This window comes from Xyrauchen texanus, chromosome 45, assembly GCF_025860055.1.
Source record: "Xyrauchen texanus isolate HMW12.3.18 chromosome 45, RBS_HiC_50CHRs, whole genome shotgun sequence".
NCBI lineage: Eukaryota > Metazoa > Chordata > Actinopteri > Cypriniformes > Catostomidae > Xyrauchen > Xyrauchen texanus.
The window spans coordinates 23,151,323-23,223,411 of NC_068320.1; the positions used below are offsets into that span (position 1 = coordinate 23,151,323).

At 37.5% G+C, this 72,089-nt stretch overlaps 1 protein-coding gene across 1 annotated transcript; it reads right to left on the reverse strand.

Annotated features, from left to right (window-relative positions):
- Window positions 1-15,711: 15,711 nt before the first annotated feature.
- LOC127637631 (leucine-rich repeat neuronal protein 3-like) lies at window positions 15,712-29,131 on the reverse strand. Its single transcript, XM_052118791.1, has 2 exons — window positions 28,834-29,131; window positions 15,712-19,260 (listed from the first exon to the last, which is right to left on the reverse strand). The coding sequence occupies exon 2, from the start codon at window positions 18,940-18,942 to the stop codon at window positions 16,822-16,824; it is 2,121 nt and encodes a 706-aa protein (XP_051974751.1). The 5' UTR covers window positions 18,943-19,260; window positions 28,834-29,131; the 3' UTR covers window positions 15,712-16,821.
- Window positions 29,132-72,089: the final 42,958 nt, after the last annotated feature.

Genomic DNA, 72,089 nt, shown 5'->3' on the forward strand with positions numbered 1-72,089 from the left:
CTGGGAGGCAGCGGGAAAGCGAGGCTCTCACCATCTGTGCGGGTGACCTGCCAAACACAGACTCATCATCATCACTCACAGAGCTACTGAAGGCACCTGACCACTCATTTGTCCATCTGCCAGTGCTGGACTGGCCTGGTTCTGGCGTAGTCTGATTGGCCCGCTGAGATGCCCATTATTGCAGCCAATCGGCAGTGTGACAGTGAAATAGAACATTGACGCTTGACTTGTTTCATAGATATGCCATTGATATGTCAGGTTACATCTTATAGTATATCTGTGTAGATGGATAAACAAACCTTAGTAAGGGTAGACGGCATATTTCATTGGTGTATAATGACACAGAAAGTGAACCCTTTGGAATTAGCTGGTTTTCTGCATCAATTGGTCAAAGTCACATGTATAGACAAACACAATGTGCTAAAGCTAACAACACAAAAACAATTTTAATCTTATGGCTTTATTGAACACATCCCATTAAAAATGAATGTCAAATTACACATGTCGTAGATCCTGACTAGGGTACCTAGATTGGAATTTGGCATTAGTACAGATATGTCCCATAAAATGCTTTCATGGTTGGAGCAAAATATATGGTTATTCAGTTTGCAGTTTCACCAGTATTTAGATAACGAGTTACTTTTGAGCTCGATTAAGTAATAGATCGCTGAATTACTTGCATGGGCCATGCTGGGATGTATAATTATCCAATAGGGTTATTGATTAGATGGCTAATTTACCATGACTTAATACATGAAATATAGCCCAATTCAATTGTGATTACCCTCACTACCTTGTTCAATTCTATTTATGTATGTAGTCACACAGGGCTGTTTTGCTAAAGGCTAGCCTGCGTGAATAATTCCCTTAGGGAAGAAAAATAACGTACTGCTTGTTTAAAATAAGATTTGAATTGATTAACTGCCATTGCTGCAGGAGAAGGTTTATATTCTTTCAAAATCATTGTGTTCTGCACTGGGAGGATTATCACCGGGTCATAGGGTAGCGCTTTAATAGTTTTACGCTCAAGTTAGTTTGGCTTCTGGGAAGCATCATTAAGTAAGCAAGGACACAAGGTGCAGAGTGCTGAAGTGCGTCCACATCCTCATCATCATCTGGATGTTTAATTTGTGTAATTTGTCAATTTCTTGCCTCTCTCCCCTGTTGAAAAGACAAGAATTGCTGTTAAATATTGTGTTTTGGATGCTGGTGTACCCACCAGGGTTCTTAACTAGCTTAACCAGAAAAACCATGTGTGTTGACCAGCATTCAAGATTGGGCTAGCACCAAAACAGCCCTGACCAGCGTAAGCTAGCCTGGAACAGGTTTGGTCAGGAAAACATCTGATATAATATAAGAAAATGTTTGTGACTTTAAAAAAAAAATAATTAGTCTGTTTTTAAAATGGTTTAATTACCTGGTTACTTTGCCAGCCATTTAAATGTTGGCATGACAAAACCTGGTGTTAAAGATTTAAAAGGTTTAAGAAGCCTTTAAATTAGACAGACAGACAGACAGACAGACCAACTAACATATTGTCATATGTAAAGGGATCAATGGAAAGGAGGAGGTGAGAACCGGCTTTTCAATATAAGTAATAGTTTTAATGATAAACTTAAGAAGACATAAACACTCACACACATGACGGACATGTCCGCTAACGATCTCTCTCTCCCGCACGATACTCTGCAGTCGACCTTTAAACCTCAGAGGCTTGGTTAGCCTAATACGGGACCGGGTGTATATGATCACGACCCGGCCCCACCCTCCGCCCTGCCACATCATATTATTGTTCTTTGGTTTATTTTTCTCTATGGGAGTTATAGTACTTTAGTCAAACGACCGAAAACTGAGATTTTTCGAAAATGCTCCCCATTACTCAGAACAGCCTGAAGGTCTGTGCCAAGTTTAGTGGCTTTAGCTTAAAAGGAGAAGTTACAATTTAAAATTTTGGAAAAACACTAAGCCGAGACTATAAAATAACAGTAATCTGGCTTTGTCAAGTCAACATAAATATTCTTATTTTTTCTGCATAATGTTGCAGTTACAACATCTACCAGTAGGGTATTTTGGTCGAAACAGAAAACAAAAGAGAGGGAGAAAAAAATGAGTTGGAGCATATTCCAAAGTGCTGTCAACAAAGAAGCCCCTATTTATGTCTCGCAGTCAATGATGCCCGTGTCTGCTGTGAGATTGCGATGGTGAAGACAGTATTATGCGCTGCATGTTGCAGAAAAACATGAAAGGTATTTTACCCCTTCATCTGAAGTGTGCAAATGAAAACATCTTCAAAAGCTGAAAATTATTAAATCTGATGGACAGTCAAATTCCACACGCATGCTGTCTGATGAAAATGTATTGTTTACCATTTTCACATCTGTTCCTAGATCAATTGTTGCCTTTGCTGTTTGCAGTCACAAGAATAGGAATGGGTTTTGATTTGATGAAATGTCTCGCAGGCCTGTCTAATACTCTACAGCAGAAGACGCTACTGTATATTTCTTGAACTGTAACTCCATGTTGACATGTACAAGTGTGTATTTTAAAGTGAAATCTATGCTATTCACAGCATACACCAGCGGTCGGAAAGCTTTGGCAGGTAATCGTTGGCACGCAAGCGTTAAGAGCATTAATATTAAGTGTATTCTTACCTCTTACAATTATCCTCCGTCATTGTCACACAGTCCGTTTTATTTAGTTATGAGCTGTATTGAAGCCAAACGCTCCAAATGAGCAATGGACCATAGATAAACAATATTTTGAATAATTAAAAATTACATTTCATTTAAAAAATAAATAAATTAAAGACCCCTGGCGTACACAGTTGTGCTACCAAGGTGTTTTGGACATTGTTTCGTTTAAAATTGTACAATGGTAGTACCATGGTATTCTTTAAAGTTCCTTGGGATTCTCTGTAAATACCAATCTGATCGTAACAATAGTACTAGATGGCGGAATATTTAGAGCATGGGTTGGCTCATACAAAACGTATGACTTCAGCTCCCATAGAGAAAAATGAACAAACCAACAATAATATAATTTTTACAATTAAATGCATGATTTTTAACTCTTAAATCTAAGCCATATAATGTGACCACTTACCCAACCCTTAAATCTAAGAGGAAAATAGTTTTTGTTTACCACAGAATAAAGAAAACAGGGTTTTGAACAAGACAAAGGAAGAATATTATAGATCATTGACATCAGTCATTTGTACAGTATTGTATAAATAATAGAAACTTGGTTACCAAATTTGTGTCAAAGTGTTGGATAGGAGGCTAGCTAAAAAATTTTATTGTATCAGGGCTGGACTGGGCATTTTACATGGCAACTTGCCCAAAAGTTGTTGAGCGGGGGGGCCTTGGGTATTGCGCATCTCGGTGGCATTTTGTGGTCCGTTCTGCATAATGCGGCGGCTCATTTTTGCTTATCGAGGCCCATTCGGCACGTTTTGTGGCCGATCCACTGGCCAGTCCGCCCCGGATCGATCCCAAAGTGTGTCAGCCAGATGCCCAGCCCAGCCCTGGATTGTATAGATTAAAAATTGTTTGCTGATTGGTTGGTGTCTATAGGAATAAAAGTCATACGATTTTGCCATCTCATACGAATCATTACAAATTGTCATGAGACTATGTTGGTAAAAACCAGGATACATGAATATGGTTATCCTTTAGTACCATGATATACAAGTACCATCACTGTGCCATACCAGATAGCACAGTACATCACCCATATCTCTGTTTTATATCGTTTTATCTGAACAGGGTTATTATAGTTTTGAAAATGTCATTAGTTTTTAGTTTTATTTCGTTTTGGTTTTCAATTCCAGTTTAGTTTTGGTTTGTTTTAACCATAAGTAGTTTAATTTCGGTTCTCTTTTTAGTTTTAGTTTTCTATCCATTAACACCACAAAATATCTGTAACACTAAAAGAATAAGGCTGTATTACTACAATAGTTCATATAAACTAAGAGTGAATAACACTTACAGCACATAATGTTATTCCCAACATATACTAGATTTCTAACAAATGAATGGCATAAGTAAACATTAGTTAATGCATTATGAACTAAAATGAACAATTGTAGAATTATATATTTCCATTAGCCACGATTAATAAAAGCTATAAAAATGGTAATACTTTACAATAAGGTTGTATTTGTTAACATTTGTTAACATGAACTAACAATACACTACTGCATTTATTAATTAATTAGTTGCTTATTTGACAGTTTTTGAAGTTCATGGAATGAAATACAATATATTCAGAAATTTTGTTTGAGGTCAAATAAATTAGGTACCGATTTATTTCATTCTGTCTTTGCGATATTTCAAAGGGCGCCATTATTTGCCGTCAACACTTTCTCGCATGCTGGTTTATTTTGGTGTCGTCTAGATCCCCTCTTCCAGATTTACGTGCCACTAAACATGTATACAGGCAAACTGTGATTGGATGTCTTTACATGTCAATCAGACGGCCACTTGATTATTCTTTTTGAGGAAGACCGAGAAATCAGGCGTGAGAGATTGTTTAAATAATATCACCTAACAATGATTGAAAATACAAAAACGAATGATCTCCATGATTCTATTTTAGTTTTCATTCGTTTTAGAGTTTCAGTTTAGTTTTCAATTCTCGAAAAATAATGTCACTTAGTTTTCATCTGGGTAATCGTTTTGGTTTCCGTTGTTCATAATAACCTTGCATCTGAAAAGCATCACAATCTATTGAACATCTGCTAAACATCTTAAAAAGATCAGATTTGTAAACATTTTAAATCATAAACGTCTTAAAGACATCTGATAAATGTCTTATTAACATCCGAGACATACTTATTGACATACATCTTATGGACGTAATACAGATGAGCAAACAATGTAAAAAAAACATTTTCCAGATGTAAACACACACATTAAATAGACGTCTGCTGTCAGGGATGTTTTTGTAAGGTGTTTTTGAAACATTTGAGCAATTGCCCCAATCTCCACCCCACCCTCCCTGTAGCACTTGCCATAGATGTGGCTGTCTGGTCTGGCACTTCTCACGCACCTTACAGTCTAGGTTTATTCCAAATCTGACTTTGAACTCTTATTGCCTATTTTTGTATTTTTCAGCCTATGCTATTTAATATGTGTTTGTGAACTTGCTGTTGACACGATGTCTGAGCTAATTTCCCCTCACGTCATCAATATTTCTGCATGGCTCACATAAAGGCCCACATAAAAAAAGTGCCGACTGCTGAGAAAGCAGTGTGTCTAGTGACATCACTACCGAATGCTGGGATTGGATTTGAAGTCCCTCAGTGCTCCATTGGCTTGCGGCTTGCTGCTGCGTCGTGTTTCAAAGCCTGTGCGTCTTTGTGACTTGAACTCCAGTGGCAAGTCATAGATCTAATGCTCGTCATTGCATCAGTAGCATAGAATGTTTCGGAGTAGAAAAAGTAGGCCAAGTACTTTAAAATGTGGGGTTTTGTACGATTTGGAGCTGTGACTTGTATCAGCACTTGGCACAGTTATTGCTGGTAATGGAGAAGCTACTTTGAAACTGTAACTTATCAGGGTACAAAACTGCAGTCATGCTAGTCATTTGAAAGGGTAATTAGCTTTGCTAAGTTACAAACACAAATTTGCTAACTGTGAAACATCTTAAGTGAGGCAATATATTTAAAAATATATAACTGCACTCACCAAGCTTTATGAACACCTGTACACCTACTTATGCAATAATCTAATCAGCCAATTGTGTGGTAGCAGTGAAATTCAAAAAATCATGCAGATACGTGTCATGTTCACATCAACCATCATAATGGGGAAAACCTTTTATCTCAGTGATTTCAACCATGGCATGATTGTTGGTGCCAGATGGACTGGCTTGAGTATTTCTGTAACTGCTGATCTCCTGGGATTTTCACAGAATGGTTCCCAAAAAAAAAAACAAGAAAAAAAGAGGCAGTTCTGCGGATGGAAACGCCTTTTTGATGAGAGAGAACAATGGAGAATAATAAAAAAAATGGCTACAGGAACTCCGATAACCACTCTGTACAATTTTTGTGAAACAGAATAGCATCTCAGAATGCACAACATGTCAAACCTCGAGACGGTTCAGCTACAAAAGACCACGTCGGGCACTTTTTTGAGGACCATAATGTTCCTAATAAAATGCTTGGTGAGTGCGTCATATATAATATATAATTGAATCCATCCAGGATTTATCTGGAACAAAAACAGTTTGTTACTCCACAACACTGGTATTTGTTTTCTGAGAAGTGCAAAATTGTGATTCGTTTCAGATGCCGATAGATGTAATGTGCTTTGTACTCATTTGCGAAAATGAACCCTGTGGTGATAACTTAAGTTTTTGTGACTGTGAGAGTTAGAACAAATAGGATCCAAAAACGGCAGTTTGTGACAATGTCTCCCTAAGGCTTTGACTTCAGAGATGGCCATATTCCTGATTGATTTCCCTCATTAGCTGCACTGAAACACTCTCACGCACTCCGGTTGCCCAGCACGTCTCACTTCTATCCTGTTAACATATGCTAAAGGTTGTGTGGAGACACGTCTTCTATCTCTGTGGCTAACTGTGAGATGGCATATATTAAAATGCTTCCACCAAGGCTAGAAGGCTACAGGTTTGCAGTCAACTCAGGTCTGATATTAATGATGGTGCTGTAAAGCACCCGTACATGTGATCCATGTCTGATGAACTGGGCCTGCTCTGGTTCTCACTTATGGTCTGAAAGGTTCAGAGAGATCTAGACAGCTCTCGTTATCACCAATGTTCTTCCAAAGGAAAAGTGCAAGTAGACAACAGGCTTCTCTTTCAGTGTATTTAAGACTGGCAAATGGCAGAGAATACCCACTTGTGGTATCAATTGCAGTTATGATTGTAAATGAAAATTAAAACAAATATAATTTGTATTTTTATTAAATTTCTTTAAAAAAGAAAATACACTAATTGGGAAACATTGAACTGTAACAAAAAATAATTCCAAAACAAGAACCGAAAAATAAAATAAAAATGACCAAGGTATTTTTAGATTCAGTTTTTGATAAAAAGCATACTATATTATTTGAAACTTTTAAAACCTTCCTTCATTTTTTTGGGGGATTCTGACATATTTGATCAGAATCCCCCCCCCAAAACTCAAATCTCATCAGTTTTAAGAAATCCCATAACACAATGAAACTGTTCGAGGCAGAGCTTTGGTGATTCTCACGAAACCTGTCAATTTAACCCCCAAATCAACGCAAAAAAATATTCGGGACACAAGAGCAAATTTTACCACTCGGTTCCCTACCAAAATGCATCCAGTCATTTAACTTGTACTATTCCCGTTGTTTTAAATGATGATTCTTATTACCATAACAAAATCATTTTATTTACTGTATTACAGTATAAAGATGCTGTTAAATGTTAAAATCAGCAAAAATGAAAGGCAGTATCAAGGGAGTACTACTATAAAGTATAAATAATTAATTTTACATGTATACACACACACTCATGAGCCAAAATATTATGACCACCTAACTAATATTATTTTGGTCCTCTGTGTGCGGTCAAAACCGCACCGACTCGCCGAAGAATGGACTCCGCAAGATCCCTGAAGGTGTCCTGTGGTATCTGGCACAAAGACATTAGCAGCAGATCCTACAAGTCCTGCAAGTTGCGAGGTGGAGCCACCATGAATCAGACTTGTTGGTCTAGCACATCCTATAGATGTTCAATCGGATTGAGATCTGAGGAATTTGGAGGCCAGGGCAACACCTTGAACTCTTAATCATATTCCTCAAACTATTCCCAAACCATGTGTGCAGCGTGGCAGGGAGCATTATCCTGCTGAAAGAGGCCACTGCCATCAGGGAATAGCATTGCCATGAAGGGGTGCAACAATATTTAGGTAGGTGGCACATGTCAAACTGACGTCCACAAGGATGGCTGGACCTAGGGTTTCCCAGCAGAACATTGCCAAGAGGCTTTTCGTCTTCCCAAATTGCATCCTCCGGTAAAAGGGACACACATACACGGCCGTCCATGTGATACAACAGAAAACGAGACTCATCGGACAAGGTGACCTTCTTCCTGTTCTCCAAGATCCAGTTCCGACGGCAGTTGTAGGGGCATTCAGTGGTGGACAGGAGTCATCATGGGTACTCCGACAGGTCTGCGGCTACGCAGCCCCATTAGGAGCAGAGTGTGATGCACTGTTTGTTGTGACTTATTGCTCCCATAACATTATTCAAATTTTCTGTGACTTGTACCAAAGTAGACCTTCTATCAGTTCGGACCATATGGGATATCCTTCGTTGTCCTCACGCATCGATGACCTTGGGCGCCTAACACCCTGTTGCCGGTTTGTGGTTTGTCCCTCCTTGGAACAAAGTGGGTAGGTACTCACCACTGCTGACTTAGAGCACCCCACAAGCCATGCCGTTTTAGAGATGCTCTAACCCAGTCATCTGGCCATACACTGCAAACAATGATTTTTGTCTTGTTTTACAGTAAAAATATCTAAACATTCTTAAAACGTGATTTTATTTAATTTTAAGTCTTGTTTTGAGAGAAATCTAATCAAATTTAGAGAGATTTGTGCTTAAAACAAGAAAACACTTTTTGCCAATGCCTAAAAACACTTTATTTTCTGTATGTAAAATATAATTTCTTATTTGATCTTCTGATTTTGGGGTGAAATAGGACCAGGACGTTATTTTTCTTCACAGGTTTCATGAGAATCGCCTGTTTGCTCTTGATTGTTTATTTCATCTAATAACCCATACTGAAGAAATCATTTAATTGTGAATGAGTGTTTCAAGAGTATTCAGCAACTTTTCACATGATTAAATGTCAACATTGATCACACATTATTTTCTCTGTGTCATTCAGATGAATTTAGAACGACTGAAAAAAATGACTGGAAAACCCTCTCTTTTGCAATAGTAAATGAGCCAGTGGCTTAGATTGCTGTGCCTTGTAACCAGTTAGAGCTCTGCTAACTACTGTACCAGCAAGCCTCATCTGAATTGCAAAATAATCTTAATAGATAATTAATGTTAAATGCAATTATTGTCAATATGAAATTGCAGTACATTTTGCAGTGATCTGCTGTAATTTGAGGGATTCATTTTATCTGGGATGAATGGAAGCATCTTGAAAGGCAGTGAGAGACTGGGAGAGAGAAGAGAAATGGAGAAATCAACAGAAAGGACAATTAACATGAAATAATTTTTTTCTGCAGCACAGGCAATTGTTATTGTGGTTCTCAAGGAAGCGTGTAATGAACTGAGGGAATATGGCATTTCTAATCTTCTTGGTGTGCCACAAGGCGAAGGACTGTATGGAATGCATGCGATCTTAATGCACAAGTTTTAAACATTCAGGGAATGACATGAAAGGCAGCTCTGATGTTGTCACACCTAAAGGGGTCATATCATGAAGAATCAAATTTTGCTTGACCTTTTCACATGAAAGAGCTTGAGGTACTATAATAACTGTCATTTTCATAACTCAAAACGTCAACTCAAGTCATTTTTTGAAAACGAGCTGCAAAACCTTTGACGTTAGACAATGGTGAACACCTAAACATCAATGATGTCTATTGAGTGATCAAAACCTGGCCTGTCCAGTTACTGTAAGGTTATATGGAGAAAAGCCAATTATATTATTCCTAAACACCAGAAGAACTAACAATTTACGTAGGAGTAAAATGTGAGAAATTCTGTCAAACATTGTGCAGTGTGTAGCATCTGCCGCTCTTAATATCCAAGGATCCCAGCGTTAGGAAAGAATGTCTTAAAGGAATTTTCCAATACAAGTTAAACTCAATCGATGGCATCTGTTGCATAATTTTGATTACCACACTAAATATTTTAGACCTGTCTCTTGTTAATTAATAATAAATAAAGCAAAACAAAAATTGCAGTTACAGTAAGGCACTTACAATGGAAGTGAATGGGCCCATAATGGGACCATAAACATTAAAATTCACATTATTGGATAAAACTACATACAGATAAGATTAGTAAGCAATTTTATAACATTAAAATCATGTTAACATGTATACTGTTTATAACTTGTGGCTATACATTTGAAACGATGCATATTTTACCATGAAAACCCATGAAAGTATTTTATTTATTTTTTATTTTTTTTAAAGTGAATTGTCCCAATCTGTTTACATACTCACTGTTTCAAATGTTTAGCTACAAGATGTGAACAATGTGCATGTTAACACTATTTTAGTGTGATAAAATGGCTTACAACCTTTTCTGTGTAAAGGTAAAGTATATCTAATTTTACAACTTTTTGCCGCATTAATCTCTGTAAACAACTTTACAGCTTAAAATTATAAGCTTCATATTTTAAAACCTCCAAAAATTGGCCCTATTCACATATTGTTATGATTGTGGGATGCAGGAGAAGGCAGATGGGAGGTTTGGATCCAAACGCAGGTTTATATTAACAAGCTTAAACAAACAAAAATGAACAAACACAGGAACAAACGAAAAGTCCACGATGGGAAAAAATCAAACTCAAACACAGAATAACGTCAGAAGAACTCAGGTTGACAAACATCCACGAAGGGCACGGTTTCCTCGAACGGACACGAATGAACATCAGGGTGAACATTAACAGCGAACATGAAACTATAACGATTGACAAAGGAAGGGGGAAACAGCGGGGGGGATCATAACACATATATTGTAAGTGCCTCACTGTAACCTTGAGCTTTGCCTCTTTTTTGCAAGTAGACCCCGGTAATCAACATTAAGCCACAAATGCTGTCAATTGAGCTAAACTTCTATTGAACCTGGTATATTAATTTTAATATTGTTTGAAACAAGGCCCCTGGTTGCTTCAGTCTTAGCCAATATCAAAGAAGCTGACCAAATGACTTTAATTCGGGGCCCCATGTGACAAACTAGCAACAAGATCAGCATCAGCTAATAATGGTAAAAGGCTCCATATTGCCAGACTTGTTGCCACTGTTTTACTCTGTTGGCCATTTTCATTGGTGTTGCCTGGCAACACTGCCTTAAAGCTGCCCTGTGTATCGTCAGTTTAACAAAAGGGAATATTGTGGATATTTGCCGTGTACACATTTTCAAATCACAGGGGCCCTATCTAAACTCTCTTAATGCGCAGTTACCATAATGCTGTACTAGACCATTTTGGGATACATTTTGCCATCTCCATTTAGTTGTGTTCGCTCCAAGTGTTTGTATATTATGCCTCTTTATAAACAAACTTGGAAAGAGGACGCTAGTATAACTTTGAAAAGGTGCATGACCCTTATTATGTAGGATCTGTTCTGGTGCACATGTGGGACATTCGAGGAATCTCTTATTGCCAGTCTGTTGTGTGCGCTTACACGGGTGTGAGTCGCTCATTAGTCCATCCATTGATTTGGCTTCTCAGCTGCCTTTTGTGAAATAATTTTTTGTGAAGACATGGGCTGAAAGACAAAGCAATCAATCAATGATCAGGAAAGCAATGATCCGACTGCCAAGTAGCAATTAGACTGCCAAGTGGCTAAAAGACTCCCTAAGGAATCAGATATTGTCCTCGTTTTCACTTTAGTCATCTTCTCTTAGATTGGGGTGAGAGTGTTAATGAGAGTCTAACTTTGTAGATATTTGTTTTTAGCATTCTGTATTAGGGCAGTGTTCTTTAGCATTTTACGTTGCATCCAAAGAACTATGGTGTTTTTGATGACTACTTATCTGCCAGTGAATAGTTTATTAACCTTAATGTCTTGATGTTAAATGTAGAGTATCTTTGTGAAAGCACAGTGTAGTGTGTGTGTGTGAGATTCTCTTTTCTCTCTCTCTCTCTCTCTCTCTCTCTCTCTCTCTCTCTCACACACTTACTGCCAGAGATAGATGAAAAGTGAGGAGAGAGTGATGGTTATGGACATGGATAAACAGATTTTGAAGTAGCAGACTGAACAGAGTGATATAGACAAATGCATCTGGAGGCTGCAGCTCTCTGATGGGGGGCAAATACATATATTCTGACATTTTGTCATCTTTTCAGGAAATGCATTGAGTGTGGTCACAACTCAGATGTGAATACTGCAGGGTTGTCATAAGAGGAAAAACTTGCATGGACAGAAACTGTATTTTGTATAAAATGTATCGCGTTGTGTAATATTTCAGATTCTTCACCTTTGAGGGATTACAGAAAACTAATTTGCACATATAGACGGTTTCTTTTATTTATTTAGTATCTTAATGGAGGTTGAGACCCAGCCATATTTGGCAGTCCAAATTGCATCAAAGTGAGTTATCAGGGCTTAAAGTGAGCTTTAAAGCATAAAAGATCTATAAAGAACACCAGTTCCAACTCAACCTCACAAAGACAGAACTTCTTGTTGTTCCAGCGTGCCCAGCAATACAACCATTCAGGTAGCCTCATCAACGATTATACCATCCCGTATGGCCAGAAATTTGGGGGTAATGTTCAACGATCCGTTGAACTTCACGGACCACATTGCAAACACGGCACAATTATGCAGATGGTAACTGTATAACATTAGGGAGATCAGTGAGTATGCAACACAACTTCTTCTCAAAGCGCTTGTCATATCTAGACAGGACTATTGCAATGCTCTTCTGGCAGGACTTTCTGCCTGTACAGTCAAACCTCTGATGGCACGCCTCAAACTAGCTGCCAATGGTTGCTCACATCAAGTTCAAAGCATTGATACTCTCTTACAAAAAAAACACTGGTTCAATGCCCTGCTATCTACACTTACTACTTACTAAGTCCAAGTGCCCTCCAGAAGCGTGCAATTAGCGTGGAGGTACAAAATCACTTTCTGTTCCACTGTTCCTCACAAGTGTAATGACTTTCCGAACTCCACCAGAGCAGCTTGTTCCCCAAGTACTTTCAAGAAACATCTAGACACATATTTTTCGTGACCATTTGACCCAATCCTACTAATGCACTGATGCACAATGTCGTCTTTTCTATATAAAAAAATTCTTACACTTCTTTCAACACTGTCTCTCACCTTCCTCCCTACTTGTACTTCTCTGAGCAATTAGAAACTTTGTACTGCAGTACTTCTCATGTTATTGCCCTCTTAGGACGAATCACTTTTGCTGTGTTCCTCATTTGTAAGTCGCTTTTGGATAAAAGTGTCTGATATATGAATAAATGTAAATATAAAATTATCCAAACCCTGGGGTGCTTGTGAAAGAATTATACATGATTGTTATTTCAGTTTTTATTGCAACAGGGGCCTGTAGCAGAGTGCAAATATGTAGTTTTTAATAGGGCAATAACTCAGATGTCCAGATGTGTTCAGCTCATAAACAAACAGGACATTTAATTTTTCTTAGTGAGGCTACCTTCATGAAAATACAGTAGCAGTATTATTAGGAATTGTCTTGTGTTATTAACCATCTTTTCAAGCATTTTGGGATTACATTTTGTTGGTAATTACAAACACCTATAGCAAATACCTACACTCCTTTCTTGATAAAAGCTGTTCTTCTAGAAATAGCTTAAAGGCTGATTTATACTTCTACGTTGATCCTACGGTGTAGACTCTGCTTAGTCGCCAACGTGTTGGATTGCATTTATAGTTCAGCATAGGTGTCTGTTTTGTTCTGCAATTACAAAGGCTAAATGCTAATTATAAATTAATAAATAAACAAAAGAAATGTAATTAGTGGATTCAAAAGTATTAATTAAATTATTAAAAATGAGTTCTAAGTAAGTGAACGTGTTGAAATTTGGGTAGGCTACATATTATTTATTATGTGTTGTCTGGAGTGCAGGGAGCAAATAAAATTATGAGAAAAAAACGTACGCTTGCTCTTGCTTAAATAATAATACATAAATTTTTTGGTATACTTTTGACGTTCTGTATTGAAAAATAAATCATCAAATTAAAAACTATACTGTACCATGATTGGCGAACACTAAATGGGTGTTTTTTTCAAGACGTTATAATGCATATAGGCAATATAACCAACTCTTATCAGGTGCTTTTTAATTTGCTGGCACATTAGAAGTGTTCCAATTCCAAAACGTATTATTATTTACTGTACACAATACTGTCAAACATAATGTCAAATCAACGTGCAGGTCGGAAGTTTGCGAGTAGAATACTAGTTTCACCCACATAGTATTGTTTCATCCACATATTTTTCACCCTGAGAAAAAAAGTTTTTAGAGTTTATAAGCTGGAAACAGATATTTTTATGTTGCGTTTCCCTTGTAACTTTGCTGTTTTTATGTTCAGTTTGTTAAGTTACAGATGCTCCCAATTGAGACAATTGCTTTCTCGGTACAGAGTACAAATGCAATGTGATATAACACAAAAGTGATATTGGTAAAATGCAACGCTACCTCAGATATCGCTATTATCATTCTGGGGGGCGGTCTCTGGTTACAAAGCTGCACCAATCACAGCTGCTGTGGTATGCATTGACAGGACACGGCACGCAATTACATTTTTGAAGAGGTGCACATCAGCCTACAGTGTAGTCTACGCCGTAACTGCTGTAGCTACGCATAGCCTACGTCATAGGTTCAACACAAGTCTAAATTGGCCTTAATGTACAAAGAGAAGAGTTGTGAGATCATAATAGATGGCCTTGGAGTTCTTTCAACTGTGTGAAGTGCTCTAAAATATGTTTGAAGATTGATCACAGATCTTATCATTTCATTTCTTTCTGTTCTCTTTAGACATTAATCTGACATCATGCTGACTCCTTTCATGCAAGGTGTATTAGGCCTAATATGTTAGTTTGTAATATGGTCGCCACACAACACAGAATTACACCGCAACAATTTCATCTGACCACAATCTAAACATCAACTTGTATTTTTCAGCTCTTACTATTCATTGCAATATTGATATTATCGGGTGTCCAAAATCTATTGTGGTTGAATGGCATTCTTGCTAGTATACTGTTTCTTTTGATGCAGTGCAGATACAGAGTCACCTTGTCTGTGAGCTTTAGAATAACCTCAAACTGATATGTGACAGAAAAGTGAGGGTAAAAGCAGGTGGATTCCTGCCTGAACAGTGCTGGCTTAGAGTTTGATTTATAATTGAGCTCTCCTTGTGTTTGACTGATAGTCGGCCTCTAAAAGGCCTGTCTGAACTGCTGAAAGCCTCAATGATGTACGAGTCTGTCCTTCTGACAAATCTTCCATGTCACTCAGTGACTGACAAGCATTCATCACGTTTGTAATTTCTTGAGTTGTCTGTGCTGGAACTTAAATGGAGCAAATACAATGCGATTCTGTGCGGCTGCTTTGGTCTTAGACTGGAACCACACAATTCCCTCCTGATACATATAAAGACAACATGAAAAGGCATTTGCAACCCATTTTACTTCCTTAATCTGATATATACATTTTTATCAAGCTCCAATTGAGTGGATCGTGAAGAGGGGGTGTTCCATACCAGAATGGAAACCGGTGGTTGGAGGGGAGGTGCTAAAAAAAAGTGATCTCAGACGATAAATATGAATTGTGATGAATCGTTGCACAATTAGACCAGTAATGTGTATTACAATTTAAATAGGGTCAATACTGAATTCATGTTGTCTTTAAGACACTATTGTATGTACTTCTGTTGATGATAGTCAGTCTTCTTCGATATAAGTTTCTCCATAAATCGAAGCAAGTTTTCTTTTAATTCACCATAACAAACTGGAGCAGTAAGCATCCTGATTTCAAAAGGATGCTGACATTTATTTAATTTTTACATTACCTTAAGCATATTGGTCTCATTGAAAAAATGCGATTAGGGTAGACCAGCTCCATCAATATAAAAATGGCTTTTAATTTTTCACACCCAAAGCATGGACGCAATGCTTTTAAATCATGTTAATGCTTAAAATACTGAGATTGTATTTCCACAAATTTGCATGTGAGGCTGGAATCATGGCTCTACTCTTTAGGGATCTCTCAAAAAACATTAAAAGTAACATCAAAAGGTTTTCTGGTGTAAAATTCAGGAGTAGGCACTTACCCTGTCATGGTCAACATTGCGCAGTTTATGTCTGAGAAATTATTTTAGGGTGTCTGCATTTTAACAATATCCAGTCCTAATAGTAATATAATCATATATATATATATATATATATATATATATATATATGATTCCTTAAGATGTACATTTTTTGTTTTATTCAGCAAATGTGTGGTTTTGTTACTGAAGTTGAATCTTTCATACTTTAAGTTATTCACACTTGTTAACTGCCTGGCTACTGCACAGAAGATACCTGTTACATTTCTGGATAGAATATATAACAATTTAAGCCATGAAAAGACAGATCTTCTCTTAAATATAAAAACAACATATTTCATCAGAAGTTCACATCATAATCACAGCAACCTTCTATTCTATGAGATTTCCTTCTTAACAAACAATCGGTCTCTCTAACTTGCCTATTGTTGTCATACAGCACAGACTGTATTGCTTGGGACCACAAAGACTTTTCCACTACTCTTTACACATTTAACAGTCAGGTATGAGAAACAACACCTTACCGATGTCTTAACAGCATCTGTTCTCAGTAAATGACCTAGAAATATAACACTGCATATTTTAGCAGCAAGTCTCTCCCACTATCTCTGGGTAGTTGCCACCATTTCATTGCCATGTCTGACAGCTCATGTTGTGGGGCTATAGAGCTAGTTAAATGTGCAGACATGCCTTCTATTTGTATGTGATGTCTGTGTCCAAGCAAAAAGATAAACCGCAAGTTGGAACAGTAAGTTCTCCACTCTCGCCTTGTCAGTTTGCTCATCATATTTGTGGTCCTCATCATATTTGTGGTCCTCAGCATGGATAGTTTAAAAGTCGTTGTCCAACACATTTATGAATGTGGCTTTCACCTCAACAGCATCTGGCATCCCTTTCCCAGAAATCCAGAGCCTTGTAAAGGGAGATTTCAGCCTGGTCTCAGGCATCAGAGCCATTTTGGATGGGTATTGCCTCAAATCTTCATAAAAGTAGTGGTTTCTCATGAAGACATAAATCAGAAAGCCAGCTATTGACATCACAATGAAAAGCACTCCAAAAGCAGCAATCAATGCCACATCCCACCTTTCCGAGTCCTTTACGGCTTGTTCTAATCCTTTAGTTATAACATTGACACATTTTGTGTCATGTTTATGGTGGATGCTATGAATGTCCACGCACACTTTGTACTGTGTAGCAGGGCTGAGATGTGTGAGATTGTACACTGTCACGTCAGATGGCACCCTAGCTGTGAATGCCACAGTTGGATGATTTTCACTGGGCATCGTATTCCATCTAATGTTTGGTGATAAGCTACCATGAGATGCTTTCCAGGATATCAATACAGATTTGGTCTGCACAGATTGGATATTGACATTGAGTGAGTCATTGACAGGCAATGGGAAGTAGCCATTCACCTCCACCGAGACAGATTTAAGGTCGGCCCCCACAAGATTGTGTGCCACACAGGTGTACAATCCAGCCTCCTTCTCAGTGATGTCATAAATATCAAGTGTGCCTTCAGGGTGCATGTAGAATTTATCAGCCACAGCATTTGGAAGGATCCTTCTCCCAGTTGGAGTCACCCAGTATATGTCTGGCTCTGGTTCAGCGAAGGCACGGCAGTGCAGAGACACAGATTTTCCACTGTCTATGCTGATTTGTGTGGGAAAGCTCTCTGAAGAGATGAGAGGGAGACAAATCTCCATCATCTCTCTGAAGTGAACCTGTCGCACATGCTGACCTTCATACTCCGGGGGTTCCACGCAGAACAGGGAGTCGGGCTCCATGAAACGGATGTTGGTCTTGTTCATGTTCATCCATCGTACGACGCAGTCACAGCGGATAGGGTTAGAGTGCATGCTAACCTCCCGGAGGTTTGGAAGGGACTCCACCGTGATCCTGTGCAGGGCACTTAAAGCATTACCATTCAACATTAGAGTTTCCATCCTTGGCAACCTATAAAATGCATTTGGATGGATGTAAGAAAGTTTAGGATTGTTGGTGGCTTCGATTTTAGTCAACTCTGGGAGGTTGTTGAGGGCAAAACTATCGATGGACACCAACTCAGGCATGCTATTAATGCCCAGCTCTTTAAGATGGAGCATGTCCACGAAGTCGCCCCTCTGAATTCGCCCGATGGGATTCTTGTTAAGGTCTAAAAACTTTAGGCCCTTAAGATGCCCTAGAGCACCATGGGGTACCTTTGGGAATGCATTGTCATAGAATGAGATACTCTCCAGATTATCAAGGCCTAGAAGTGCATAATCTGGTATCTGTGAAAGGTTCATCCTAGTAAGGACCAGACTCCGCAGGTTTCTCAGAGGCTTGAAGTTCATGTCCTGAATGGAGAGGACAGGATTTTCCCCAATCATTAGGATCTCCAAATTCAGTAAGGGCTCAAACCATTTGCTGCTGATACTCTGAAGCTGATTGGAATTGAGATGCAGTCTCACCAAGCTCTGAAGTCCACGGAAAGCCTCTGGAGAAATGAAGGAGATAAGATTGTGGTTCAGGTAGAGCTCCTGAAGGTTGATCAGTCGAGAGAGGCTGTTGTCTGGTAGGGCACATATCCAGTTTTCCTCCATGTGTAGGGACAAAAGTTGAGAGAGGTGTCCCAAATTGACATCACTTACTGAGGACAGGTTGTTTTGTGAGAGATCAATCTCTGTAATGTTAAGCAGGTAATCCAAAGGGTTCTCAATTTTAGCAATGTTGTTGGTCTGCAGTAAAATGACTTGTGTATCAGCTGGCAATTTTTTGGGTAGGTTATAAAGTCCCAGGTCATTACAGTCAACAGTAGGAGCCTCCATATAGACAGAGCTAGGAGAAAACCATGGTCTAACTTCACATACACAAAGCTTGGGACAGTCGACTCTTTCTTCTGCAGCAAGAACAAAAGTAGTTACTGTAAGGCCCACTAGCAAATAATCCACAAATGATATGTCCTTCATGTTGACAGTTCCCACCAGTAAGTAGTTAGTCCTTGAAGATTGTGTGGCAAAAGCACTTCACTTTAAAAATAATCAACCATTTGTGCCTGTAGCGATCACGTCTGAATCCAACAGTGATTCTTTCCTAGGCCCTGAGTGATGTGCACTCAAAGTCTCCCTTTATTCAGATTAAAGGTGGAGTATGAAATTCTACAGGCTAGACAGACAAAGGTGAGAAGGTCGACTAGGCAGAAGGAAGGCTATTCATTTCCTGTAATATTGCAGATGAGCACACTCTGAGCATCATGTGCTGGCATCATTGGTCTCATCCACTTCAGCCTGTGGAAAATAAATAGAAAGACATTAAAATTTTAGCATGTAATTACCAGGAAAATGCGAGGGCATCACTAAGACAAGACAGAGGCATGCTGACATTTACAAAAGCCACATTAAAGCACTCTGATGTCTGCTGACATTTTATTCAGCAGTACCTTGCACGCTAAGCCTTTGACATATGGATCTGGATGTCCGTCACCTGAGATATTATTTTGGGATCCATAAGCGGTAGTTCCCTAAAATGTATGAATTACAAGGCTTGGCGTGTTTGACTTGTGGTAGGCATTAATATTGCTGCTTATTTCTTAAAAGGGTAGATTCCCCAGGTACATCTTACCATGATGAAATGACAACTGTGTACACAAAACATTCTCACTTCATGTACAAAGTAATTTAAAGTAAAAATATTTTGAATTGTACTATAAACAACTTCCATGTCCATGAATACTGGATATTTTAACTGCAAATTTCTCAACTTTAACTGCAGTCATGTTGGCTCTGTTTCAACAGATTTTTATATTTGTATGCACATATTCTTTTGTCTTTATTGTTTTATATAGAAAAATGCCCTCCAAGAATAATTCTGTGAGGTAGCTCTCCTCATCACCAGGGTTACCAGGGAAAGTGAGTGAGACTGAAATAAGGTGAGCATTCCATCACCCCTCCTTTCAATTTCTTTGCCCAGGGAAGACAATGAGGAAGTCATGATACCTCAAAGTCTGCAGTAAGCTTTAAAGACATAGAGAAACCTGGAATTCATCCCACAAGGCTCTGTTAAGGTAAGGGAGTGTTTTTGGTTGAGTAATGGAGGGGGTGAGATGTGTGTTTTTTTTTTTTCCAAAGCAACAAGACTTTTTATAAGCCAAATGCATGCAGAAGAAACTTCCCTTTCTCTCCTGCCATCTTGACAGAGACCTTCGTGGTAGTTATTATTTGTGGTAGGCGAAACAAGTGTGTACAAGGGCTAGGCAATGAGGCTAAATATACAGTCGATATCAATATTTTTCAGCCTTTTCATGATATCTGACATATATGGAGATATAATTTTTTTTGCTCTGAAATGGCAAGGCTATATCATTTAATGTATATTCTCCAATATAATAATATGTAGTGATAAAAAAAGCAACATTTTGCCTATTTATATTTTTTCCTAAAACATTTTAGTTTAACATTTGTGGAATTTTTTTAATAATAGGTGACAGTTTAAACTGATTTACGAAAATGAACCGAATCCTTTCATCACTACTGAAATTGAAAAAATATACTAATTAAACATCTGTCACTCTTATACTGAGAAGGAAGGATCACAAAACTAGTCTAATGACACAGTCTTTAGAAAACTTAATGGCCAAATAAAAAGCACATTAAAATGATCAATATTGTCAATGTAGTTTAATTTTATATTGCCAGCAAAACCATTGCAAATATATAGAGAATATTTTGCCCGGGTTTGTACTACATAATATGCAGCAAGTTCCACTCTGTCTCTCCCTCAGTATTTTTCTGTCATGATTACAAGAACCTTAAAATGTTTTGGGGTAAAAACAGTTACTGCATCTGATCTGCCAATGACTCTGCATCACTGAAGTGTGTCTGTGCTGTCCTTGGGGGGCTACAAGAATTGCATTGCCTGATCTCAGATGCGATCTAAGTTAATATGCCAAGCAGGTAATGAGAACTTTGACATTTGTGTGTTTACTACACCCCATTGGAGTGTGGCTGTGTTTACGATGGTTGGAAAATGTATTGACAATACATGTGTCAGCCACAAATACAGGAACATGCATCTAGTTTTTTCTGACTGACACGAATGGCCTATTTTCATGGCGTGGTAAATGGAGCACTGCTCCAACCTGCATGTTCTCTCAAGTAGAGCTGATTCACAAGTGCAGTGTGTAGGCATGCTTTTTTGTTGACAGCTAAGAGTTAATGTGCAATATATGAAAATATTTTAAATTCCTTTCCTGCTCTCTCTACATCTTAAAACATATGAGAAAAAATGTGATGGCTTTGCATCTTTGAATTTTCCAAATATTCTGTAAGATATTGTTGTAATCCTGTGGCAAATGGTAGAGCATGGTGATAGCAATGCCAAGGTTATGGGTTTGATTCCAAGGGAAAATATATATATATATATATATATATATATATACACACACACACACACCACCACAGGGTACTTCTGGATTAAATGCAATCAGGTAAGGATTTAAGGATGCTAATTTAGTGAGCTGCTTTGATTTAAAAAAAAAAAAAAAAAAAGAAATAAATGTGTTATCTGATTCCAGCCCACATGCAGTATGTGTTTAGCTTTCTTTGCAGTACAGTTCCATTTGTGTCATTTGTCTTTTGTGCAGCTTTGTTTTGTTTTTTATATTGTGCTTTAAGACTAAATTATGTTGTTTAATGCAGGACCAGAGTTGCAGTGATTTCACATAGAGAATAAATTGGACCATTTACCAATGCACAATAAAGGCATAGTTCAATGGGGCATGAATAATTTGGCACTGCTGTCAGTGATGTTGTTACATCAGGGTTCTGCAGTCTACAAGATAATCTGCAACTGCTACAGTTTGTCCACTTTATTTCAGGGAATGTTGGCCTGGTAAAACATATTTTGAGTCAATTATTTAGATTCACATTCAACTCAAGCTAAAAGGCTACATGCAACCAATGATGCACAACTTTGGAACCGAGAGTCAGACTTTATTTTCATTTTATGTGAAGTGAGAAAAAAAAATCTGAACTTAAGTCTTTGTACGATTTCAATCGACAAAGCATCCCTTGAAATCAATCCTGTTAGGGCCATTGATTCTATAATGTAACTAATGTGTTTTTGCATGTAATGGCTGGCTCATGTGTTCCTATTCTGGAGGCTGTTTCTGTTAGAGAATCCATACAAAAAACTAAAAACAAACACTCAGGGGAGCAGACACACTAATACAACTAAACCTGTATCAACCTCCACTGACTCTGTTACAGCAATAAAGCTATGGTGCACTCATTAAAAACTCCAGTCAAAGACAAATGGAAATTAGGCTTAACCCAGTTAAGAGTAGGTGAGAATGTACAAACATAAGGCACTGTCGCTCATTGAGCTTAAGTGGCAATAACTTGCATAGTGCAGTGTTCTTTCAGAGACAGAAAAATGCAACTAATACTAGAGAAAATTGAATTCCAAGATGGATGTCTCTAATCACATTCTGATGTATTTGCAGGGTCATTCAATGAAATTGGAACAAAGGGGAGAAATAGCCCACTTCGTTATTTGCCAGACCTGATATCACAGAGCTAGCGTCGTCTGGATTGGGCCTGTGAAATATAGGGGCATGTTTGAATAAATGTGTTCTGAGGGCAGAAGGCCTGCTGACCCCAGGAAGTAACTCAGGCTGAACGGTGGCAGCCTGGCTCCTGTGTTTGCTTTGGGCTGAGCCATTTGAGATGGGCTGTAAATCCTGGGCCAGGACTGATTACTTCATGTCCTCTTAAAGCCCAAGCCGGATTCTCTGGTGAATTAAAACAGAGCTGTAGCAATTTAGTACAAAGTGTTTATTGGTTATAATATTTTTATTTATAATTATTTTGTATTTTTACTTGTAACAATCCTGTTAGATGCATTTATCAATACTCAAGAGGTCGCACACCAGAAGAGAAGTGTCAGACAGGAAAATGCGCAGGTCTCGCACAAAGAACATATCGGTGCAGTGCATAGAGGTGGCAGTCCAATAAAGAGAATCTAATCACTGTACAGACAAAAGTTACATACTGGTTTTTGCACTTATTCAAGAATGAACATAATGACATTGAGTTTGCAGGTTGGTGTGTGAAAATAAACACTGCAACTGCGCAAACTAAACAATATGAATGGGCAATGCTTATTATGCAATTTTCTATCCGTAGCCTAGGCTTTATTCAAGCTGTAAAACTACAAAATATGTCTCCTAATAATGAGTCATTGTTGGATGGTGTCAATAAACATTCATACATCAGAGTTTCCTGCTCTGCCACTACTGAATCTCCAGCACCACAGTAAAACAAAAATGATATCCAAGTTGTAAGCTTGCATTGAATTGAATGTGATGAGATAAAAATAACATTTGCCACAAAATAACATAAAATCAACAAGTTTTTCCCCTTCAAGAGCTGAGGTCTTAATTTCTGTCAAAATACGGAATATCCTGGCTAATACAAGAGAGCTGACATCAGTAATTTTGAACTTCGTGAAAAGTCACATCAAACATGATCAGTATTGATCATCGTTTTCATGAACGATCATTGCTGACACGTCCGAATACTTGTACCCATCCTTAGTTTCAGGAGCGACTTACAGCCCACTTTATTATAGGGACAATCCCTATACAATGACATGTGGTTAGTGTACTTACTCAAGACTGGACATGGCATGTTCCTTACGGGGCTCAAAACTGATATGTTCCATTTTCTAGTACTGTTTTAGCCACTACACTACACCACTACTATCTATTTAATGGGTAATTTTCACTAGCCCAGAATACTTCTTTTGTGGTTAGAAAGAATCTTCCAAGAACATAAAAGTCCAGTATAAATGATAAGCCAGCTTACATGGACGATTTAAAAAAAAATCTATATTTCTAATTATAGCTGTAGGCTTTAATCTCTAGTTAAACTTGTGCCATACAGATCAAATGTAACGAGAAAGTATGGCAGAGGTGGAATTGCTTCCTGTACCTGTAAAAAGCTCTTCGTATATAGATGGTTCAGAGGAAATTGTTCAAATGGTTGTGAGGACTCGAGAACCTTTCTCGCTATCATTCACCCAAAAACGTTTACAGAAAAACACCCCTGGTCATACACCCATGCTCTTTCTCCTTTGCTTTGTATTTCACTTCAGCTCTTTCATTTTCATTCTTTCTCATTTGCTCAATGTAAGCTGTTCTGTCAGGCCTGAAGAAGATGCTCAGGGCCTAGCTGCCAGTCTGTTTGCATAAGCCTCTCAGTGGGTGGCGTAGTCCGGTCCTACACCGCTCCTCCCCCTGCCCTTTACTTTATTGATTTGCAATTACACTATTTCCAAGGTAAGGGAAGAGTCCATTAAACAGGCTCTGCTATGCAATATGTGTGCATAATGAAGTTTCCTGTGCAATGCTCACGGAACATTTCCCTTTGCACCTGCTCCTGTTTCCTCGCAAATCAGCAGCGAGTCAACCGTTAATGTGTAATCAATGTTTAAATTAACCAATGGACCCCACAGGTTGCAAAGTTCCGTCCGTCGTCCTCTGCTTCCATGAAATCATTCAACTGTACCGAATTTTTGAAATGCAGTTGGCCTAACTCACTGGTTGATTATAGGGATGGGTGATATCACCAAATTTGAATATATTATGGTATTTTTAATTCTATATTATGTTAACTCTATATTATGTACCACTTAATGTATGTATTTAACACTTCAAGTATGCAACACTATAAATGAAGACCTAAAGCAGTGAAAATAATATTATGAAATGGATAGATATTCACCATTGTAACACATCTGTCAAATTTGTGATTAATGCAACAAGGGTAGCCAACTTTTCACAATGTAAATACAGGACGCTTGAGCATTTTGTTACTTCAATATGGAATGTTTCACCATCTGACAGGGTTGGAAAAATAGGTGTCTCATATGATGCTTAAATACGGGAAAAAAAATCTCATACGGGACATCTTAATTTCCATCAAACCCTTGCGGTAAGTTGCAATGTTGCTTTGCAATTGCAAACAACAAGGCACAATATGAAGTTGAGCTTAACTTCTGCCATTAATAACACATTCTTCTTCATCACTTGTTTGGCACAAACTTTTTTTACAATACTCCATGTTCCTTCATTCACTCAATAACTTCTCCACCAGACTACTCAATCACCAGTGGCTAATCATAGACCTTTTTAGTTGCATACCATGAGATTTGGTTGCACATGCGAGTGACATATTACATCAAAAAGGGTTGCTATATAGAGTGAAAGACTGATCTTGGAATTTAAAAAGCAATGTCAAGATCGCTCAAAATAAGATTGTGATGCATCGGAAAATCTATATATTTACCAAACCCTAATGCACATCTGGGATGGCATGAGGAGTACTAAATTATGAGAGAATTAAAATGTTTGGCTGAACTATGCCTTAAAGTAGTTTTTACGACAGGTACTTTTCCTCTACTTACAATACATATTTGGGGGAAATAACAGTACTTGTACTTGAGAATTCTTTTTCAGCACTCTTTCCACCCCTGCATATACGCATGAATACTGAAAGAACATTGTGACTCATACAACCGATCCACAGTTACATCCATAAAACTAGATTTCTCATTCACACATACATGCACTGTTGCTGTTGCTCTAACGTACAAAGCATGGCCTGAGGGAAGAATTCTATGTACTATGGGCAAGATAATTAAAGCGCATCACTAACAAGCCAAAGTTACTACTACACTACATATGATTATTAAAACCAGCATGATTTAATGATTTAGTGTGTCCTAAGCACCTCTACCTTGATTGTTTTTACATAATAATTTCCCAGTTCTACCAGTATATGCTCTATACAGGACTGGATGCCTCTACTACAGGTATCAGTCTAATAGAAGAACAGATGGGCTGCACAGCAGTGCTCCTCAGATGGTTCTGCTCTGTTTGCTCCTGAAAGCACAGATAGCATATGCTGCTATCATATTCTCTTATTAAAGTCTATATTTTGAAACAGAACAAGTCAAGGCTTTGGAAACAATGAGAGAACATGGAGTAAGGTGACCTTTTCATTAGACTGCGAATAGGGGGACGTCATTAAAGCTGGTTTAGCATGCTTTACCTCTTTTTATTTGTATTTTTTATATATTTTTGTTTAGTTATTTAAATATTAGACATAGTCAGTGTAAGTTGTAATAATAAACTTACAGTAATCGAATTGCTTTTAATACAAGTAATACAAATTTGTTTAATCAGATTACAGGTACTGACTTTCCATTTAAGTTAATTACTTTTAAACACTTTAATTGGGTTACACATATTTCTAAAATAATATTATTTATGTAGAATAAATTTAAAACATTACATTAATATGTACATCTGATTGTATTTTCTGACATCTGAAGTGTGTACACCCCCTATAATGAGTCATTAAACAGAGGAAATATATGCATGATTTTGAATTCGTTAAGCAGAAAAACAAAAGCTTTTCAGTGAAGGGTTTTAGAAAGTAACTTAAAAGTAATTAGTAATATGATAACTTTTCTGATTAAGTAATTAGACAAGTCAGTAATCGCAATGCACTTTAAGAGTAGTATGCTAATTTGTTATTTATAGTAAATAACTTTTTGTAATAACACTGGACATAGTGAGCGCAACTATGGATTTTTTTTTTTTAAGCTACATCCATAAAACTTTTTTTATTAAATATTTGTGCATGTATTTAAAAAAAAATAATGATCTTGCAGTGCATTGTAGTGTTAAAGGAAGAGTTCTACACTTGCATGACTGACTTCTGTGGAAGTCAAAAGAATATAAGCTGGAATGTTAGGGACCAACAGCCTCAGTCACCATTCACTTTCACTGTAAGAAAAAAAGAAACAATGAAAAAGCAAATGGTGACTCAGGCTAACATCCTGACAAATATCACCTTTTGTGTTGGAACAACATGAGGGTGAGTAAATGACAAAATATTCATGTTCGCTTGAACTATCCCTTTAAGTTAATGAAATGCTATCCTTCCTATGTTTTGACACCCACGTTCTGATGTTTTGTTGTGAAGCCCACGCAGTTTTGCATTAACAGAGCAGGCCTGCATAAATTTGCCTTTTAAGCCACACATCCACCATTGATTTGTGCTAAAACTGTTCGGTATGGGGAAACAGCAAAAGGAGGCAATTTTCCAGCACATCGTCATACAAAGACGAATTGAAATCAGTTAAACACTCCAGTGTGCTCACAGAAGCGGCATCTGAGAGCTCCTTAATATCGAGGGTTTTACTTATTGTCTGTTAATTAGCGGAGCTATCAAATGGCCCATGTGATTACATCTGTGATTAATGCTGCCTTCATGTGCTATCGGAATGATCCTGCTTCCCATTTCTGAAGTGGTAATTACGAGTATGTCGCGTTCAAGTGCTTTGTTGTCAGAAAGAACAGGAAACATGGACGAGGCCAGGTTCATACATGTATACTTTTAGAGGAGCTTTTATTTTGACAGCATAATACTACTCTGTTAGCCTGGTGACGATAATGGTAATTTGGTCATCAAATGGTTGCTAATATAAATAAATGATTATGATGGACACTGCAAGTGTTAACAATTAGCTGTATTTAGAAAAATGAACAATCTGTCCTTCATTACAGAAACCGTATTCTCCTCCGCCACGCTGAACGTTTATGACTCCTCCCATCTCGGAAACTCAGGTATGAAAATTGTCTCGGAGTTTTCCAGTGGTAATTACGATTTGATGGGTCGCTCATGTGCAACTTCCGAGTGGGAAACTCGTATTTATGATAATTCCAATAGCACATGAAAGCAGCATAATAATTGCCCACTCAGGATTGAGTTTGGAGAGTCTGTCATGATAGGGACTCCAAGGACACCTACTGATGGGAGTGGTGTTTCTGCCATCAATGGAGAAGCAGTACTTGGTCCTTGGTTATATTTTTGCTTTGCAATGAGTCAGTGAACTTTGTGGTTATAATTACTATCTTCTTACCGATAGCGTTTTGAAAGCCAAACATCCATATGGAATGAAAAGTGCATGCACACTGATTTCCATGAATACAAATAGCTTTATATTTATTACAATATTTTGATTTAATACATTCAATTACATGTGCTACAGCAATGATGCATGCATTCCGAACCTCTGGTTTGGAGTTGCAGAAAGTAAGATGGTGCTGCTGTGGTTTCTCGGCTCCTCCTGTCTACATAGAGATGTGGGAGGACAAACTCACTGGTTGTGTGATTAACAACCGGGGTAAAAATGTCACCCTCTGCATAGATGTTGTGATGTGTATTGTATTAATTAGGCTGAAGCAATGGTTGCAGATCAGACGAATGGAGCAGAATCACAATGCCTCCATTCAAGGCGACAAATATATATATATATTTATTTATTTATCAATACAGTGGATGCTCGAGGTGACTACATTTTAAATGCTGGTTCTATAGTGGTGCTGTAGGACATCTTAGACGGAAACAGGGTGATTAAAAAGGGTTAACAGCCAGATGCAAGACTGCCTGAGGTTATCCGTCCAGGACGTGTCCAAAAAAGATATTACGCATGCCAAGCTGAAGCACAGATTTCCTGTTGCTTATGTTCACATGTGTTCATCCTCCGACCGCAGCATCAGCAACAGGAAATGTCTGCTCTGACTCTGTATGCTTATTTCAACTAGCTATATTCAATATTGCTTGTCATCCATTTTTCCTGCAATTCTGATCCTTCACGATCGATTTGCAGAGGGGGTAAAAAACAAAACACTCTGACGCACTCCTCAACTTAAATATACAGTGACCCGTTTGAAATAAACATTTATGACTAAAATAGGTAAGAAAGATGTGAAAAACGCTTCAACTTACCGTTTTAACATAAGTCATTCCGCTGGATATCGCGACATGTATTCCGTTCATCTATAGCGCAGTGCTCCAGAGAGCGGAGAGCGCGCGACATGCAAATGGGAATATGCGCGCGTTTGCTCCTATCACGCAGAATGAGAAATAACATCGGACCCCGCGCGTAACGTCAAGATTTTGCCATTGGTTTTTTTATTTTTTCGAATGAGGCCAAATTCACCAGGTGAGAGCTTTTTTTTTAAAAGTCCCCCGCGCTGACAACCTCCTCTTTCCTCCGCGTTCAGAGGCGCATCTGCAGCTGGTCGGTCGGGTGTCACATTGACATGCCGCTGTCTGCCCAAAGCTCATTAATATCGGAACAACCCCCGAGTCTCCAGAGATCAGCCAATAGCGATGGAGCGGAGAGACATTCTTGCACCTTATTGGCTAAACAGCAGCGTCTGTCAGAAAAGAACAATTAGAAAAACAGACCAGGAAAGGGAATGTAATTTATATGAAGATATATCCTTCTATCATGTAAAATATTTAGGGAGAAAATTGTGCTGGTTGTCACACATTTTTCTCCAATGCATTTTCCTCAGGATAGGTCTATAAATACATTTTATAAATGTAACATTTAAAACACATGTGACAACTTGCCCAGACCTGACATTTTAAATGTGATTTTCATGGGAACACAGTTCAACCTTTTGGTTAAAATTCACCTTAAATATGTTGTCAACCCTTGGCCAGGTGTATGCTGGCATGGTTTTTATTTTGTTAATTTGTTCATTAAAAAAAATACATATTTAGATTTTTTGGTGTATAGAATTTACACAAATTATTCTAATAGACAACTTTCACTGAGCCTCATGACGTAGGTCTACTTCCGCTTTGAAATAGTGCAGCCCGCTAGTTTACGGTTAAATGCGTTAACATGTACTGTAGTTGCATAGTTGCAGAAACACCACTCAAAATGAGTGTTCGAAAGAGGATTTTGAAGTACTCATATTTTCAGAGATGGGAGAAGAAATATTCGGAACATTACTGTATGCTTCAAAATTCAGTGAAAGAACAGTTTTCAGAGACTTAACTCTGCCTGAGCCGATCTGAGGAAACATTGGCTGGTGTATGCTTCAATCCAAGCGCATTTCACCATTTCTTCTCACACAGAGGTCTGTAGCAGACATTTAACCACAGATCATCTTAAACCTCGAATGACAGAAGGTTGAAGGGGACATATGACTTCAACTTACTGTTGAAGTAAAGGGTGTCAGCGCCAGTGCTCTTTGAACAACTACACACTTCAAACACTGCATGCATCACCCACTTATTATATATGTCTTAATCTTTGTGTCACTGTTTCACTGATAAGTGTATCGATACATATTGAAATGCAAATGCTTAAATAAGTGCTGCTAAAGATTGAGTTATAATGTTTGAAATCCATTAAATATATGAAGTAATGTTAAATATTTTTTAGCACAGTTATTTATTTGTTTAATTTGATGATAATAAAACTGCTTCATTCTGTTCAGAGTCATTTTTAAAGCCTGGTCAGAGTAAGAGCTAATGTATTTAAATATATACAGTATCTCACAAAAGTGAGTACACCCCTCACATTTTTGTAAATATTTGATTATATCTTTTCATGTGACAACACTGAAGAAATGACACTTTGCTGCAATGTAAAGTAGTGAGTGTACAGCTTGTATAACAGTGTAAATTTGCTGTCCCCCAAAATAACTCAAAACACAGCTATTAATGTATAAACCGCTGGCAACAAAAGTGAGTACACTCTTAAGTGAATATGTCCAAATTGGGCCCAAAATATTTTGTGTGGCCACCATTATTTTCCAGCACTGCTTTAACCTTCATGGGCATGGAGTTCACCAGAGCTTCATAGGGTGCCACTGGAGTCCTCTTCCACTCCTCCATGACGACATCACAGAGCTGGTGGATGTTAGAGACCTTGTGCTCCTCCACCTTCCATTTGAGGATGCCCCACAGATGCTCAATAGGGTTTAGGTCTGGAGACATACTTGGCCAGTCCATCACCTTCACTCTCAGCTTCTTTAGCAAAGCAGTGGTCATCTTGGAGGTGTGTTTGGGGTCGTTATCATGGAATACTGCGGCCCTACTGCGGCCCCCTGCGGCCCAGTCGCTGAATGGAGGGGATCATGCTCTGCTTCAGTATGTCACAGTACATGTTGGCATTCATGGTTGCCTCAATGAACTGTAGCTCCCCAGTGCCGGCAGCACTCATGTAGCCCCAGACCATGACACTCCCACCACCATGCTTGACTGTAGGCAAGATACACTTGTCTTTGTAGTCCTCGCCTGGTTGCCACCACATAGGCTTGACACCATCTGAACCAAATAAGTTCATCTTGGTCTCATCAGACCACAGGACATGGTTCCAGTAATCCATGTCCTTAGTCTGCTTGTCTTCAGCAAACTGTTTGCGGGCTTTCATGTGCATCATCTTTAGAAGAGGCTTCCTTCTGGGACGACAGCCATGCAGACAAATTTGATGCTGTGTGCGGCGTATGGTCTGAGTACTGACAGGCTGACCCCCCCACCTCTCCAACCTCTGCAGCAATGCTGGCAGCACTCATACGTCTATTTCCCAAAGACAACCTCTGGATATGACGCGGAGCACGTGCACTCAACTTCTTTGGTCGACCATGGCGAGGCCTGTTCTGAGTGGAACCGGTCCTGTTAAACCACTGTATGGTCTTGCCCACCATGCTGCAGCTCAGTGTCAGGGTCTTGGCAATCTTCTTATAGCCTAGGCCATCTTTATGTAAAGCAACAATTTTACATTAATGGCTTTTTAATGGAGTTATTTTGAGGGGACAGCAAATTTACACTGTTATATAAACTGTACACTTACTACACATTGTAGCAAAGTGTCATATTTTCAGTGTTGTCACATGAAAATGTATAATCAAATATTTACAAAAATGTTAGGGGTGTACTCACGTGTGTGTGTGTGTGTGTGTGTGTGTGTGTGTGTGTGTGTGTGTGTGTGTGTGTGTGTGTGTGTGTGTGTGTGTAGATTTATATAAGTAAATGGGGCGGAGGGGCTCGCTACTGGCTGCTAGAATGCGGAGGGGCATTCCATCTGGCAGGGGTTGGAGGACTCGTTGCTGTCCGTCCAAGGAGGAGTGGCTGTCATACGCCAGAGGGTGGAGGAGTGGTCGAGGACCAGGAGATGACGTGTCTGGGAACCAGCGAGCAAATGTTTTTCTCTCACTGTCGCTCCACCTCGGTGTTTACCACCAACTTTTTTCCCTTGTCCCCCTACCCAGCTCTAGAGAGGTGTAGCCAGAAGGGCAAGCCCCCCCCCCCCTCCAGAAACGACTATGCACTCCCAGCCCACAGTCAGGCTAATCAGCCGAGAAGAGGGATAAATGTATTCTGATGTGGCAGTTCAGGAGAGAGAGAGCCACACACAGCTGCCATGTGTGTATTTGTGTTTGTCTTTTTGTTTCAATTAAATATTACTTTGACTGTTTAGCCGGTTCCTGCCTCCTCCTTGCTCATTGTTAAACCTGTTACACCAACATATAAAACTAGGGGGGCAATAAGGTACAGCAAGGCCCCAGGGCTCACCGTTCTGCAGACTGTTCTATGAAAATGTGGTTGACTTTCGCTGTTGTGCACGGCCTTAGTGTTTACGAGGTACTATAGTTTAACCATGGTATTTGTAGTAAAACTAGAGTAACCACACAATGGAAAAAAGGCATGGTTATTACAATAATACAATAGTAAAACTATGGATAAGCTACTACATTAAAACCAGCAAATAGTGTGACAACATTACATTGAACAAACCTATACTTAATATACATAAATAGACTAGAAAATACCCTATTTTATATATTGATAAACAGCAGCAATTATCACAGCAGAATGGAGAAGAAGCCTCAGACCACTGCATAAACTGCTTTTGTGTGGAAACAGTTCATCATGAAATGAATTTACTGACTGGGTGCATTAAAGTATGTTTGCCATGGTATATTTATTGTAGAGGACTTTATTTGCAGTTTTCTATGGGGGTGAATATATTTTATATCATCATAAATATTGCCCAATGTTATTGGATAATCAGATAATCTGAAAGTTGGCTGAAAAAGACAATAGACTTTTGCAGACCGTATCTGTCAATTTACATTCATGTGTTGATGGACTGCTCTTATCCTATCCAATATGGCAGACGCGCCGACATATTGCAGTCCATAGAAACAGCTGCTTATAAAGTAACTACGTATTGATATCTGTGGTGCTGACTTTTGGTGTAAACAAAAGTTATCATAGTTACGTTTTGTAAGGGTTATTATTATTTTTGTATCATCAGTTCAGATGAGGTTCAGTGCCTTAACTTAAGGACAAGAACTACTTAACCCCAGTAACACAACCTTGTGTGTATTAGGGGGTAAATAATGATTTAGCAAAAGCCACATGTCCCCTACATCCAATCCTATTAGATCCGCAGGGACTGTTTTTGAAGTTCATTCTCTTGGCTTTGAGAGCTGGCACTGTTTTCAGGGATGAATTCTCTGTGAAGGTGCTTTCCTCAAAACGGCCTATCTTGGTTTACTACCCATGCACAGGTCCTTCACAGATTCACCCATGGGATTGAATACACCTTGAGAAAACAAGGATATAACTCATAATAAAACTCCCAACCGGGTTGGGCAATGGTCCACTTTTCACATCTGGCATTAGGAGACTGCAATACCAAGAAAAATGTGCATGAACTATAAAAGCATAAATCTGGGTTTTAGTTGATGTCAGCAGGTACTGGGTTTATCATCAATCCATGCCCCTGTTTATGACAACTTTGAAGAATATTTTGAGGTTGTTAGATGATTTCAGGATGGCATTTCACAGCATCTGTTTCGTGACAGACAAGGCCTTAGAGGACAATGCGATTTATTGACTGTAGTTCCACATTTATAAGTTTTTTTTACAAGAAGATGCTGCTTTGGTCTATGACAGGACATTCAGAATCTGTAAAGGCCGCTGAAGAGTTTTACACTACATACTAATTGGTATTGCAGGCACCACAATGACATCATAAAGGGCCGACTACAGTGCGGTACTGTCAGTACAGTGACAGTAGTTACAGTCACAAATTTTGAGCAGTTAAACTTTTAAATGGATAGTTTCATCACATATTTCAATATGTGGTCAATCCGTAAACATTACAATACTCACCGTTTCAAAGGTATAGCCATAAGATGCAAACAATATGCATGTTAACATGATTTTAGTGTAATAAAATCAATTTTTAACCTTTTTTGTGTACATTTTTATCCAACTTCATTGCCGTGATGACATAACCCTAAAATAACCATAAAACACTGATTTAAAGCTAACTTTACAGCTCAAATCATTCACAAGTTTTACCAGATTAACTAATGTGCTATTATAGAGTTATAAGATTCCAATTTCTGCCTTCAAACCCTCCTAAATTTTGCTCTATTCACTTTTCACGGTTTAGAAAAGGATGGAAGTGTCTAAATAATTTTTTGTGATAATAAACAAAATGCCGCAAATGCTGTCGATTGATCTTAACTTGTAATGAACCCTTAATATTCCTTTAATATGCCTAATTGGTGCATTGCTTGGCAACCATAAACAGCCTACAGGCTAATATATAGTTAGGTTAATTATTACTTGGCTTAATAATTCTTTATTCCAGTTGTTAATATGAATAAATGTAACTCTTTATTGAATATTAGTGCATTTTGTCATACTGCTGTTGCAGCCATTGTATAAACCACTTCACATCATGTCCAAACACTTTGCCTGTGATAAAATCACTGTAACATACAGCCTCTCTTGGCTTTTTGCATGATTCCACAAATATCTGTAAGACACATTTCCATGATTCAAAGCAATGTTATTTGATGAATCATAACTATTACATGGGACATAAACAACCCTATCTCTCAATATCCACCGCATCAGCACATTGCTTTTCAGTTAGATGTTACAGCCAATATATGGATATTGAGCAGTAAAGCCCCATAACAGAATGTGACACTGGTATGCCAGCGGAAGCACATGAGTTGCCTGGATATATACCTCTCAAAGTCTAGCAGTTTTTGCAGTGGGGACTGTCTTTGCCTGCAGTGCAGCTAACAGGCTGCCCAGGTGGGGGTTTGTTTAGTTAAGACTGATGCAAATACATCCATGCCACCAGCTAGCCAATCACACACACACACAAACAGCACTCTCACCTCATTATGTGTCTATAGTGATGCTCAAGTTTTCTTTGCCAAGAAAATATTATAACAATATAGCTCATTGTTACCTCCAGTGTGCACAACAGATCTATCTAGCTATCTATCTACCTACCAACCTAGTGTTTGGTAAGTTACTCTAGAAAAGTAATGAATTACTAACTGCAAATTACATCTTCAACAGTGTAATTGGATTACTGTACTAATCCAAAAAGTAATTGTATTACTTATTAGGAATTATTTTCTAAAACCCTTATCAACCTTGGCCAGATGAAAAAGACAATGATAGACATGAAACTGTTCTTTTAATTCTTTTAAATAAATAATACAAAATAAAATAATTTGTTAATATTTTCCTTTCTTCCATCCATCCTTTCTTCCATATTTCCATCCTTCCTTTCATCCTTCATTCCATCCATCCTTCATTCCTTAATTCCTTCATTCCTTCTATTCTTCATTCCTTCCTTCCATCCATTTATCACCATCCATCCTTCCTTCCATCCTTCATTCCTTACATCCATTCATCACCATCCATCCTTCATTCCTTCCTTAATTCTTTCCATCTTTCATACCTTTGTGTTTTCCATCCATCAATCCATCCATCCTTCCTTCCTTCCTTCCATCCTTCTATCCTTACTTCCATCCTTTCTTCCATACTTCCTTCCAGCCTTCATTCCATCCATCCTTCATTCTTACATCCTTACATCCATCCTTTCATCCTTAATTTCTTCCATCTTTCAAACCTTCATTCCATCCATCCATCCTTTCATCCTTACTTCCATCCTCTATCCTTCGATAATTCCTTTCATCCTTCCATTCTTTCTTTCTTACATCCTTGATTCCTTTCATCCTTGATTCCTTCATTCCATCCTTCCATCCTTTAATCTATCCCAACATCCTTCCTTCCTTGTATCTTCCCTCAAAAGCTAGTCATTTGCTCAGGTGCATTGCAAAATGTATTGCACCTATTAAATACTGCATTATTTGTAAGTAAAAGAGTTTGAAAGGGGAGATTTATTAGCTGGTAATTATAATGCAATGAAAAAACAAACACTGCAGCGAAAGCTTGTGTCAGCACACTGGCTAGCCCTGCAGTTTATGTCTCTCCGATCGGATGTTCAACGCTCTTTAAATGTCCTTGTTAAAAGTGCAAGCGTTGTGAGAGACATCCTCGCATACATTCATACATACATCCAGCTTTCCAGTGCTTAAAGCAAATATTAGTATGCTTCTCAGCACGTGTGTAACTCCTTCTCCTTAAGCTTTGCTCTGAGCGCAACAAAAGTTGACTGGATGAAAGGATAGATTTATTTTTTGTTCTGTGTGAAAGAGAGGAGCTAGACTGTAGTTTTTAGCCAGAAGATGTTCAAGGGGCCTCTCAGAGGAGTTCTTTTGTCATCTCAGTTACTCCTGGTTGTCTTGACTGAGTTCCCAGTAAAAGAGCAGGGGCTATCCTCTTTCTTCTTAGCCCATCATGGGGCTATGCTCCAGGAAAAAGGGGTGGCCCACACTGGAGCATTCATGGCAGTGAAATATGACTTAAATGTTGAAAAGAAAGTGATATACCTAAGAGAATGAAAGAAAGGAAAGAGAGAAGCCACTGCAGTGAAAGATGTGACATTCTGGTTTAGTGGAAATGGAAGTTTGGGGACTGATCCAGCGTATTAAAGCTCTACTTTGATCTGTCTTGGTCTCAGATCTCTCACAAACTCCAACAGCTCAGTAATAGATTCGTGGCAGGCTTTAGGCATCCATTGTTTAAAACCTTTTGTATGTGTGTGGGATGGCAAGAAGCAGAGAGATTTTGAAATGGAATTATGGGATATCCAATACCAAAAGGAATCTGGGATCATTATTTACCCAAATGTAAAACGCTGAATAATTGATTAGTGCTAACTATGAGTGGGTGGTTTGATCACGGTATGAGTAATGTTTTATCCCATTAACAGAATATGTCCCAATGCGGTTATTTTTGCTTTTGGAAATTCAACTCAAAAATGTTTTAAATATGAAATAACAACAAAATAACCTGATATATTTAGTCAATACAATGAATTACATCTTTTACCATTGAAAGATACAATATCTTATTTGATTCTTCATGTTTGTATTTGAAAATGGATGGATATAAATGTATTACCCAAAAGTGAACATTATTTTAAACGAATAAAAGACAAGTCTGGCATCAGTGCAAAAACAGCAGCTTCACATTATGAGTTAAAAATAAAAGACTCAAAACAGAAATATACTATAACTGTGATTGGATGAGCTGTATTCACATCAGTTCAATGCTATATTTATGTTATCCTAGTGCTATCATTAAAGGACTAGTTCATGCGTTTCTCACCATTATGCTGTTTCATACTCGTATGAATTTCATTCCTTTGCTGAACATGATTTATGATGTTTTTTTCCCCAAATGCTTTCAAGCTCCAAAAAGGAAATAAAGGCAGCATACATGTAATCCATACAATTTTAGAGGTTTCATTCATGTTTTCTGAAGTCATACGATCACTTTGAACCGACCACAATTGAAGTCCTTTTTCACTCATAATCTTGACATCTGCACTTTCAAGAGAGAAGCTCGTTCACACTTCTTTGCATTTGACACATGCATAGAGCACTGTTCAGCTGTCTTTATGTCCTATTTTAGAGCTTCAAAGTTTTGGATCCCATGGACTTCATCATCAAAAGCACATCATTATAAATTCTCCAAAATATCTTCATTTGTGTTCAGCAGAAGAAAGTCATAAGAGTTTGAGACCGCATGAGTGAATGATGAAATAATTACCATTTTTGGGTCAACTATCTCTTTAACTTAAAATTTGACTTGATATAGATGGCCCTAGATTTATACACTGAAGTATGTTGTTAATAAGCCCACTTTAGCTTTCTGAAGCCATGAGTGGTGCATTCAGTGCAGAGCTTTTATGAAACCCATTTGTGGGGGCATGTATTGTGTATGACACTCAGGACAGATGTTGAAAGCCTGTTGAGCTCTCTTCATTCCCTTTGATGAAGTGTAAACAGCAACTGTCTTTTTTTATTTTTCTCGATGGGTGAAAATGACTCTGAAGGCCGTTTCAGAAGTGCACAGACCTGGCAACAACCTTCAGATTTGTTTATTACACTTCACTTTTGATTGTAATGGAAAAATCCCACTCAAACTGTCCATTTATGACAAAAACCGTTCAAACTTCCAAAAAAATCAAATAAGAAAAACAATAAAACTGTAGGACATGAGTGGGTTGGAACATCCCAAAGTTTTGCATGGAAGTAATTGTGAATTTGTGAAAATCTTTAGACGTTGGAACTATAAGAATTTGGTAGCATTGTGCAGGCATCTGAAATCTCCCTTGTTACTCTTTTGTCTCATTATATTCTTTTGTGCCACCACAATGAATGACTGGTGCTGATTATGCAAATGAGGCATAGGAAAGAAGCATGGGTAATTATCACAGTTGTGGATGGGCTTTGGAGAAAAACCCGCTCACTCTGCCATAGAGACACTACAAGAAAAACTGCTCACAGTTTTGTTGCACTAAAAGCTTTAGAGTGCTGGAAGCAGTATGGGGTCCCTATTATGTACATATTTCAGCCCATATCCTCTGCAGTCAAACTAATAAATAAAAAGCCATTCACTCATTTAAAATGATGTGTTGCTATCTGTTTTCCCTGCCTGCTTAATTGATTTTTCTCTGAAAACTATTCATTTGGGTTTAGTTTCTTGCATTATTTAAAATCCTGATATTAAGGTTTGAAATAAAGCAATAAGTAGGGCCATCCCAAGCATGGGTGAGGGGGGTGGGGGTCCTCCTCAATAGCTAACCCCAAGCGCTGGGCCCTAAGGACGTCTCTGGAAATAAGCTTGAAGAGACAGTTGTTTTAATTGTTTTTACCATAGGTAAGGGGTGTTCATGGGCACAAAGCAAATAGACACCCCCCTAACCTTTTATGAAATGGCAGGAACAACAATATAATTAAATATCCCAATGTTCAATAAATGTTAACTGTATAAACAATTATAATAAAGACAATAAACATGTCTCCTGCAATGTAATAAATTACATGAGCCTAACTGTAGGCTGTTTATAGTTGCCAAGCAACATAGCAAATTGGTGCATTAATATATCTCCAACTGATTTGCGGTCACAGGTGTGTAATTAGTGGTTACAATAGCTTCAAACATGGTTCCTCCAATCAGAATTTAGGTATGAACTGTTTGTTTTATAACATTCTAAAGGGGCATTCATGCAGGGTGCATTAGAAATCAACATGGCACAGCGGAATGGAATAGAATGCAGGTGCTTTAAAAAAAAAAGCAGCTGTCACGGTGCAAGATGCTGAAAATAAAAGATGTGATGCAAAAGTTGAAGACATCTGTCAACCCTGCTGAAAAGACCAGCATGAATTTCCATGCCTGTTGTTTATGCCATTTGGCGCTGTTTTGATACTGGTGTAGCTGGCGGACCAGCATAGACATGTTGTTCTCCACTAAAATATGCTGGTCAACCAGGAAATGGTCTTTTCAGGGTAGTGAAGGTTTACATAGACCTCTAATTCAAAAATCCCATAGAAGCAGATATACGCAAGAACTGCTCCGTACTCTGTAATATTTCGCCATAGTAGTGTACTGACCACTATTGACGTAATGTCCTTAAATGCACACAATTCATAGTCAAAGCCTCATGAGAGAGCCATTGTGATTCCTAAATAGTAGCGTGTGATTCCTAACTAGTAACTGACCACTAGTGACGTAATGTCCTTAAATGCACACAACTCATAGTCAAAGTCTCATGGGAGGGCCATTGTGATTCCTAACTAGTAGCGGTTCGAGCTTGTGTGTCGCCCTCAAACATGCCCCCAAAGTTGTTGACCCATGGGTGGTGATTCTAAATGAGAACACCCCCAAAGTTGTTGACCAGGGGGTGGTTCCGCCGCCTTGTGCCACCCCCCCGCAAGATGCCTAAATCCGCCACTGGTCCTAACAAATTTTCCACCAAGATTTAGTGTCTCTGCTAAAGCTTGGATATCTAGTCTGGGCGTTGAGAGAAAGACTGTCAACATAGATAATTATCTACTGTGTCACTAAAGGATGTCAGGCTGCTACACTCCCACTGCGATGCCAGTGTTTAGAGTTAGTACAAACCAACCAGAAACTGTGGAAACAGCGAGCCAAATAGCTCAGACTGGGTTAACTCGGGCCAGCGCAGGGCTCTTTATTTGGAGATGTAGAGAGTCGGTTTACAAGAGTCAGTTTGTCTCCAGGTCTTACTGTGTGCAAACTGCTGTAATGCAGGTCAATAGGAGGAGCAGCTATGCTGGTGCTAAATTGGAACCTCTTGAAATTGGCTTGTGCCCTCTGTGTTTAGCCCTGACTCTTCTCCGCTGATGTGCTAACACTTCACTGTGCACACCTTACTGATCATTGGCTGTTGAGCTAACAGTTTTGGGGAAGCTCCAGTACATTGAAACTATAACTTAGCTTTTCAAGCTACAAAATAATCATAATTTTAAGTACTTCAAGAAAAATTTAGCTAGCAACACTACAAGCTAATATCAAAAAGAAGCTAACCACATTGAAGCTACTTAATCAGAATTAATATATGTTGTTATTTTTTAAAGTTAGAGAAGCTGAAGTCTATAGTAATGGAAATATTTTGTGCTGAACATGTTTTATAATCTAAAAAAAAAAAAACAATAAAAAAAGTGCCAAGACAACCCAGAAATACAATGTTATCAACGCCATGATGATCTAACAAAACATTAGGTTCCTGCAGTTTTTTCACTGTAAAATCGCTGCCGGTATACAGAGTAAAATTAAGGCTCCGCCTTTCAAGACAACACAAAATCTGACTGCACTGCTTGGCTATTATGAATAAAACAATGCCGCATTTTGTTTACAGGACTCTAATATATGAGATCATATACAGTTTTAATACATGAATGCTGCTCAGATTGCAGAGTTTGTTGAAGAACGATGACGAAGGGTAATTCTTTCAGGCGAGATCTCATGTAAACAATGGAGAATATATCAATATTTCTCAGATTTATCACTTTTATGGACAAAGTGCTATTGAATGTTTTTCAATGAATGCTTGACATAGACAATTGACCAAAGTGTGTTGAACTGGATTCATCTGGCGATCGTGTTTTCATAATAAAGGTATGAAGTCCCGTTTTGATATTGCATGTTTTCATTTGTACTCCTGGCACAAATAACTAAATTGCTGTTTCTGGAATATTGCTATTGTGAAACAGAGATCAGATATCAATGTTGAACCCTTAGACCTTTTGAACATATGTATAATTTGTTAACATTACATTTATAAACGGTAAATTATATATTAAACGTAAGCAGAGTGACGTCACCACCGCGTGCAGGGAATTGCGTATCAACAATATGTTTTGAAAAATCGAATTATGCAATGTTATTAATTTATAATTTTAGCAGATCTGTGTTTTCTGACATAAAAACAATTAGGGTTTTTTTAAAGAATGATCAGTTTCAAATAGGGTTACAAAATAAAAGTTTACATACAAAGTACAAATTTAAACTTAATTAACTTAATTTTCTCACAATAAAAAGAAGACCTAAAATGCCACGCATGACTTCTGTGCAGGAACTTGAATAGGTGAATTGTTTTTAGGACGGCTGTGGCTCAGTTGGTAGAGCGGGTCGGTCACTAATTGCAGGGTTGGCGGTTCGAAGTGTCCTTGTGCAAGACACCGAACCCCGAGTTTCTCCCAATGGCTTCTAGCGCCTTGCATGGCAGCTCTGCCATCTTTGGTGTATGAATGTGGATGGGTGAATGAGTCACAGTGTAAAGTGCTTTGAATACCGTTAAGGTTAAAAAGGCACTATATAAGTGCAGACCATTTACCATTTTACCATTTTAATCAGAAAAAATAAATTAACTAGTATGAATTACATTTTACAATGCGTAAGAAGGGACAGTTTAGGAGAGCGTGCTCTATATTGCCTTTTTCATTATTAGTAGGACCTTTGATTTTCATGATACAGAAAACACAGAAGAAATCATGAAATCCAGTCATTAAAATGGAATTAAAATATAAAACGTTGAATGTCACAGAATTTGACATATTTGGGATAAACAGAATATATAAATGCACTGTTAATAAAATGTACTTTTGATAAAAAATTATGCAATGTAATGTTGAAAATTAATTGTTATATTTTCATTTAAGTTTAATGAATTAATTTGATCAGACACCATTCAATGATAAAATGTAATTAAAAAAATACAAATAAAACCGATTTCACAGGGCCCTGTATAAGCTTGCTTTATTATTAGCTAACTGCCAAGTACTGTAACACTACTAAAATGTACAGTAATTGTGTTAGTAGTGTCCCTACTTTCACACTGCGAGCTCATCTCATTGTCCAAAAGTGCTGCTGGAAATGAAACACTTTTTTGCCAAGTAATAGTTCGGTTTAAAAATATCCCCATTGTTCGTGAAAACAATAGCCACAGATTTGCGCTGTGTGACAAGAGACGACTGTGCAGCCCTTCTGACAAACACACATGCGAGTCTCTGTGGAGAACATGGCCACATAAATCATGTCCTGAAAGGCAGCTCCCTCAGGAAAATAAAAGTGCATTTGTCGGGGCAGTCAGCAGAGTTCATAACTCATGGGCATGCAGCCAGAGTTTTGCTCTGAAGCTCCTGCGTCTGATCGCATATCAGATGGAATTATGACATTGCGCATTCCTCAGCCCTGCATTTTTAATTGAATTACATGCCCCTCTTAATGCAATAATCTCCCAAAGATCCACAGCATAATGTTCAAATCAATGACAATAAAATTAGGCCATTTCTTTGCCGAGTCTTGCGGGAGCAACTCAAGATTTCAGGCATTTGTGAGGGATGGAGAATATGACAGGGACAGTGACCCAGTTTACACCTAGTACTAACATCCATCTTGGGTGATCTGATCTGAAGTGGACAGTAGTTGTCAATAGTTGTAAACAGGGTCCAAAATGGTTTGTGATCACTCAAACTGCATTAAGAGGTGGTTAAAAATGCCTGGGACCACATCATATTTGTTGTGTAAATGCTAATCCATCCTCGAGGCTAATTTCTACTTACTGGGCGAACAGGCTTCTTTTAGTTTGCCAATAATTATTATAAAATGCCATGATGTTTGTTTGCTGATATTTCTGTTTGCGCACATCCCTGAAATTCTTGATATACTTGACTAGTTGAAGGACGTGATGTTCTTTAGTAATTCCTTTTCCTCAACAAACTCATTTTAAAATGACAATGTGCGGGTGCTTTGGAACATGCATAGGGGAGTTAGTTCAAGAGGAAAGGTTTGGCTTCTTCCATTTCATGGATAAGGTTAAAAATAACTGAGGTTATTTAGGCAAAAATAACTGAAAATTCTGCTTGGAAAAATTGCTTGCTTTGATTCAATTTGGAAGTACGTTTGAAAGAAATTATCCATAGATTTTTTTTACCTTTTTTTTTACTATTTGCTCATTTTCAGTACAGTAATTCTGATGTAGTCATGCAATCAGAGGCCCTCCCCTCAAATTTCTATCTTAAGTTGTCAAAGGTGAAGCGTGTTACTAGTTGGTGTAACTGGCGATTTGTCTCGCCTGACCACTTGCGATTGAATCACCTGTGATCGATTTTAACACCAGGTATAAACAGAGCCAGTAAAACTTGCATTATGCTGTGTGGAAAAGACTGTTTAACGGTGATTCTCCATCTTCTGTCCATGTGACACTGTGGTGGTTGGTTTTTAGAAAGTAGTCTGCTCCGTAGGGAACCTTTTACATGCTGACAGGCAAATGAAAGGTTGGCCGATGCTCTTTGCCCATTATCGTCATCCCTGAAAGCAGATTGTGTTGCCGTGTAATTATACTGCACTGATTCTCAAACAGCATGTTTAGCTATCATTAATCCATCAGCTTGGAGATGGAGCACAGCTGGACAGGCACATTTACAGAAGCCATAGTGTTGAGAAGCATGCAAAAAAAGGCTTCCTTTTAGCTAAAATTATCATTTTGTTTTGTATTGTTGTTTTCTTTGTGTGTGACATTTTAACCAGTATATGCATTGTTGTGCACACACATTATTTCTCTCTTTTCTTTATGCAAAGAGGACGAAGTATGAAAATGCATCTTGGTGGAGTGGAAATTAGATCAAATTTACATTGAAAACAGAACGTGTTAAAAAGGACGTTTCAGAAGGTGATAAAGCTGCAATAAGTTTACAACATATAAACATACATATGATGCATATATTAATTTGGATTATACAAGTTTCCACTTTAGTGCCAGTTTAGTCAGACAGAAATGTTTTTTACATTTACAAACCCATGTTTTTACACATAATGCAAACATGATTGCCATCATGTTTGCAGTATGTTGTCTAGCCAATAATTTATAAATAATCTACAGAAAAGGATGGAATATATTTTCAATCGTAAATGTAGCACTGTAGTGAGATGACTCACTGTCTGTTGCCTCCGTGGGCAGCTACATTATCCAAGGGAATGGAAACTTGTATGGCACAAGCTTCATTGGCAAAACTCATGCACCACAGAAATAGCGCTTCACTCAGAAACCCACCTGTGATGAGGAGAAGGGCATGGCTGGGCTTTGAGGGTGCACGGCCGGTCTTGAGTCAACTAATCAGTGGGAGAGAGATATAAAGTTTACATTGTTGACTGTTTTGCTGATTCGTGCCTCCTCCTTGCCCATCCTTTACTCATTACATTTGTGCCAAAACGAAGTAGGAGGGATGCGCTGTCATGGAGTCCTCGCCCCTGCCATCCGCCAGGGGAGGAGCCACGGCCGTCTGCCGGGGGACGGAGGAGTCGATGCCAGTCTGCCAGGAGTCGGAGGAACCGCTGCCATCCGGGGGTCGGAGGACTCCGTGCTGTCTGCCCGGGGAGGAGTGGCTGAGGATCAGGTGACTGCGTGTCCGGGGACCGGCAAGCAAGTTTTTCTCTCTCTCTCTCTCTCTCTCTCTGTCTCTCTGTGTCTCTCCCACTCGCCCTTTCGATCTCCCCTCATCTCAGGGTTAAGGCAGGGTGGACCATCGGCTGGTGGACCATTGTAGGGCAGTCCGTACACGCCACGGCTTGAATCAGGCAGGGGAGAAGTGTGACGAAGAGGAGGGTGTGGCTGGACTGTGAGTGCTGAGTCAACTACTCAGCGAGCGAGAGATGAAGACGAGCCGAGAGCACCAGTTCGAGAGAGAGAGAGAGAGAGAGAGAGAGAGAGAGAGAGAGAGAGAGACACAAGGCCGGTGTGTGGGTGTGTGTGTGTGTGTGTGTGTGTGTGTGTGTGTGTGTGTGTGTGTGTGTGTGTGTGTGTGTGTGTGTGTGTTTATTTTTTTTATGTTGTTTTAAGTTTCATTACATTTTACGTTGACTGTTCTGCCAGTTCCCGACTCCTCCTTGCCATCCTTTACACGTTACACCACCTAAATCTCACAACTGATTCTGTCGTTAATTTGACGTCAACTAGCTAAGCCAAGAAATATCTCCTACAAAAATACATAGCACACACGAATATTGGGTGAAGTGACACATCTGCTCTCTATGCAGGCAAATCACTAGTTTTGAGACAAAGCAGCAGATGTAGTCAACATGAAATATTTATTTATGTCTCAAATAATTTTAAATCTGTGATATGATGTATGTCAGAGTTAAACAGGCTAATCAACTGAAAAAAAAAATATTAGTTAATTAGACAATTTACTAAAAAGCTCATGAAGGGCCTTGACAAGCAGAGTTTATATTCTGTGTTGACATAAGACATTTAGGCAGGAGATTTCAAAAGGCATATCCTTTAAAAAACAATAGTTAGGGTTAGGGTTAGTTTATGTCACAGACGGTATGTTGTTTACCACAAAATTAGTTTAGACATGTCCCTGCATTTCTTCAAAAACTTAAAAAAATCTGGGTTACAGTGAAGCACTTACATTGGAATTGAATGGGGGCCAATCTGTAAATGTTAAAAAAATCACTGTTTCAAAAGGCATAAACAATGTGTGTTAACAAGGGTTTTTGTGTGATAAATTCACTTACTTTTCTGTGTAAGGTTACATCCAATTTTACAACTTCATTGCCATGATGAGGTAATGCTGGTGACAAATAACTAGAAGTTCATTCACCTAGAGCAGTAGTCCACAACAAAAACAACAATTAACCAACTTTACAGCTCAAACAATACACAATAATTCATGTGCATTTATAAAATTATAAGCTTCACATTTCTGCCTTTTAAACTCTCTAAAATTTGGCTCCATTCACTTCCATTGTATGTGCCTCAATGTAACCTAGTTTATTTGCAGCTTTTTTTAAGAAAGGCTAATTAATTTCTGTGGTAATCAACTTTATGCCATAAATGTTGTCGATTGTGCTTAACTTGCATTTGAACCTGGAATATTCCTTTAAGAATGTATGGTGGTATATAATAGGGTCAATTTCATGTTGACTCTAAGCATCCTGTTTGAGTTTGGCTATTGAGAGAACACAAAAGACCCTTTTTCCAGTGGGTTTTTATCAGCCTCTTGCAGTGTGATTGTGCTATATTATTGTTCGACAGCGTACAAGAATATTTCTCCTGAATCGATAAGTGATAGAAAAGTTGATAGCACAGAAACAAAAACGCTGCTCTGCTACGAAAGATGAATACAAAATGTGTGTTGCGAGTTTTTGTCACTTAATTAAATTAGCTCTTAACAAATTTCTCAACTTCTATTACATTTTTTTTTCAGTCAACAGAGAACAATGTGTGAATCTGTGGGAAACATTGACTGTGGAATGCGCTCTTTTCATGCGGCCTGACTGTAAAAATAGACCTCATTGTCTACGGAGAAATTCGATTTTCTGCCATGCGCCAGCCCTACATAAACTTCTCTCTGGGGTCCGATGCCACCATGCTGAGGCTTATCAACAGCACTCAGGGTGTGAGATTGAGTTCTGACGCATATTAAACCATGGGAAGACGAGGGACGCGAATCAGAAATATAGCATAATCCCTCTAGAGATCCCCTTCTTGCTCAACACCCATCTGCCTTTTTCTCATACCGACTTTATCCTCAGTTTGAGGGGGAAAAACCCCCCTGAAATACCTCATACTAATGGGCGCTGTCTTTTGAGTGTGTAATTTTCTCCTTTATCTTCTGTTCAGAGTCGGTACCTAATATGAAGTCATTATCACTGTTCCCAGCAAAGCCTGAGCCTGGTGAGAAGATTTCCTTCGTGGAGCCCTAAAGAGGGTGGATAAAGGAGCTCGGCTATCAGAGCTTCAGAGTGAGATGACTAAAACCTCACATGAGCTGAATCCACCTCCCAGCTGCGGTGCTACTGAGCCTTTTCTAGGCACGTTGTGGAAAATGTGCCATCTTCACATTCGCGTATTGCTGTTATCATTAGAGGAGATATAGGCAGTGTTCAGAAAGGAAAACTATTGCTCTGCCTTCTGTGCGGTATGTTCTCTTTACTGCCTGCTATTTTTTTTAAATAATATGTTAAAAAGTATGCAGAATGCTATATTGTCATCACACGACCACACTCAATTGCATGTTTAGTTCAACAAATGGCATTTAGTAATATGAAGTGAATAATTATGGTTATTTAGCATTTTTTATTAACATTTGTGTTATATTATCTTACTTTTGACAGTCCTATGCAGAGGTAAGCAGTGTGATGGTATATACAATGTGCCTGTAGAGATGTTAAAAGGTAGAGATTTTGGTATACCGTCTATACTGCAGTAGATATATTTGTGTGCCAATGGACAGGACTGCTTTACATGTAAGATCAATGAATAAATATGGAATTTTGCTGCATCACCCAACTTCTACTAAGCTTCAACTGGCGCACAGCCACCCTGACATTCTCCTGTAGTACGACATCTTGATAAACTGATGAGTATGATGATGGCAAGTGGTCTAGGCCCCAAAGCAGCAAATTAGCCCCAAATTACCATGCTCCCTCCACCATACTTAAATGTTGGGATGATGTATTCATGTTGGTATGCAGTGCCCTTTTTAAGCCATAAGTACTACATGTTCTTCCCAAACAATTCAACATTAGTATCATCAATCCACAAATAATTTTCCCAGTAGTGTTGTGGAGTGTCAACGTGGTCTTTGGCAAACTTCAGGTGCACAGCAATGTTTTTGTCGGAAAGCAGTGGCTTCCTTTGTGGTGTCCTGCCATGGACACCATACCTGTTTAATTTTTTCTGTAAAGTAGACTCATGACCAGAGATATTAACCAGTTCCAATGATTCCTTTAAGTCTTTTGCTGTCACACTAGTGTCCTTGTTTACCTCATTAATAATTCTGTGGTGTGCCATTTGAGTCATCTTGGCTGGATAGCCACTTCTAGTGAGAGTAGCCACAGTACTAAATTATCTCCATTTATAGCCAGTTTGTCTAAACGTGGACAGATGAATGTCTAATCTCTTCAAGATAACTTTTAACCCTTTCCAGCTTTATGCAAAGCAACAATTCTTTAAGGTAGGTCTTCTGAGATTTCACTTTTGCAAGGCATGGTCCACGTCAGCAGATGCTCTAATACATTTTTTAGGATGCCATTAGTCTAGGGGGTTCACATACTTTTTCCTACATACACTGAATGTTTGAATGATGCATACAGTATGTACAAGAACAATACAATAACTAGAGTGGTATTAGTTAAAACAGATTTGTCTGTTCATTATTGTAACCTTGATAAAGATCAAACCAGATTGTTAGACAAATGTATACATAAATGCAGGAACAGAATCGAAAAAGTTCACATACTTTTACTTGCCACTGTATATATCTTATCACAGAAATATGTAATGATGTAAAAATACATTGTGGTGTGTGTCCCATTGAAGCCATTTTAGTCATGCATGCAGAAATGTGCGCAGTGTAAATATAGTACAATCTAAGTAGCTGTTCATAATATCAAAACAAGTTAAATCGATGGCCCATTTTATGTGCTAGTTTCTAATTGTCCAGATTACAGTACAAACCATCAAATTAAAATGCAAATCGATCATTGTTATAGGGTTCTGTGTGTCAAGAATTAACAAGTTCCACTCCGTGTCATCTGGGCTAGCTTGTTTTATATTCGTATGTTATAAAGACAGTAAAAAATGTGCCCGTTTCCTTCCTTCCTAAGAAGAAACACATAGTGGTTACTTATAGCTCAGTAACAGCTGGGACCAGAGTAAAACACTGTGCAGAGAGACAGCATGGAGTGTGGAGTGCTTCATTTACCAGAATCCAAGAAAAGCCACATGATATGTATCAGCTGTGTTAAACAACAAAAAAACAAGATTGGATTTTATTGCGGTATTCTGTGTGTAGATAGGACTGCGTGAGTTTAATTTTTAATAAGGCAATGACATAGTGGAGTCCCACGAGGCTTACCACATTTCACATATAAGCATATAAATGTCAATAAGATTTTGTTGTGGGAAGTTCAGCATGTGTCCATGAGAGATGGCAGCAGTTGGTTTGAGATGGAAATCGAGTGTTGTACTGCAGGGAAACTCAGTATGGAGAGAAATACAAAGCTGAGCACATGCTTGTGGATTTGAGGTAGGCAGCATGGCCTCCCCATTTGCTTGTGTTCCCTTGGCGACGTGTATTGTTGACTTCATGTTCTTTGTTGGATTTCTCGCAGGTTTGCAGGAAAAAGTGCGAGATTGGCAGTTTTGGCTAATATTCAGGATATAAGAATTGGTTTTCTTTGAGTTGGAATTTGAACAAGAAATGACAAACATTAATGGTAGCTTGATAAATCCTTTTTAAAAAAAAAAAGCTGAAAAAGCCCTAAGGCTTGAAGGTTGCATGAAGGAGCTATATACAATGTCAGATCAACTTAATTAAAATAATGTATTAAAGTGCAGTTCGAACAACATTTCAAAAAAAGCGCAAGGACAGTTAATTTATTAGTTTTTCTGTTTAATGTTTCTATCTTGGAAGCCTGCTTCATTCTGTTTGTCTCCATTTTGAAGACAAAATTACACAAATTACATCTTTAACCGGGGTTCAAGTTTTTTTTTTATAATTTTTTTTTTATTATGAAATGCATAACAATTGTATTACATTTTTTACAGATCGCATTTCAAACAATGATTAATCAAATCTAATGTTTCTGGACATACCTCATAAATGTTATTGTGTAAGTATAATTATACTGAATTTATTAATACTGAAAAAATTATTTTTTATTATTAAAACTACTTTAATAATTATTTAAAACTACAATTACATCAGTTAAATATGAATATAGTTTACATTTTATTCCATTTAATTTCTACTTATTTTAACATTTTAAAATGATTTTGCCTCCTATTGTTTAAATTTGAATTTAAAGGGCATTCTAAATATAATTCTCAATTTAGCACAACCCTTGTGATTGCAGGGGGTCAACAGTGCACAGGAAATTGGTAAATATAAAAGATTATATTCTGATTAAAAGAAATGTGATCAAAATGAACTTGTATTGATCTGAAATTTGAAAAGCCATTGCCCACGGACATGTTCATCAAGAGACACAATCATTTTTGTATTATAGGCCAATTACTGGAGCTATTCTCATTTTGAGAGTGTGGCAAAGACATAACCTCTGATGTTTCTCTGATGTGTACCACAGCTGCAACACTAATATGCCGTGCAAATTTTCAAATGAACTCAGGAACATTGGGCATCTGGCCCAGATTCACAATGGGATTCTTATCCTGTCAGAAATGAGGGAAGAAAATCTTTGTTTTCAAATGTAATGATAATTCAATCTCTTTTCTCATTCTTTCCATTCATTCTCAATCACTGGCATCTGTGAATTATGCTTTTGTCCTACAGCACACAATAGAAAAAATTGTAAATGTCATTGCTTTTTAACAGCTAAATAATAGTGCAACAACACTAACATGTTATTTCAATCGCCGTTCTATAATAAGCCAAAACATCTCTTAGTTATTTATTGAAGAATATGTTGCATTCCATTACCAATGTTCCAGTATGAACTTATTATCTGCAAAATAGCTATTGTTTATGGCTGTATGATACAGGTGTCCTAACCATAAACATATAAATTGCCATGTACAAAACCACACTAGCATTTGTTATTCATGCAAAGGTCAACTAAATAATAAAAGTAGGTTTTAACACAAGGTTGCACTGTGTTCTCAGGACAAAGGTATTTTTTTTTTATTATTTTTATTAATTACAATATTGGTTGGCAAAAGCATTGTTTTGATATGTATGTTACCGTTGACATTTTTGCTCTTTAATGAATTGTTTTGTGTTTCATAGTTGTTATACTGTTTACCCATAATAGGGTATTTAAAGGCATAGTTTACCCAAAAATCGATGCCATCTGTTTATTACTTTATTCTTCTAAACACAAACAAAGATTTTTAGAAGAATATCTCAGCTCTGTAGGTCCATACAATTCAAGTGAATGGTGACCAGACTTTTGAAGCTCCAAAAATCACATAAAGGCAGAATAAAAGTAATCCATACGACTCCAATGGTTTAATATTTGTCTTCTGAAGTGATGCAATCACTTTGGATGAGAAACACTGTAAATCTACACATTTCCACTTTCACATTGGAGATTTATAATAAAAAAGGACTTAAATATGAATCTGTTTCTCACCTACACATATTATATTGCTTATATCGCTTAATCTATTATATAGATTCCCTTATCTACAAAACTGGACAGTATTCTTCTTAACTTTTTGTTATGTAAAGATACACATTTTGTAACTCAAGGTATTTGTAAAAATTGTAGGCCTACATTTGAAGTCAAGAAATGAATATTGAGGTTTATTTAAAGTGCAACAGTTACTCTTCGTAAATGTCAATATCCCAAGGAAACCATGTAAACAAGGCAGAATTGAAGCCTGGCAAGTCATTCAGTATTAATATGTGTGCTCTCAAATCTGACCCACAAATACATACATTAATGTTTATTATGATTATATAATGTAGTTCTGTCCCTTCATAATTACTCATGTATATGTTAAAATATTAAGTTCAGGCCTTAATTGCTGAAACTGAAGCCAGTAATTGTGTGTTTTGTCACTGCAGCGGTATGGGCGCAGTGTTATGGTGCTCATTAGATGCTCGGCATGACATTAATCTTCATTTAGAGGCCAGTGAGAGTCTACAGACAAATGAACTGAATTTTCAGGCTTCAGTATAACAATACACAAAAACAACACAGAAGAAAGCAATATCCCAGAAATGAAAGTGCATCTCCCGAGTGGTTTTCTATTAGTGGAACTGGCTCTTCTGTTTATGCATATGTGCGTTTTCACTGACTGTTAATGGTCCATGTGTTTTGAATGTGTGGTCTGCAGATGCATCCTTAAAAATGTAAGTCATGTTCAATTCTAACATAATTAGAGGCTTGTTGTTTTTGAACATACCTTAAAGTCGTGGCTTCAAAATATTTTTGTTAAATGTAAATCAATAAATTATATGCAAGATGAAGTGCAATTAAAAGAAATGAGTGAAATTGGGTTATAATCAGACAAGGATTTTAAGGTGAATTTTAGATGGAGGAGTTAATTATACGAACCTCCCTAACCAAAAACTTTACTCTAAACTTAACCAATAGAGTCTGAAAAGATAAATGAGAGCTTAACAAAACAGACATCCTTACCCTTAAACAACACCTAACCTGAACCGATAGTTATTTTTATTTTCTCCCCAATTTGGCATGCCCAATTCCTAATGCGCTCTAGGTCCTCGTGGTGGCGTAGTGGCTCGCCTCAATCCGGGTGGCGGAGGACAAATCTCAGTTGTCTCCACGTCTGAGACAGTCAATCCGCACATCTTATCATGTGGCTTGTTGAGCTTGTTACTGCGGAGACCTAGTGCGTGTGGAGGCTTCACGCTATTCTCTGTGGCTTCCACGCACAACTCACCACATGCCCCACCGAGAGCGAGAACCACATTATAACGACCACGAGGAGGTTAACCCAACGTGACTCTACCCACCCTAGCAACCGGGCCAAATGGTTGCTTAGGAAGCCTGACTGCACGCAGCACGCCCTGGATTCAAACTTGGGACTCCAGGTGTGGTACTCAGCGTCTTTACTTGCTGAGCTACCCAGACCCCCTAACCGATAGTGTTTCAAAATGCAGAAGCGAAATGAAAAGCACATTTTCTGAAGCAGCCATTTTCATTTTGTGTTGTGTGTCACATGTCAGCTTGCATTCTTGTCTGGTTTTGAACCGCAGTCCTCAGTGTCCAAAGTCCGACGCTCAATGAGATGCGCTACTGCACAAGCACATATACAAGCATTTAAATGTGTAATTTTTCAAAAGATGCATTACAGTAAAAGTGTCTCAATATCAGTAATAGAGAGAAAAATAAGTGTTTATAAAATCGTAATCAGCCATTTAAGTCATGATTTATAATTTTCTATCAAATTTTATTTTTATTATAATTATCTCTGTCTCATTGCTGTATTGTATTGTTGTGCACTGGAAGCTTCTGTCACTAAGACAAATTCCTTGTATGTGTAAGCATACCAGGCAATAAAGCTCATTCAGATTCTGATTTGAGTGAAAGTGATTAAAACACACAGTTGTTGTAGTGCCTCTAGTGTTCATTACACCTTTCTTCAAACCTCATATTTATAAAGTACTGAAAAGGCATTATAAATGCATTATAATGCATTCGTAAGTAACATATAACATACCATTACTTAGAGGAGGCGATTATCTTTCAAACGGGCCCATGAGTTAATCAGAGGCATAGATCATTAGACGTGCACACATCATCTGCCTATATGACATCTTGCAATCTGGCTGAAAACACATGAGCTTTCCTGGATCAGATGATGTCATCAGAAATTATGTACCATCATGAAACACTGAACCAATTGGATTGGGTTCAGATTGGTCCAAAAAATCATCCATATTTGGGCAGAGAGACATGTGATTTGTGACTAACATATGGCCAACAGGAGATGGTGCCACGTGCATGACACAGACTCAATGATGACTCAAATGGCACTCATTCTCTGAAAAATCATGCCTGCAAGCTATGCAAACCTTTAATTATTGTTCTGTTTGAATGTGTAATTAGTTCTTATGTACAATTATTATGTTTTATTTGTTTAGAGATAATTGTTTTAATTGTTTAAAATATAATTTCCATAATTGTCATTTCCACAACAGAATTCTAATGAAACATAATACTGAATAATTGGGATGTGCTTGAAATGACACTGTAGTGTGAATTTTCAAGACTTTAAGAAAATAATATATAAATCCCCTGTGATGCATCTACATATGCTGTTGAACATTGTTAGAAGACACATTTAAAAAAAGATTAAGGGTGTGAAATTTAGAGAGACTTTTCTTTCGAGAAAGCCACAGTGCTAAAAGTGCAAAAGTTGAAGAAACACCCATACTTTTTCGAAAGTTAATTTAGTCAAAGAGTACACTAGCATGAACTTAAACTAACACACATGCAGTAAAAGCCATGAAACTCTCATTTTGATTTCATGAGGTCTATAATTATTATTGGTTTGAAACTTTTATTCTTTTAAAGGTGAGTTTAATTCTCAGTTGTCAGATGAAATTTAATTGTGTAGGTTGCATGCCAGAACAAAATCATGCACTTTACCCTGCAATTGTCACCACCGGCCCCTGTTTTCGTAGCGTGCTAACTGACAGTGTCTTTGATGCCACCAAGTGTAATATTAATGCAAATCTGTGCAGCTGCTGCAACATCATTATTAACTGTCTCGTCACATTTGGTGTTTATTATCCCCGTAATGCTGATGTGCTGAGATAAAGATTTTGTGCTGTGATAGACTATAAACTGAATGGTAATAACATCTCTCAGACTCAGAGTTTTCATATTAGTTGGACTGAGTAAAATTAAACATTTAAGAAAGCCTGTCAGTGCTAATGGAAATATGTCCCTGTGCATGTATTTCTATGTGTTCTCAGAAAGGGCTTGTGGGAGCAGGGGGGTTTATTTACAACTCATGTGCTCTGACAGGTTAAGTGATTAAATCCATGCCTCATGCGGAGGGACAGCATATCCCTACAGAGGGTCTTGAAGACAACTTAGGCCTACATTTCTTCAAGCTAAGGACAGCTCACTTACTGAGTCCCAGCGGTGGAACACATCAATGGCAATCAGCAAACCTGTCTGGGGTGTAAACCCGGACAATAAGAACTTGTCCTGATCCAAACATTCCCCTTGTTCATGGGGGACAGCTGGACTTGCAGATATAAGTAGTAAGAGTATTAAGCTCCCATCGCTGGCATTACGGAGCTCATTTATACACTGTGAAGGAAAGAACTAGCATGTCCATGACTGAAAGGAAAGCTGTTGTGTTGAGTAAGGGAGCTACTTTCTGAATGAGTAAGGGTTTGACTCTTGCATAACAAGACTATTAAGTATTGGCATTAAAGGAATATTTTGGGTTCAATACAAGTTAAGCTCAATCAGCAGCATTTGTGGCATAATATTGATTACCACAAAAATGTATTTTTGACTTCCCCCTTCTTTTCTTTAAAAGGGGTTACAGTGAGGCACTTACAATGGAAGTGAATGGGGGCCAAATCGTTTCAAAAGTATAACCACAAGACATAAACAATATGCGTGTTAACATGATTTTAGTGTGATAAAATCGTTAACGAACCTCTTCTCTGTAAAGTTATATCCAATTTTACAACTTCGTTGCCATGACAATGTAATGTCAACAAACCCCAAAACCCTAAAATGACAGAAAGGTTTCAGAATTAAACAACTTTGTCTCAAATTATGCATAATGAATTTTAGCGGAAGAATTAATGTAAGTGCTTTTATAAAATGATCAGCTTCACATTTCTGACTTGAAAGCCTCCAAAAATGGTCCCCATTCACTTCCATTGTAAGTGACGATTTGTTGTGATTGTTGTAAAGACGATTTGTTGTGATCATTATGCCACATTATGCAGTCGATTGAGCTTAACTTGTGTTAAACCCAGAATATTTCTTGAAGTCCACATTGTAGCTTTTTCCGGCCAAGAACCACCCACTTCGACAGGAAAAGGACATCTGATCGGCATCTTACGTGAACAACCAGTTTGGCTGCTATTTAGCGCAGAGTAAATATGGAATCAAATATCGGGAGCCTGATTTGAAAAAAGTGCTTGATCTGAAATGTTTGCACAATGATGTTACGCGGCAGTTCTGAGGTGAAATATCCACTGAGTGGCGCTAAAAGAGAGTTACATTTGCTCCCTAACGGGCTATTGTGAAGGTTAATGTTCTTTCGAGATTTAAGTCAACAAAACCAATTTCCCTAAACTAAACCTAACCAGTAGTGTCGTAAAAAGCGAATGTAAGATGACAAACGGATAACGTTTTGAAGATCAAGTTCAATATTCAATCAAGTTCAGAATCAACGAAACATACCTCCCTAGACTAAACCTTAAACCTAACCGATAGTGTCATAAAAAGCACATTTGAGATGAAAAGTGCAATTGCTGAAGCATTCTTTGACATTTACTAGACTTTATAGACTAGCATTCTCTTCGCGATTCATACTCTGTTCCTATGCTTTTTCAATGGACAATTAGATTGCGCTCAAACAAACTTGTAAATGTAGCTGGTTATGTAATGCATATGTACAAATGTATCGCCTTACTAGTCATGTAGTATGGTAAAAGTGTTTTGATGTCCTAAGGTAGAATTGTGTGAAAACAAAGCGTTAATAAACTGATAATCTGCATTTTACTCGAAATTTGTGTGAAAAGAAATCAAAGTAATTGTTGTTTTAGCGTCTCTAGAGTTAAATTCACCAGGACTATGAGCTACGTATAAATCATTTAGCTAAATTGTTGGTATAGGAACGTGTTTCTATGAGACAAGGTAGAAAATTGGGTCCATGTGATTTGAACATTGCCTACTCCTAATGTATAAACAATTACAAATCATGTAATCCATTACTCTCCCTGTACTTATACTGTATATTTAAATAATTTGCAGTAAACTTCAAATATATGTCCTCTGGTTTTGTTTACTTAAAATTAACTACTTAACTATGATAATTTTATGTTGTAATGCTGTTTGTCTTTTTTTTCTGATTTAAAATCTTTTTTTATTTTGATTCAAATGTCGTGATTCAGTAGCTGGTTCGTTTTGTTCAAGGCAATCAAGATTTTTTATTTTTTTTTGCAGATGGACAAAATTAATTGGAGAAATACTAATGAGTACCAGCCAGCAATTCAGCTTGGAACTGCCGATTGGGCATGACTGTCCAAAACGACAAGAAGATATGTGGTACTGATGGCCAAATTCTGCACATCATCCCAGAATATCTGATGAGGTCTCATTATAGTTATCTCTACTGCCGTTCCTCTGAAGTTTTATGTGTTTCTAAGGTCAAGTCTTAGTTCTCCCAGTGTATTTGAGAAGTGTTTGCTCGTCAGTGGCAAAAAAGTATCAGAACAACTCAAAAGTAGCATTGAACTTTAATCCGACTCCCTGGGGACCCGCAACCTGTTTTTAAGCTTCAACCTAATCAGGAGGAAATTAATTCAGCTGGGATTTTTAATTCTGCCAGGCCATGATTAATCCCATCAGTAAACAAAGCAGAGGTCAACTTGTTTTGGAGAACTCCAATTAGACCCTAATCAGCACTAATCAGACAAGCTGCTCGCCAAAATCTCAGCACGCTGTTTTTGCCTTCCATTGAACTGTCTCTCTCTCTCTCTCTCTCTCTCTCTCTCTCTCTCTCTCTCTCTCTCTCTCTCTCTCTCTCTCGTTTGCTGTTGTGTACTCTTTGCCCTTAGAACTGAGTGTGGCCTCTGCTCTGTGATTTCATGTTCAAGGAGTAAGAAGGAGAAAGGGGGCTAATTACCAACACAGAATCGTATAGGCACTCGTTGAATAAATAAAGATTTAAGAAGGCTCTCTGAAGTCTGGAGAATGTGTTAACAGTCCAGTGAGGCTGTTGCCCCAGCTTTATTGGTGACAAACGTTTCCACACAGGCAGAATAAATACTCACACTTATACTAAACTTCCTCAGGATTTTTTTTTAAAGGCCATGGTCTTGATTGTTTAATATCTTATGCAATGCCAACACGAAGCATTTTCATAAAGGAATAGTTCAGCCAAAAACAGAAATTATGTCATAATTTACTATACACACCCAATCATGCAGGGTTGGGTGTAATTTAATTAAAAACCAATTAGTTACTGTAATCCAATTAGTGTAATAAATTATATTTTAAATTGGGTTACACATATTTCTAAAATGTTATTTATACAAAATACATTTAAAATATGAATTAATGTGTTCATCTCTGTTAGGTTTTCTGTGAATGCTAAATGATATGCGACAATAATAAGTTGTAAATATACACATTATTTTGAATTTGCTGAGCTAAAAAAATACATTTTATAATGTAACTTAAAAGTAAAGTAATTAGTAATCTTATTATTTTTACAATTACGTAATCAGAAAAGTATTCTTTCAATTTTACAGATTTTAGAATTTACCCAACACTGCCCATATAACATTATTTCTTCCATGAAACACAAAATGAGGCAATATTTTAGTCTCAGTCACCATTTACTTTCATTGCATCTTTTTTTCCATACAATGAAAGTGAATGGTGACTGAAGCTGTCATTCTGACCATGAAAGAAAGTTTTTTGTTTTTTTTTATTGCTTTCATTAAACACAAATTTTTACTGTAATGCATTGTATGTTGAAAAACTGCAAAGCTCTGGCTTTTAAGAAGTTAGAATAATCACATCTAAAAATGCTGGATCTGTGGTGCTGATCAATACTCCAAATCTGCTTTATTTATGCTTTGATGCATTCATCATTAATTTTAACTTTACATCAACTCTGGGAAATTGCAGGTTTGTAGCCGAGTGCACTCAAAGTTATTGCCTTCAATGAATGCATCAGTGTAGATTCATTAATTTAAACAGACAACACTTCACTTTGGCATACAAACAGAGAAAGGGAATATTTTCAATGCCTGCTCACAAGCAGACAAGCGGACGATGCGTCAATGTTTATGTACTGACCGCAATATTGGCAAACACTGCCTTTTGTTTCTATGCAATTAAACCTGGCACGGTTTTTGCATAAGGGCTGTAGGGGTTTTGGCTAGGGTGGGATGTACCTCTTTGGCAGCCATTGTGTTAAACAATTGGTGGGCAGTCACTTTTTGAAGGGGACAACTCTTTATCCAAAATTGTATTTATGTATTTTTTTTGTAGAGCAATCAAAATTGGTTTTCACCTCTCTTTAATTTTGCTCTTGTGACAAAGCAAATGGCCAAAACAATTTGCAGACTAAATCGGATAAGACCCCCTCACAGCTAACTGTGGTTCCAGTTATCATTTGCTTCAGTTATTTGAGAAACTACTGCACTGGAATAAGAATTTGGGTCTTAAAGAGATTTATTTCAAAATGTATAGAAAATAAGGATCTAAACTGTGGTCTGTTTCTCACCCAAAGTGTGAGATTCATGGATTAAACCACTCGAGTCATATGGATTACTTTTATGCTGCCTTTGCATCCTTTTTGCAGCTTGAATTCATTGGACCCCACTGACTTGCATGCAAAAACAAATCATTCTTCCTTTAAAATATTTTAGATTTTATACATAATTATGTGGACTGTAATTAAAACATGATGAATATATTGTTAATTAGTGACTAAGAAGTGTAGCATTTCTACAAGTAGGTTCTTCTCTAAGATGTGGGTTAGTTAGGTCATCTCAAGAAATGATTTATTTATACATGTATTTCATTTGGCTTACAATGCATTCATGGTCAAGTTTTATCAGTATGTATTTCCTGGGAATTGAACCCATGACCTTTTTATTTACATCAGGAACATTTTATGCTTGACGTTACATGTTTTTGATTCCTTTAGATTGCAACTAAGACTTTGTCTCTAGACTATAACTAAACATTAACTAGACTACTCTACAGTGACCTGAATAACTAAGAATCTTCTCAGACATTCGTTATGGTGTTTAACATATTATAAGTTTCACTCTGAGCCACCAGTGTATATATTACACACTACTACATAAATTATTCATTCATTTTATAGTATTGATGTATTTGCCATTTTCTTGCTTTTAAGATCATTCCTGGGTAAAAGGGGTCATTGGTGAATATTTATATCTTGAACAATTCAAGTGTCTTCTCTTCGAGGCATTCAAATTCATACTAAAGAATAAGCCATGACAGGCTGTGTATTACAGTGATTTCACTCACAAAAAACCAGCCACTTTATTGTACACCTACTTATTCATGCGATTATCTAATCAGCCAATCGTGTGGCAACAGTGCAATGCATAAAGTCATGCAGATACTGGTCTGGAGATTTAGTTAATGTTCACGTCAACCATCAGAAAAATTTGATCTCAGTGATTTCAACCATTGGTGTGAGATGGGCTGGATAGAGTATTTCTGTAGCTGCTGATAATGGATATTTATGCACAGTCTCTAGAGCTTTTTCAGATTGGTGTCAAAAACAAAAAACATCCAGTGAGTGGCAGTTCTGTGGACGGAAACATCTTGTTGATAGAGAGGTCAATGGAGAATGGCCAGACTGGTTCGAACTGACTGAAAGGATATGGTAATTCAGGTAAACACACTATACAGCTGTAGTGAGAAGAATAGCATCTCAGAAAGCACAACACATTGAGTGAGTGTAGATTGCTATGTGTATGTATATCCGGCAAGCAATATATACTCGCTGAGCACTTTATCAAGAACGCTATGGTCTTAATAATGTGCCCGACATGGTCTTCTGCTGTTGTAGCCCATCCACCTCAATGTTGTACCTTTTGTGCATTCTGAAATGTTATTTTGCTCACCACAATTGTGTAGTGTGTATTGGAGTTACCATATCCTTTCTGTCAGCTGGAACCAGTCTGGTCATTCTCCGTTGACCTCTCTCATCAACAAGGCATTTCCATCCGCAGAACTCACGCCACGATCTAAATCACTGAGATCAAAATTTGTCTCCATTCTGATGGTTGATGTGACCATTAACTGAAGCTCCTGACCCACATCTGCATGATTTTAAGCACTGCACTGCTGCCACATCATTGGCTGATTAGATAATCACATGAATAAGTAAGAGTACAGGTGTTCTTAATAAAGTGTTAAGTGAGAGTAGTTCATAACAACCTAACTGTAGGTTGGTAGCTGTTGCCAAAGAATGTAGCAACCTGAAGCATTAATCTAGTAATTTTACAATTGCATCAAAGGCCACTCATCCAATCAGAATTTACAGTCTGAACCATTTTATAATATAACATTTGAGTCTGTGTAAGGTTAGACGGTTTTCAGTTATATTCAACAGGTCTGTATTCACAAACACTCATCCATCACACTTATTTTACTCTTTTTTTTTTTTTTTTTTCTTTTCATTCAAAGAAAATATTTGAAAGTGTGTTATGCCATTGACCTTGGTGGGCCAAGGATATGATTTCTTGGGTAGAAATCTAAAGTGATTTAAAATTTGAATGCAACTGTAGATTTGTGTTTTTCTGCCTATTTTGAATCACAAATATTTAATTTGTAAGTGCAGATTAAATTAAGTTTATACCACATCTGACTCTGTGGAAAACACTGAGCTATGATTCAACCCGACAGTATTGCCAGAAAGTGAATGTGAATGGAATGGTAACTTATAAAATCCTTTTTATCATTATTCCCCTCGCCCCTTCAATTTATCATCATTCGGCGAGAAACACATGAGCGATTCCCTGGTGCAGATGGCCTTCCTTCCGTGAGGTGTAAAAATAGATTGAAATGGAAATTGTCAGGGTGACATGGATCAATTTTTTTTAAATCTGGTGTTTCAATGGTGGCTGAGTGGAAGGAGCAGGATGATGAGGAAGACGGAAACTGCGGCAAGGTCATGTGAGGCACGTTTGATATCTTTCATCTATGGAATGACTGGAAAAGATTTGTGTTCACTGCTTGTGACACAGGAGGTTGTCGTGGATTGACAGTATATTTTAGAGGCCATTGACTTTACATACACTGCTCGAAAATGAAATATAGAGCTTTTAGGCAAGACCTTGGAGGGCTTTTGCTGAGAAGGACCTAATCTCAGCCTGTGTAATGTCAGACAAGAGACTGAAGTATTTTTCTTAAACAGTTTTGATTAACTTTACTGTTGTGACAGTGTATTAATGAGTTTACATTGTATGAATCCAATCAGGGACAAGCCTTTACAGTGGAGAATCTACCAATCTTTATTTTTGCTAATGACAGAGAGTCTGTGTGCTTTGTGCTTTCAACTGTTGATTATTTGTTGGTATTTTTTGTACAGAATGAAGATACATCTTAAATATCAGCTGCGTTGTCACTACTAATTGAAAGTGAATAATACAGGCCTAGTGTACTACATGAACACAAAACAGTTGATGAGATTCAATTGTAGATTTAAGTTTACAGGAGATGTTGGATTCAGCTTGGTTGGGAATCATAAATCGTTTAATTCAGGTACTTATTCCACTTCACGATTCTGGTTCCTTAATGATTCAATTAAGGATAAAAAAAAATAAGAATAATTTGAATAAGAATAAAGAAGAAGAATCTGTTCTAAAGTTTTTCATTTAAATATAAAAAGTATATATAAAGTTGCATTTTAATTAATTTTGTTAAAGTTTACTCAATTCAATTTGATGGAAATTTGTTATAAAATTGAAATTAGTAAATCTTAAAAATGGGTGTTTTAGTACTTTTGAGGAAGTATCCAATGGCAAAATAAATCACCCTGTTGGGTTTATTTTGCAATAATGAATGACTGACTGTAGAATATTGCTTATTACACGACTACTTGCCAAATAAATAAATAAAAGGACATGAAATAATGATTTGAGTTGAAATTACATTATAATGTATGACAGAAAGAGACTGCGGAGTCTCGAGAAATAGCTGAATTCCACCTTCGCTTTGCGTCGGAGTTCTGTAAAGTGTTACGAAAATTACCTTTGGACTGCTAATTATCACACTTATTACATGACTACTAGCCAAATTAATAAATACATGGAATACATGAAACATGAGTTTTAGATTATTTTAGTAGCTTAAGTTTAGTGATCATAGAATAATACAAGTTGTGAAATTCTTGTATTCAAGAATATCAGACCGCTGAACTGTGCAATAAATTGAGATAATACATCTGACATACAAATCTGGTAAGAGAAGTACTTTCTCTTATAAATGTCTGGGCAGAGGTTGAGCATTTAGTGCAATCAATGTAAGTGCAGCGTAGTTCTAGCGTGAAGACGAGCAGCTGTACATCATCGCACCATTAGTTGGATAATTCCCAGCCAATCACATGTAAGCCATTGCTTTAGAAGTCTGCTCACAATCTATCACGTTGCTGTTTCAGGGTGCTAACACTGCAACCTCCACCACCCCACCACCACCAGTTGAGTGCCGTCCTGCATGGGGGTAGGCTCCTCGCCCCTGCCTCCTATCTCCGGCAGGATATGATGGTTACGAGTACAACTTCTTCGGACCGCCAGACAGGCTTAAGCCAAAGAGAGAGACATTACTTTTCTGTTTTATATTCATCAAATAAATTTCATCTTAAATCTCACTCAAGTCTGAAAGTCTTCCTGATAGAATTGTGTCTGACAAGACTGCAGATTCAAATCATAGCGCATGTTGAAGTACCATTTTAAAGTGAGCAGACGATGAAATTGGCTGGTGGTACATAAAAATAGTTTTCTAGTTTGTGCCTGTGGCCCTTAAAATGTTCATGTTCAACATAAGGTTTGTTACAATCAATTTTCTCTTACATAGATAACAGTGCTTAAGTAGCGCAATGCTAATCAGCGTTATCTGCCATTCCACTGAGTCAGCATAGGGACTGACGTCAAGTTTTTCTCTGTTGATATAAACCTTTCAACTTTCATTAGCCGTTGTCATAATTTCCTTTGCTTTGACAGATGGCACTGTGGGAAATCGGTTTTTATGACAGGTCATCATTCATATCCCATTTCTTTCTGCATTTGAAGGGAAGTTCACAGTCCAGTCAAATTCATTTTGTGTTTGAATATTGATTTTCCTTTTTCCTTTCTCGTTCCTCCAAAAGCCTCTTAATGTCCTTTCTCTTGGCAGTAATTTTGACACTCCAGTGGTTGTCTACTTGATTAAAAGTAGTCTTGAAAGGGAAAAAAGAATATAAGACCTGCAAGAATGGCATTAAGTAAAATTATTTCTGATCCAAGATAGCTTTTATTAGGAAATAAATCTATCTTTGAGAGGAATGTATGCGTTTCACCCGATTATTTTAGTACATTGCTGTTGGGTGCTAGAAACAGACGTACAACTGCATTATTCAACCTGGTCCCATACAATCATGTTAGTATACCAACTGTTTTGTAAAAAGATTTTTACATGGCTCATTGCATGTATCATGGCTGTTTCCTGATCAAATGAACACTTTCTACTGTTATCTTATGACATCTTAAATTAGTTTTTTTTTTTAATTGTGCCATTTTATAAACATAAGGTTGTATACCTTTAAAATATTGAGTCGTTACTCATCCAGCCAGACAAATCATACACTGTGTCTGTCCTTACATAAGAGTTCTGATGGAGGGTCAAAGGTATGGTTACTCTATTTGTCAGTCAAGTTGACCAGAGATGTGTTTGCCCACCATTCAGACTGGAAATAGCGCAGACTTCCTCACACTGGAGAGAGTGTCTGTCTAGGGTCACTTCTTTAAAAGCTGTATTCAATGCACCACATATTCAGTTCTGGATTGTGATACTTGCTTTGCTGGAAATCTTATCAGCCTGTGTATTTGAGTAATATGAAGAGTTTATCTACTAGCATACACAGGAGCAAAGCAGCCAGTGTAATTGGGATGATGGATGGATGGATGATGGACGGACGGACGGTCGGTCGGTCGTTTAGTCAGATAGACAGACAGATAGACGGACGGACAGACAGACAGATGGATGGATGGATAGATTTTTAAATGAGGCTTAATTGTCAAAATAATTTGTAATGTACTATATTAACTATATTAACTACTAATATATTTTGGTTACGCTCAATCGAGAACATTTGTGGCAGAAAATCGATTACCACAAAATTTCTGCTCGCACCTTCTTTTCTTTAAAAAAAATTGAAAAATCTAGGTTACAGTGAGGCACTTACTGTATAATGGAAGTGAATAGGGGCCAAACTCACTGTTTCAAACATATAGATGCAAAACCTAAACAATATAAGTGTAAACTGGATGTATAAACCCTAAAACAACTGCAAAAATTATTATCTAAACAACTTTACAGCTCAAATAACACATATGTTTTAACAGAATAATTAATTCAAGTGCTTTTAGAAAATGATGAGCTTTACATTTCTGCCTTTAAACCCTCCAAAAATAGGCCCCATCCACTCCCATTGTAAATGTTTCACTGTAACCTCATTTTTTTTATTCGATTTTGTTTTTTTTATGTGTAATCAACATTATGCCACAAATGCTGTTGATTGATTTTAACTTTTATTGAACCCAGAATATTAATTTCATTTTCAATGTCCATCTATAACCAGCTGTCTAATCAAAGTAGATAAAAATAAGCTTGTTTTACATTTTTCCCCACACTTAATCATTTCTGAAATTATTCAGTGTGTAAACACTGCCTGAACATTAGCATTACAAGTTTATGGGGCGGCACTGCTTTCAAAATCCACACTGGAATCAGAAACTAACAAGAATGTAAATCAGCTGGTTAGAACAATATAGTTTCACCCCCATTGGACTTTTCTCACCACCTTTCAAGGCTGAATGAGCTCAGAAGACTCTCAGTGGATAGTAGGGTAATATGAGTGCTGGACATTCAGTGGGAGCAGGCTAACGGTGTGTGAAAACAGAGGGACTCAGCGGCTCTGTACTGCAGCCAAAGAAATTATGTTGGTCAGAATGACACTGGAAATGAATGGTAAGTTGCCAGCCAAGAGCCACAGACTGGGATCAGGGCCTTAAGATCACTGCATGGAACAGTGTGCAACAGCAGACGATGTGCTGGCAAAATATCACAGTCTGCCGTATGTACATGGTGGTACACAGGACAACAGGATCTGCAAAATAAGTGCTGAGGTGTTCTGAGTGGCTGTTAGTGTATTGTTATGCGGTTGCTAGGGTGTTCTGAGTTGTTGCTAGGGCACTGATAAATGGTTGCTTACTGGGCCAAAAGCCAGCCTTAGTTACATCCGTGGCCTTGTGGTCAGTGCGAGTGCTCTTTGATATATTGAGCTGTGGTGCTCAGAGGAGGAGAACCAAGTTCAATTCTGGCCCAGGTCATGCCCTCTAAAAGAAGATACATTTACTTAGAGCAAATTGCTCTAAAAATGCTTTAAAAGGGGGTTAGTATGTATTTTGCTTAGGATATTAAGACTATTTTTTTCAAATAATATAAAATAATAATAATTTCATTGCCAATCGGGTAATAAAAAAATATATAATTAATTTACAATATATTCCCTGAAAACATTTTTATATAATATTAGATAGATAGATAGATAGATAGATAGATAGATAGTCTTTTGTCTCCTCAGGTGTGAATTACAATCCATATTCATGATAGTTCACGCCTCCTCGCATATGACCTTTCTAACACTAAAAGTGTCTTACAAAAGTTAAATGAGTATATTGTTTTGTATGAATGAGTGATCAGGATGGTTTTCACATCATTTTGTAGCAAAAACTCTAGGCTACAAGATCAAATTCTCAAAAGTCATGTGGCCAAATGTTTAGTATGTGTTATATAGCCTTATTCTAATTAATTAAATTTTTTGTTTTTTCAAAAAACTTGCATAAACGTTATTTTCTCAAAATTACAAACATGTACACACATGTTGCTCATAATATTGTAGCCCAGTTTGTGCTGAATACAGTGTTGTCAGACTTGAGCCATTAATGTGTTTTTAAGCAACTGAAAAAAGCACAAATGTCAAGGCATGTCAAGTCAAGTCAAGTGGTTTTTATTGTCGTTTCAACCATATACAGTTAGTACAGTACACAGCAAAACGAGACAACGTTCCTCCAGGACCATGGTGCTACATAAAAACAACAAAGGACCAACACAGGACCACATGAGACAACACAACGAAATAAAATACCTATATAAAAAACCTATATATACCTATATAAAGTGCACGTGCAAACATGTGCAAAAAGTACGGGACAGTACAACAAATTACTGACAATGAACAGGACAGTAGACAGTGCAGCGCCGACCAGTACTCAGTAGTGCAAAAAGATGACTGTTTCTAAAAATGTCAAAACTTCTCCAAGGCCCAAAACACCCTCATGCCCCAGAGGGATAATCCCCTGTATAATCACATAACAATCTGACATGTTGGTATTTGTTGAGGGTAAATGAGTAGCTTGCATCCATTCGATTTCTGTGCGGGTTTTATTTTCTCCCAGTCGAAAATCAATAGTCTTTTCACATAGAAAAGTTATAGCACACCTCTCCTTAACAAGCCTCACAATTTGAGGTATTATGTTGATTAGAAAGACACTGGAATCAGGTCAGATGTTGCCAGTTTGCCTGCCAAAATACACAGCCTGGGATCAGGGCCTTGGGATGGCTGGCAAAATATCCACATTTCACAGGCTGTGGTTGATACATGGTGGTACACAGGACAACATCATCTGCCAAATAAGGTCATGGCAGGGACACTCTCTTTTCAGGGCCAGGCAGGGGGAATGTAGAGGGGTTAGTTCTGATGCCTGGAACTCCTGAGCTGAATGAACAGTGCGCTACGGCTTGACAGAATGTCAAGAACGAGAGCTCAGGGAGAAGATGTCATGCCTGGGCTGTCTGGGAGATTAAGCAGGCGACGAGGCGAGTTTTGGGTGTTAACTGTGACAGACGGGAATCGGGGGAAAGAACAGCCTGGAGGAAGCTCTTCTGAGACCCTTTTACACCCACAGATCCTCTAGACAGAGACACTGAGCTTGAAAACTTGAAGTCTGAATGGGCATGATGCCTCTGATATAATCACAAAACAACAAGCACATTAATAATGACCCATAAATGTTCAGCATAAGTTATTTTTCATATCAACAGCATGCACAACTATGCTAGTGTTTATGTGGCAGAATCAATGTGTTTGCTTCAGGATCTTCCTACCCTTTTCTAACCCTGTCCATCAAACATCAGTCGCTGAGATTGCATTCTAATTTTCTCAGTTTTAGCACCACTTTATTATCCCATATGGTGATTTGTATAAAGCTGCGAGTAATATTTATCATTCTAATGCTTTAAATGAGGGTAAATATATTCAGTCTTGCTTTGTGTGCAAATATTTGTTTTTCATGGCTGGGAATATGAATTTTGTGCATCTTTACATTAGTATTTCTCATAGATTTTGTGTTTGTGCCAAGGTTAGTCTTTGATATGGCTCCAGTCGCTCTGTGTTCCGAGGCGCTGGGGAATGAAGGGAGGTTAATTGTTGACTGAGTGGGCAGTTCATGATGCATTTACATAACAGAATATCAATAAGGATGCAGGCAGATTTCAGAGAAGTGTTGATGTTGTTTTGTGTTTTTTTTAATTGGCTCCTCCACTGAATTGTTTTTGGAGAGACTGCCAAACCTCAAATAATTAATTGCATTAAAATAATGAATTAAATTAAAAAGCTCACAGTCAGACATTTAGGTAGACAAGAGAGGCAGAGGTAAGTGAAAAGAGGTTGTTTTTACTGACTTATATTTGTTTTACTTATTTCTTACTTTACCTAGTTAAACTGGATATTCAACAAGAAATCAAAATGTATATTGCAAAAAATTATTCCTTATAAGTGTCTTGTGTTCTACTAAAAATATTTTATTAAAAAAATGGGTGTGAGAAATTCGGCAGTGCCACAAGACAAAAGTTTATTTTCAAGATAAATTCTCTGAAAAAAAGTTTTAGTATCTTACCCAGTTTTACTAGTCAAGTAAATCTATCTTGTTTTAAGTATGTTTAAATATGATTACTAGAAATTAAGATACAATACTCATAAAAAATATGACTTTTTTCAGTGTAGGGAGGGACTTCTTAATTGGATCTTATTTATACAGGGTATATCTAGTTTAAGATATTAAGACTTGTTTTTAAAGAACATAAAGTACATTTTTCTTACTCCATTAGCAGTTTTTTTTTTCATTGACAAAATAATTTAATTTTAATTTAATTTTATTTTATTTTGTGTTTTAAAATGAATTTAACTTTGGGTAATAAAAAGTATAATTTTATTTACAATTTATATTCCCTGAAAACAGTTCTAGTTATCTCAATTATTTTAAGTAAATGTATCTCATTATAAGAATGTTTATATACTGTATTTTTAATGGACACCAAGACAACAACAAAAATACTGGTGGATCATAAAATCAAATTTAATTGGATCTTGAAAAGTGATTTTCATATGGCATGACATTCAGTGCCAAGTTTAATGGGAGGGTTACTAATAAGATAAAACAACAAAAAATATTATTTTAGAGGCGGAGTAAATATTTGTATGGAAAATTACGAAGACTAACTATTTCAAGCAAGTCATTCATAATAAGACCAAGAATGTGTATTTAGAAAGTTAAATAGAGAAACATCTCCAGTGTCAGACAACAATATGTTCAAACATATTAAACCCTGTTTGGCATCTTAGAAAATATATAAATCCTGAAGTCAGGTTTTAAACGACGTCTCCTGGCCTTAGACCTTTTCCACAAACCTGAATGAAAGTATGATACTTAGCAACATATAATTAACGTCTTATGACATCATAATCATAGTAGATTTAGCAGGTGTAGAGTGCTTTTTGAGGGAGTACCTTTGAGTCACCGCTTTGCATAGCATGAATGCTTTCTGGAGTGGTTGTGGCATAATATTGTCATAACATAGCTCATTTCCAATCTACAGCACGCCACCGCAACAGGCTTTGTTGTACGTGCCGCTGCAGAAGATAAGAGAAATCAAAGAATACGGGGCAAGATGACTGATCATAAGATATAATTTTCAACAGCAGGCAGCTAATCAGTGAGTGATGCACCTTGGGACCGCTCTGCACTCACACCACAGGTGAAATGACTCATGTCTCTGCTCTGCCGCAGGTTTCTTGCACCTTCTTTTTTGGCATATTGCAAAGGTGAAGAGCACCAACTTTATAATTTTTCAGTGCTCTCGTTTTCATGCGCAACGAAACCGTTAATGTTTATCAAGTTACCCTCAATGATAGAAGGGTAGCAAAAATGTTGGATAAGGCAAAGCTGGTTATATATGGAGGTAATGAAATATTAAGCGGAAATGTTTTGTCCTGACCTATTGACCCCGTTGATATCAGTTTTACCGTCCATTTTGGGTGATTTGAAATATGATCAGTCAAACTATATTCAGAGGCAGTTAAAAGAAAAGCATGTGACTACATCACATTTGAAGTGTAAGTGCTAATCCTCCCTCGATAAAATCGAAGGATCGCCAACTCAACTGTCATTCAACCATTGCACTAAAACAAGTTTTTAAACTTTACCAGCTATGTACAGTTTTAAAAGATAACCATCAAATTGAAAAAAACATTTTCTGTGAGATTAAAATTGGGAAGAATATTTGGACAAAAAATGTTTATTTTTTAATGCAATAAGACCCTTTCGTAGTAAGTGGTTTACTGTATGTAGTCATGAAATCAGAAATCATCTTTTTGAAATCTGATCACAGCATCAAATCCGATCACAAGTTAAAGACAGATGTTAATACTGGGTGTAAACAGGGCATAGCATAGCATAGCAAGACAAGACATAGCAGTGCAACATGCTTTCTTCTGATGCTGTTATTTATCTGAATATCAAGACAAGTAGAAGTGCAGTGTATGAACCACTGCTTTGGGTGTGTATTTGTTTGGGATTTGTGGCATGACATTCAGTGCCAAGTAATAACATTAGAGTTTTTATTCTGCTGTATTAATCTGACAGTGTCTGGTTTCCATCATGCTAATCATGAAAATTGCCTCCATTCCATATTCCATCCTCTGTTACTTAAAGATTTTTCTATAACTCTGTAAGTTTTATTAATAGTTTACAGTCGATTACATACAGGTTCATGTTTGTGTTGCTCTCATTTTATATTCATGTAAACTAAACACATACTGTACACATACAAAGTTACCACTGGTGCAACTTTGTTGCAAAAATACACTGCTATTACAGTAAAATGTGATTGATCTGTAACCGTGCAAAACATAATTTAATCTAGTAAACTCAGGAGGGCTTTTAGAAAATTACATTTCACAATTCTTTGAAGTAAACGGGTCAATGATGTGATGTTATTTTTATAATATCATTTTTATAATGTGGCTATATATATTAAGTATATAAAAAATACACAAAACAGTTACTTGAATACACCTCTCATGTGATTAACTTGTATTCAATTACATTTAAACTCATTTAAAGTTAAAATTCTTGAAGAACAAAAATGTTGGCATGAGCAGTGCAGAAAAATATTTTAGCATTATTTCTTAAAAAAATAAGCATTGAAAATTTATTTTTAAATGATTTGTCCACCAAAACAAAGTGATGTGGTGCAACCAACATGCACAGTAGGTTGCCATTTTGTTGTCATGTGACAAAAAACAAAACCGAGAGGACCCCTTTAGACCCTCTGGACTTTGTGTGAAGTAAAAAAAAATATATATATATACTAATTAATTAAATATCAGTATTTCAAAATGTTTTATGCAGGACATTTGCTGTAACCCTGAGAAAACTTCTTGATGTTCTTGATGAAAACATGTATGATATTTGTAAAAAAATATAATTCTCTATCTCTCTCTCTCATATATATAATATACCACGGGTCTGTTGAATGCTTGATTCTGATTGGTTCACAGATGTTCAAAAGTGTGCAATTATTTTTTAAGTAAACGCACGGCTATAAAGTATGTAATAATAATTCCATATCACTTCAACAAATTATTTCAGTTATTTCAAAGAGCCCTACAAGCTACCAAT

What these genes read in the sequence shown, in the direction of transcription:
- LOC127637631 (XM_052118791.1), bottom strand. Translation starts at nt 18,942, where the DNA reads ATGAAGGACATATCATTTGTGGATTATTTGCTAGTGGGCCTTACAGTA.